At 48.8% G+C, this 71254-nt stretch overlaps 1 protein-coding gene across 1 annotated transcript; it reads left to right on the top strand.

Annotated features, from left to right (window-relative positions):
• The first annotated feature begins 31244 nt into the window (after positions 1-31244).
• Positions 31245-40555, top strand: LOC144676340 (maternal B9.10 protein-like). Its single transcript, XM_078536786.1, has 5 exons — positions 31245-31262; positions 35138-35325; positions 38356-38493; positions 39150-39303; positions 40352-40555. The coding sequence occupies exons 1-5, from the start codon at positions 31245-31247 to the stop codon at positions 40553-40555; spliced, it is 702 nt and encodes a 233-aa protein (XP_078392912.1).
• Positions 40556-71254: the final 30699 nt, after the last annotated feature.

The following is a 71254-nucleotide window of genomic DNA, read 5'->3' as shown; positions in this document are numbered from 1 at the left end:
AAGGGACATCCTTAGATGCTTCATTTCGATTGTTCGAGTGTCGATTCCTAGGAGAGAAAAACCAGCAGAGTTCAGGTGACATTAAAAGAATCCAACACTTTGGACAAGTGTGGAAAGGAGCCGTTCAGGAGCACAGACCGATTAAATTACACTCAACATCCTGGGTACCAATAGCAGCTGGAAAATGGGTCACAGGAGCTGCACGGTGATGGAGCACAGAGTGTAGAGGAGAGGAGGCTCATAGGGGAGGCAATGGGCAAGAGCTGGACACTCCACAGGAGCTGTGCTGACCGAGGCACCAGACAAATAGAAAAATGCCAGCTCACCTCAATATTGGAGAAGAAGAAGAATTGATGAGGATCTCGGTTAACACTGAGCTGAAGATGATGGGGATCAGATCAGACACGAGGAGGTTGGGAGTGTCCGGACTCTCCAGACTGATCCTGAAGGATTGAGAGGAGCCACAGATGGACAGGATATTCCTTGATGTGCTCAAGCCCAATCCAGCAGTGACCAAACAGGTTAACAGACACAGAAATATCGCGATGGAGAGTCAGAGGACAGAGTTAGAGAGTCTGTAATAATCTCCCCTCCCCACCGCTGGGTGGGTGAGAGGTGGGCAGGGAGATGGGGATGTTGAAGGAGACAAGGAAATCCAAGATGGCTGCCCCAGTGATGGAAACCACTGATGGCCGGGTCACAGGGTGCTGAGATTGAGCAAGAACTTGCATTTATATAGCAGCCTCATTGTCCAAAGGTGCCTAACAGGGGAAAGCGTGAGCCACATAAGGAGATATTAGGACAGGTGACCAAAGTCTTGATCAAAAGGTGGTAGGTTTTAAAGAGCGCCTGAAAAGGAGAGGTTTAGGGAGGGAATTCCAGAGCTTAGGGCCCAGGCAGCTGACATCACGACCGCCAATGGTGGAGTGATGGAAATCAGGGGATGGTCAAGAGGCCAGAGAGATGAGCACAGGCAGCTCAAAGTGTATCGCTGTACACAACATTTCCACAACACTAAATGTAATAAAACTAAACTGGAATTAACAATGGGAGCTGTGGAACATTCTAGAACTCACCATCTTTGCCGTGTTTGGAATATGAAAACCACGATTACAGCAACAAGAACAACAGGAATTCCGATTCCCAATCCCACTCTTGCTCCAGTAGAGAGTCCAGAATCTATGGACAGAATGAAGACATTAACAGACTGGGACACACTCACAAAACTAACAGCAGAGACCTTCAGCACCTAGTGTTTCAGAACCAACCCCAGTACAAACAGATCCCTGGTTAATTCTAGTCCTGGAGGGACGTAGGAGGTTAGATACCAATAATCACACACACACACCAGGCCACCCCACAGCTCCGTGCACACACACACTGTCCCACAATGTGATGGATACATGCTTTCCAATCGACATAACTGGACACTGACCAGCAGCAACCTCCCTCCAGTTAAACCCAACAGTCCGCTGAAATAGAGCGGGAATTTTAATTAAATCAGGAAAGGAAAGCCACGGGATTGGGTGGAACACTGATTTACACCCAGGTCAATATTACTCCCCACTGACTTCAACCAGCGTTACACACAATCCCGTCAGTTTCCCAATAGGAGGGTTCGGTTAAAATTGTACCCAGACTTTCCACACAGGATTCCAGAGACACTAATGCTAGTGGGAAGCAGGAATCCTCAGTTCTGTATCTGAGGGACAGGAAGGTGAGATTCAGAAAACAGAAATAACAATTCCAAGTAGTTTAAGGGCCAGTTACAGGTAACAGTGACCCACACCACTCACTCTCACAGAATCATTCTATGGTGAAATATCACACAGCATTTCAAACATTCTAATGTTACTACCTGTCTCTGCAGCATGTTCAAATGTAAGAGCTGAAAACACATGCAGTAGTTTAGAAACAGATTTACCTGGTACCTGTGTGTGTTCTAAAGAAAACATCATGTGTTTAGTATTGTGTGTGAAACAAACTGCAGAAATGTTCAAAGACTCTATCGGGCTTTAGGGAAACACATCCTGGGAGGAACGGGATTTGGGTCAAACTGATCGGGAAGGATCAGGAACAGGGTCGGCAAAGTGAAAAATCCAACAGGATTGCATTAACTGTGGGGGGGGGGTAGAATGGAAGTTTTCCAGAGTTACCCTGAGCAGGATCATTCCCAGCAGCCTACATCCCCCTGTGGAGAGAATCCCCCCAGGATCCTGGGTCTACTGGGATACACTTTCAAGGCAAGTGCACTGGGTCTTGTAAAGGCTGCCTGAGAGGTGCGATGGGCCCCACCTCCCCAACATCTGGAGATGGATAGAGCTCTTTGCTGGAGAGTGAGTGCAGCTTGATAGCTCCATTAACTCCTTCCATCACCCAGTTTGACAGCTCTGTCCTTCAGGGCTCAGTCTGCTCAGTCAGTGGTGCTATTACTGACCCAGCCTTAGTGATGGACATTGAAGACCTCACTCAGTACATTCTGTGTCCTCGCTACCCTCAGTGCTTCCTCCAAGTGGCATTCAACATGCAGGAGTACTGATTCATCAGCTGAGGGAGGGCAGCTTGATAACACTGTTAACTCCTTCCATCAGTGAGTATGACTATATCACCCAGCTCTCCCAGCATGGACACTAGTCCCCAGATGTTAGGGAGGGGATATTGCAGAGTCCACTGGGCTGGGTGGGTCTTTGTTGTTTCCTGATTCCATAACTGGGTCACATCCAGTGATCTGTTCAATTTTAGTCTCTTTTTTTCTCATGGTTTGATTCTGATTGAAGTGGCCGAGCAAGTCAGAGGACAGTTAAAAGTCAACCAGGTTATTGTGGGACTGGAGTCACATAGAGACCAGACTGGGTAAGGACGGCAGGTTTCCTTCCCTAAAGGGACATTCGTGAGCCAGTTGGGGTTTTACAACAATCCAACAGCTTCAGCGTCACTTTTATTGGAACCAACTTTATATTTCCAGATTTTTATTTAATAAACTGAATTTAAATTCTGGAAGTGCCATGGAGGGATTTGAACTCTCATCCTCTGGATTATTAGTCCAGGTCTCTGTATTACTAGTCAAGTAACATAACCACTGAACAACCGAACCCATACAGAGATTAAATACAGAATACCTGAAACAGAAACCTCTCACCTCTTAGTGAGATGACCAAGATCAGTTTGCTCCCAATAATAGCCCACACTCGTGTTCCTGTAAATCTGACACTGATACTGGTTCATGTCAGACTTCCTGAGGTCAGAGATCAGAACCAACCAGTTGCCCTGTTCCAGTTGATCTTTGAACAGTTTTGTTCTGTTTCTGAACCATGGGTCTTGTCCTGTCAAATCGTCATTCCCAGTGATGAACTTGTGTAAATGTTCATGCTGAGATGTCCCCCAAATTACCAGTAAATCTGAGACTGGGACATTGCGTTTGTAGGTACAGGGCAGCACAACCTGCTCCCCAAGGAGCCCAGAAACTGGCACAGGCGAGTCACCAGGGAAAGATTGTAAGTATTTATCCACAGATATAACCTCCCTGCTGGTACATTACATCCCAAGCTTCACATGGTTACACTGCGATGCTTGATTTACAAGAAGCACTGACCAGTAAATCACTGCTTTCATTTCTGAGGGAAGGTTAAAGCTCAGGCATTAAGGGCCTTCAACTAAACCCAGCTTGTGCTGGAGATTTGGGATCATGTACATCCACCAGAGAAGGCAAATGGAAACCTGGGTTTCTCATCCCATAAAAAAGATGGCCCCTCAGGGAGAAGCCAGAGGGAGTGGCACCGCCCCATCTGGCACTACCCTAGGAGGTGTTGTGCTCAATTTTCCCCATGTCTATTGGAGGGGGATTTGGCCACATGACCACCTGACTCAGGTGAGTGTTGAAGCCACTGAACCACAGCTGACCCCTCATCTAACATTATAAAATTTCACACGGTATTACCTTCGGTTGTGTTGTGTTGTTTATAATGATCAACTGCAGGAGTTACACTTGGGTCTGGGGTTCGACAAACTGGAATAGAAAACATTACAGTTCAAATGCGAATTAGATCCACTATTTAACTTAAGCATCTCCCCCCATTCAGCTAATCTACTGCTGAAGCCCTCATGTCTGCGTTTATTATTTCCAGACTCAACTATTCCAATGTTCTCCTGGGCAGTGTCCCACATTCCACCCTCTAATCTCCAGCCCATCCAAAACTCTGCTGCCGTCATATCCTAACACCCACACCAAGTCCCTTTCACACATCACCCCCATGTTGCTCACTGATATACATTAGCCTCCGGTCCAGTAATGCCTCAATTTTAATATTCTCATCCTTGCTTACTAATCCTTTCATTGCCTCCCTATCTCTGTAACCTCTTGTCCCTCCGACCATCCTTATCTCTAACTTTCTCCAACCCCTCAAATCCTCCCCATCTCTCCACTGTCTTCCAGCCCCTCCCTGTCATTGTAACCTGCAACCTTCACTACAACCCTCTGAGATCTCTGCGCTCCTCCAATTCAAGCCCCTTGAGCATCCCCCGTTTTCCATCGCTCCACTAATGGCGGCCGTGCCTTCAGCTGCCTGGGCGCTAAGCTCTGGGACTCCCTCTCTAAACCTCTTCGACACTGTCTGTCCTTGTTGAAGATGAGCCTTAAAACCGACCTCTGACTGAGCTTTTGGTCACCTGTTCCTAATGTGGCTCAGGGCCAAATCTGGTTTTATGAAGCTCCAAAGTTGAGATTTAACAAGGCTAAAAATGCTCTTTCAATTAAAGTTTTTGAAAGTTGGATAAACACCTGAATGGGGAAAGAAATCTGCAGAACTGTGGGAAAAGAGAAGGGGACTGGGATTAATTGAGTAGCTCTTCCTCAGAGGCAGCACGATGGGCTGAATGAACTCCTATGTTGCACGATTTTCAGTCACCACTCACACTGTAGATCTAAAGGCAATCATCCATTTATTTACTCAAATAGTGAGCGTGGGTAACATCACACTAAAGGGCAGCTGGAACACCAGCTCTGGTTGGATGTACTCCTCCAGGTCTGATCACATGACCACGTTACAGACATAGCTGCAGGATGACAAATTGGGACCTGAATATTAAAGGGCTCATGAAATTTAAGATGGACAGGAAGCTAGGAAAAGGTGGAGGGGTGGCTCTGTTAATTAATTGCAGTAATAGGTCATCCCTCACTATTGTGCTAAATTCAGGAAACCAGGATGTAGAAACGGTATGGGTCGAGATGAGAAATGATAAAGGCAAGAAGTCATTTGTGGGAGTGGTGTACAGGCTCCCTAACAGTGACCACACAGTAGGATGGAATTTAAAGGAGGAAATAATGGGAGCTTGTCAGAAAGGCACATGGGGACATTTTATTCCGCATATAGACTGGAAAAAAAATCAGATGGGCAAAGGTAGCCTAGATGAGGAGTTTATAGAAAGTTTTTGGGAAAGTTTCTGAGAACAGCATGTTCCGGAGCCAACCACAGAGCAGGCTATACTAGACCTGGTATTGTGCAACAAGATAGGATAAATTGTTATCCTCATAGTGAAGACACCCTTAGGTGGCAGTGATCATAATATGATTGAAGTTTACATTCAGTTTGAGGGAGAGAAGAGTGGGTCCAAGGCTAGTATTTTAAACTTAAATACGGGCAATTATTTGGGAATGAAAACAGAGCTAGTTAAAGTGGACTGGAAAATAAGGCTAAGGGATATGTCAGTAGAGATGCAGTGGCAGATATTTGAAGGGACATTTCAGAATACACAAAATAAATACATTCCAATGAGAAAGAAAAATTCCGAGGGGAGGACACACCACACATGGTTAACTAAAAGAGTTAAAGACAGTATCAAACTTCAAGAAAAATCATAATTGCGCAAAGATGGGTGGCAGCTCAGAAGATTGGGCAGAATATAGAGAACAAAGAATGACAAACAGGTTAATAAGGAAGGAAAATTAAGAGTCTGAGAGAAAGCTAGTTAGAAATATGAATACAGATAGCCAGAGTTCCTATAGATACCTAAATAAGAAAAGAATTAACAGAGTGAGCATTGGTCCTATAGAAAACGAGTCTGGGGAATTAATAATGGGAAGTAAGGAGACGGCAGATGAATTGAACAGATTTTGTATCAGTCTTCACTACAGGGGATACAAGTAACATCCCAGAAATAGCTGTAAATCAGGAAAAGGGAGAGAGGAACTCAGGAAAATTACAATCACCAATGAAACGGTAGTGAAAAAATTGTTAGAGTTGTGGGCTGAAAAATCTTTGGGGCCTGATGGAATTAATCCAGGCTGTGGCCCTTTAGTTCAAGCTGGTTTATTTTTCAAGATAACTCCTCAATGCTACCACACAGTGTTCCAGCTGTATCTTTCTATTCTATTTAGATGGGATAATCAATGGCCATCACCTGTTTAACTAGCAATTGTTTTTATCAAGGTGATTGCCACATTAATAAATGGGTGGGATAAAACGAGTGGTGTGCCACAGGGATTAGTGCTGGGGCCTCAACTTTTCACAATTTATATAAATGACTTGGATGAAGAGACAGGAGGTATGGCTGCTAAATTTGCTGATGAAGTAAGTTGTGAAGGGGACATAGATAGCTTAAGTGATTGAGCAAAGATCTGGCAAATGGAGTATAATGTGGGCAAATGTGAACTGTCCATTTTGGCTGGAAAAATGAAAAAGCATATTATCTAAGTAGTGAGAGATTGCAGAGCTTAGATGGAGGGATCTGGGTGTCCTAGTGCATGAATCACAAAAGGCTAGTATGCAGGTACAGCAAGTAATTAGGAAAGCGAAGACAATGTGAGGTGAACTGAATATAAAAGTAGGGAGGTTATGCTCCAGTTTAAGGAAGGATGTAAATGTGTTGGAAGCAGTTCAGAGAAGGTTTACCAGACTAATACCTGGAATGTATTGGTTGTCTTATGAGGAAAAGCTGGACACATTAGGCATGTATCTGCTGGATTTTAGACTGAGAGATAACTTGACTGAAACATATATGATCCTATGGTTCAACGTCCTGTCCAAAAGACAGCACGTCCCTGTCCCTGAACAGTGAGGTTTCAAAACCCACACCACAGACCTGAGCTCAAAAAAATGCTGACATTCCCACTGCGGCACTGAGGGAGTGCTGCACTATTGGAAGTTCTGTCTTTTAGTCGAGACATTAAACTGAGGGTCCCTTTTGCCCTCTCCCATGGAGGTAAGTGATCCTACAGCCAGTACTGGAAGTGGAATAGGTGACTTCCTCCTGGTTTATTTGGCCATCAACCAACATCCCTAGCAGATTACCAGGAAAGATGCAATATAAACACAGGTCTGTCTTTAATGTTGGAATCATCTTGAAGTGATGGGAGAAAACTGAAATTGGAACTTACCTGTCTGAGATACGTTGAACTGCTGGTTGGGGGTCTCTCCTCGTGTCGCTATGATTCAGAACATGTTTCACTGTCTGTGTGGCCTCATGACACAAGACTTAATGGCATCCACACTTCAATATAAACTGGAACATCCTCATTGTTGTGATTGAGTTTACTTCAATAGCAAGGACACATTCATGACTCCATTTAGTTGCTGTTTGTCTAGGTCCAGTGTCTGAGACGCACTGAACATCCTCATGACTGTGGCTTTTTCACCAGACACTTTTTTCCCTCTTTATTACAATCCCTTGCCGCTTCCCATCCCTTGTTCCCTCTACCCCGGTGAGCGTCGGTGAGAATTCCAGTCTCTGATACTGGGTTAAATCCAGCTGGGAACTGGTGTCTGATTGAAGTGGAAATCAACCCATCACCCATTGTATCTACCCAGACACTCCTGGTAGCAAATTGTTAGTCTGGATAAGGACTTGTCCATATAAAAAATATTCCTTCTGGAGCACAATCTACTGGATGTAAAAGGAATCTTTACAATGATATATTAATTCTTGAGATGGGAGCGTCTTTGGCGAAGGCCGACGTTTATTGTCCATCCCGAGACGCCCCTTGAGAAGGTGGTGATGGGCCGCCTTCTTCACCCGTTTCAGCCCCGTGTGGTGAAGGGGCTCCCACGGAGCCGTTAGGGAGGCAGTTCCAGGATTTTGACCCAGTGACGATGAAGGAACGGCCGGTATATCTCCAAGTCGAGGCGGTGTGTGTGTGACTGGGAGGGGAGCTTGGAGGTGATGCTGTTCCCAGGCTCCTGCTGCCCTTGTCCTTCTCGGGGAGGCTGGAGGTTGTGGCTTTGGGAGGTTTTATTGAAGAAAGTGGGACTGGGAACAGAAGAGAAAGAAAACTTGTTATAATAAAAGCAAAAATACTGCAGATGCTGCAAGTTTAAACTGAAAACAGAACAGCTCTGAAAGCATCAACATTAAACTGGAATCATTAACTGTTTCCCTCCTGATCTGCTGAGTGTTTCCAGAATTTTCCAATTTCACAAACTCAAACAGATGACGTCATCTCCCCACCCACAGGAGCGAAACCAGAGTCAAAGCTGCCGGATCGCCCTGTCAATCAGCGCTCACCCCGCCCAACACAAACCAGATCCAATCAGCTGCCGGGACGCCCTGTCAATCAGCGCTCACCCCGCCCAACACAAACCAGATCCAATCAGCTGCCGGATCGCCCTGTCAATCAGCCCTCACCCCGCCCAACACAAACCAGATCCAATCAGCTGCCGGGACGCCCTGTCAATCAGCGTTCACCCCGCCCAACACAAACCAGATCCAATCAGCTGCCGGGACGCCCTGTCAATCAGAATCTCCACGTTTACTGCGGCCATTTTCTCTCGATGTCGTTTTTTTTGCTGATCCCGTTCCCGCTCCAAACCTGACAGTTTAATCCGGTATCAGCAGGAGGAACCGCCCGGTCCCCGCTCCCGGTCCCCGCTCCCACTCCCGGTCCCCGCTCCGGTTTTCACTGAGGGACCCGCAGCTCCTTTTCCATCCATTTCCCCCCCCCCCCCGGATAAAGAGTTAAATCCGGGTGAAGATAAAGGAAAGTTTCCCCCCGGATCCCCCTCCCTCCCCCCGGGTGTGAGACACTGACAGGACCTGCAGCTCCTTTCCATCCATTCCCCGAGAGAGGGATCCGCTCAGAGCCGGGGACAGGTGGACAACAGGAGAGACACATCCACCGGGCCGAATGGGAAAGAGGCGGGGCCTGTGTCCGGCTCCATTCAGACAGGGGGGGGGAATATTCCCAGACTCTCCTCCCTCTCCCCCCGGGGCTGAAGTGAACAGTTTCCCGGGAGCCGGCACCGGGATTGTAGAATTAATCCAATCACCACAGGATAAAAGCAGCTTTTACCCCGGCTTTTCCTGACAGAGACTGGGTCATTATTCCTCACTCCCCCCCTTACTCACTGTGACAATGGGACAGTCCAGGCTGCTGCTGACGTCAGATGGTGATTTCAGTTCCAGTGGGCGGGAACCTCCCTCGGGTTATTTCTAGACACAAACAACAGCAAATGAATTAACCAATCACAGCAAATGAGGCGGTTCCGTCGTCATTCCATTCTGATTGGGGATTGGACACTGGGTTTATACATCGGCCAATAGCAAGTGTATAAAAGACAAAGACTCAGTGACTGTCTCAATTGAGACAACGTAAAACTACAGAGCGTTCAGTCCCTCCCTTTAACCACTTAACTCGTTTGTTTCATTCTCTCTTTCTGGGCGCAGCCGCTCCACTGAATAAACCAGGAAAAACACCCGCTGCAGTGAGAAAACCGCAGCAAAGACTGAAATATCCGAGCAGCCAGAGATATGTGGCTTTCAGCTAAATTATATACCAAATAAACAATCCCACAGTGACTCGGGACTGTAAACCCCCTCCTGTAGCAACCAAGAGCGGGTGGATAAATCACAAACAGATAAAAACAGAGAGTTCAGTCAGATATACCCAGAGTCTGGTTCCTGTATTAAAGGGTTTCAGTCAGATAAACCCAGAGTCTGGTTCCTGTATTAAAGGGTTTCAGTCAGTTCAACCCAGAGTCTGGTTCCTGTATTAAAGGGGTTCAGTCAGATATAACCAGAGTCTGGTTCCTGTATTAAAGGGGTTCAGTCAGATAAACCCAGAGTCTGGTTCCTGTATTAAAGGGGTTCAGTCAGATAAACCCAGAGTCTGGTTCCTGTATTAAAGCGGTTCAGTCAGATAAACCCAGAGTCTGGTTCCTGTATTAAAGGGGTTCAGTCAGATAAACCCAGTCTGGTTCCTGTATTAAAGGGGTTCAATCAGATAAACCCAGAGTCTGGTTCCTGTATTAAAGGGGTTTAGTCAGATATACCCAGAGTCTGGTTCCTGTATTAAAGTGGTTCAGTCAGATAAACCCAGAGTCTGGGTCCTGTATTAAAGGGGTTCAGTCAGATAAACCCAGAGTCTGGTTCCTGTATTAAAGGGGTTCAGTCAGATAATCCCAGAGTCTAATTCCTTTATTAAAGGGGTTCAGTCAGATAAACCCAGAGTCTGATTCCTGTATTAAAGGGGTTCAGTCAGATAAACCCAGAGTCTGATTCCTGTATTAAAGACGTTCAGTCAGATAAACCCACAGTCTGGTTCCAGTATTAAAGGGGTCCAATTAGATAATCCCAGAGCCTGGTTCCTGTATTAAAGGGGTTCAGTCAGATAAACCCAGAGTCTGGTTCCTGTATTAAAGGGGTTCAGTTAGATAATCCCAGAGTCTGATTCCTGTATTAAAGGGTTTCAGTCAGTTCAACCCAGAGTCTGGTTCCTGTATTAAAGGGGTTCCGTCAGATAAACCCAGAGTCTTGTTCCTGTATTAAAGGGGTTCAGTGAACAAGTTCAGCCAGGTGGAGAAGGATGGAGATTGGAGGAGAAACTGGCAGCCAAAGAGAATATGTGTTTTTGGGGGCTGCAATGTAACTACATTTATATTAAAAGAGAATTTTTCCTTAAAAGGTGTCTGCAATTCAGTTGTCTGGGCCCCAAGCTCTGGAAAACTGATCTCATTTTCCTCCTCTGACCTAACTCCAGATGTGGCTTGGTATCAAATTCTCTTTTAGCATGTTCCTGTGAAACACCTTGGGACATTTATAAAACACCTTTAACATTATAAAATATAACTTGTTCATGACGTGTTTCAGGAACAAGTCTGGATTCCTGTCATTATTCAGTTGCTATCTCGATGTGTGAATACTATTTCTATGTTCCAGCATTTTCTCTCCGTGACTGTGTAAGGGTCTCCACCCTTGAAGAAGTTGAATTGCTCTGCTTGTTCATGCCAAAACCACTTCCACCCCAGGAAAGGTGAAGGGAGATCACACACTCCCTCCCTCCCAATCCCTCTCCCCACACCTCCCCTTCCCCTAATGCCCAATCACCAGAAAGGCTGACTGGATGATCATTCCTGGCCTCCGGAAGTTCCCACAATCACAGATACTAGTCTTCAGCCAATCTCATTCACTTCTCACATCGGGAGACTCACTGCCTGCAGACAGCATGACCTCTGCTCAGGCAGTGACTACCAGAGTCATTAAACATCAGACTGTAGATCCACTCATTTCAGCATCAGCTTATCTTTAATTAGACTTTGCATCAACAACAATATGCAGAAAAGTAAAAAAATACACCTGACAGAAACGTATAGACACATTCAGAAAATATTTACATTAGAAGTTTCATACAACCTTTGACAAATATGACCACTCACTGTCTGGCACAAAAAACATCTAAAAAAAGACAAAATTAAAATATACCGGACTTAGACTCAGTGCTGGGGAAACTCAGTCAGTGCTGGACAGTCCCGTTCCCCAGAAGGTTTAGTTCTCCAGCCGCTCCATCCTGATGCTCAGGTGCTGTTGTCACAAGGCCCCGTGCTCCATCTGAACAGGTCACCTCTGTGACAACTTAAGATGCTCCATTTTGAGTGATCTAGTGTCTATTTTGTTTCCTAGGACAGAAAATCCAGCAGAGTTCAGGTGAAATTAAAAGAATCCAACACTTTGGACAAGTGTGTAAAGGAGCCGTTCAGGAGCACAGACCGATTAAATTACACTCAACATTCTGGGTACCAATGGCAGCTGGAAAATGGGTCACAGGAGCTGAACGGTGATGGAGCACAGAGTGTAGAGGAGAGGAGGCTTATAGGGGAGGCAATTGGCAAGAGCTGGACACTCCACAGGAGCTGTGCTGACCGACAGAGGGAGGGCCAGAGGACAGAGTTAGAGAACCCTGCAATAGTCCCTCCTCCCACTGTGAGGGCTGTAGATGGGGACAGGCGGTGAGCACGGAGATGTGGATATTGAGTGAGTGAAGGGAATCCGAGATGGCCTTCCCAGTGACTGAATCATCTAATGTCTGGGTTAAAGGGTGGTGGTTTGAAAAGTGTAGGAGGAGACTGAACAGCAACAAGTTGCATTTATATAGAACCTTCAACAGAACATACCACAAGGGCTTATGGAACAAAATTTGACACCAAGCTACACAAGGGTTCAGGCAGTGGGGTAGGCTTTAAGGAGCAAATGGTGTCGTTGGGAGGTAAGGAAGAGAGACAGACACAGACAGGCAGAGGCTGAGGGAGGGAATTCCAGAGTTCGGTCCCAGGCAGCTAAAGGCTCAGCCACCAATGATGCAGCGATGGAAAATCTGGGATTCTGAAGACACCAGAATTGGAGGAGTGCAGAGATCTGAGGGTTGTGGGGCTGAAGGAGGTTACACATGGGGAGGAGTGAGGCCACAGAATGTTTGATAAAAGGATGAGAATGTTAAAATCTGGCTATCTCAGACCTAACTAAATTCAAGGATGAACAGCAGCAGATTTACAATCAAACCCTTGTGGCACGGGGACCCCCCAAACAACAGGGGAGTGGGGGGAAGGGGGGGGTGGAGATACCATAATGAGTGAGTCAGTGCGGAACTGTGTGAAGTGCTGTCTTTCAGCTGAGATGTTAAACTGCCTGCTCGGCTGTCTAGCAGCCTCCTGTGCAGTGAAGTGTTCGGGCTCAGCACACAGAAATTATTCACCGAAAACCGGTTTCTGGTTGACTGGGCTGTAGCTGGGCCGGCGGGGCACAGCTGCCGTTCTCTGTAGCCGTCAGAGCCCTGTTGCTGGAGAGTGAGTGCAGCCTGATAGCTCCGTTAACTCCTTCCATCACCCAGTTTGACAGCTCTGTCCTTCAGGGCTCCATCAGCTTGGTCAGTGATGGTATTACTGACCCACTCTTGGTGATGGACAGTGAAGTCCCCACTCAGTACATTCTGTGTCCTTGCCACTCTCACTGCTTCCTCCAAGTGGTGTTCAGCATGGAGGAGCACTGATTCATCAGCTGAGGGAGGGCAGTAGGTGATAATCAGCAGGAGGTTTCCAGGTCCATGTTTGACCTGAAGCTGTGAGACTTCATGGGGTTCAGAGTCAATGTTGAGGATTCCCGGGACTACTCCCTCCGGGCTGTATACCGCACCTCTGGTGGGTCTGTCCTGCCAGTGGGACAGAACATACCCAGGGATGGTGATAGAGGAGACTGGGATTCAGGGTTAATTCTGTGAGTATGACTCTGCCAGACAGCTCTCCCAACTTGGACACCAGTCCCCAGAAGTTAGTGAGGGGACTTTGCTGTGTCGACTGGCCTGGATTTGTCTGTGTTGTTTCCTGTTTCGATGCCTGGGATGAAGCCAGTGATGATTTAGTTTTATTCTATTATTTCTTTCCAATGGTTTGATATCAATTCATTTTGAACTGCCCTCTGACCTCCTCGGCCAGCTAAACCAACCAGGTTAACGTGGGACTGGAGTCACATAGAGACCAGACTGGGTAAGGACAGCAGGTTTCCTTCCCTAAAGGGACATTCGTCAACCAGTTGGGGTTTCAACAATCCAACAGCTTCAGGGTCACTTTTATTGCAACTAACTTTATATTTCCAGATTTTTATTTAATAAACTGAATTTAAATTCTGGAAGTGCCATGCTGGGATTTGAACTCTCATCCTCTGGATTGTTAGTCCAGGCCTCTGTATTACTAGTCTAGTAACATAACCACTGAATTACCAAACCCATACAGAGATTAAATACAGAATGTCTGAAACAGAAACCTCTCACCTGTTACAGAAAGATGGATGATATCAGCTTGCTCCCTTACAAAAGCAGCAGCTATTCTCTTGTAGATGTGACATATATACTGGTTCTGGTCTGTCTCCTTGAGGTCAGAGATCAGAACTGACCAGTTGCCTTGTCCCAGTTGATCTTTGAACAGGTTTGTTCTGTTTCTGAATCGTGGATCTTGTTCTGTCAAATCGTCGTTCCCAGCGATGAACTTGTGTAAAATTTCACTCTTGGTTGTATCCCAGAATGCCAGTAAATCTGAGACTGGGACATTCCCTTTGTAGGTACAGGGCAGCACAACCTGCTCCACAAGGAACCCAGAAACTGGGACAGACGAGTCACCTGGAAAAGATTGAAAGTATTTATCCACAGATATAACCTCCCTGCTGGTACATTACATCCCAAGCTTCACATGGTTACACTGCAATGCTCGATTTACAAGAAACACTGATCAGTAACTCACTGCTTTCATTTCTGTGAGAAGGTTAAAGCTCAGGCATTAAGGACCTTCAACTAAACCCAGCTTGTGCTGGAGATTTGTAAGCACAGAGCAGCTGGACAGCACTTTGAATCACATGTTTTTCATTCGGACACATGCTGGGAGAACACATCAGGATATTGGTCACCTCCCCTTGGGAGAAAAATCACAGACTGGGGGTGCACAATGTGAGGTGGAACTCAGGAACAGAAAACTGACCCTGAAATGTAAGATTGGAATCCCCAGTCCTGATGACTCTACTCCCCATGTTCTTGGACATTCCCAGTTCTATTTGATCCCAGGAATGTCACAGACTCCTGATCCCAGTGCTGAGGACCCCATCCCAGTCCCACGGGATCCCAGCCACCCATCCGAGTTTCACCGAGTGTTGCTCAGTGTCCAAATTCCATTGTTCACATCACAGGGGTTAATCTGAAGACATTAACTGCCTTCCTTTCAGCTCTCATGATAATTATTTTATGAATAAACTATAGTTTTGGAGAAAGAAATCTGAATGAACATTCCAAATCATTTCAAAATGGTCATTACGCAAAGAGCAATGAAATTCAAATTTGACATAATGTTGTACTTGAGATACCTCAATCCAACTGTGATACAACACTGTCACACCCTCCAGTCCCTGCAGACCTCCCGATCTCTGTAAACTCCTCCAGTCCCTACAACCCTCCCGATCTCTGTAACCTCCTCGAAACCCCTACAATCCTCCCTATCTCTGTAACCTCCTCCAGGCTTTACAACCCTCCCTATCTCTGCAACCTCCTCCAGCCCCAACAACCCTCCCTATCTCTGTAACCTCCTCCAGTCCCTGCAATCCTCCCTATCTCGGTAACCTCCTCCAGTCCCTACAACCCTCACTATCTCTGTAACTTCCTCCAGCCCCTACAACCGTCCCTATACCTGTAACCTCCTCCAGTCGCTACAACACTCACTATCTTTGTACCAACCTCCAGTCCGTACAAACCTCCCTATCTCTGTAACCTCCTCGTCCCGACAAACCCTCCCTATCTCTGTAATAACATCCGATCCCTACGACCATCCCAACTCTGTAACCTCCTCAAGTCGCTACAACCATCCCTATCTTTGTAACAACCTCCGACCCCTACAACCCTCCCTATCTCTGTAACTTCCTCCAGCCCCTACAACCCTCCCCATCGCTGTAACCTCCTCCAGTCCCTACAACCGTCACTATCTCTGTAACCTCCTCCAGTCCCTACAACGCTCCCAATCTCTGTAACCTCCTCCAGTCCGTACAACCCTCCCTATATCTGTAACCTCCTCCAGCCCCTGCAACCCTCAATATCTCTGGTGACTCCTCCAGGCCCTAGAACCCTCCCTATCTCTGTAACCCCCTCCGCCCCTACAACACTCCCTATCTCTGTAACCTCCTCCAGCCCCTACAACCCTCCCTATCTCTGTAACCTCCTCCAGTCCCTACAACCCTCCCTATCTCTGTAACAAGCTCCGAGCCCTAAAACCCTCCCAACTCTGTAACCTCTTCCAGTCTCTACAACCCTCCCTATCTCTATAACCTCCTCCAGCCCCTGCCACCCTCCCTATTTCTGTAATCTCCTCCAGCCCTACAACCCTCCCTATCTCTATAACCTCCTCCAGTCCCTACAACCCTCCCTATCTCTGTAACCCCCTCCTGCCCCTACAACCCTCGCTATCTCTGTAACAATCTCCGACCATTACATCCCTACCAACTCTGTAACATCCTCCAGTCCCTACAAACCTCTCTATCTCTAACAAGATCCGACCCCTACAACACTCCCTATCCCTGTAAACACCTCCAGCCCCTACAACCCTCCGTATCTCTGTAAAGTCCTCCAGTCCCTGCAACCCTCCCTATCTCTGTAACCTCCTCCAGCCCCTACAACGCTCCCAATCTCTGTTACCTCCTCCAAACCCTACAATCCTCCCGATCTCTGTAACCTCCTCCGCCCCTACAACACTCCCATCTCTGTAACCTTCTCCAGCCCCTACAATCCTCCCTATCTCTGTAACCTCCGCCGCCCCTACAACCCTCCCTATCTCTGTAACCTCCTCCAGCCCCTACAACCTTCCCTATCTCTGTAACCTCCTCCAGCCCCTATAACCCAACCTATCTCTGTAACCTCCTCCAGCCCCTACAACCCTCCCTATCTCTGTAACCTCCTCCAGCCCCTACAACCCTCCCTATCTCTGTAACTTCCTCCAGCCCCTACAACCCTCCCTATCTCTGTAACCTCCTCCAGCCCCTACAACACTCCCTATCTCTGTAACCTTCTCCAGCCCCTACAACCCTCCCTATCTCTGTAACCTCCGCCGCCCCTACAACACTCCCTATCTCTGTAACCTCCGCCACCCCTACAACCCTCCCTATCGCTGTAACCTCCTCCAGCCCCTACAACACTCCTTATCTCTGTAAACTCCTCCAGCCCCTACAACACTCCCTCACTATGTAACCTCCTCCAGCCCCTACAACACTCCCTATCTCTGTAACCTCCTCCAGCCCCTACAACACTCCGAGATCTCTGCCCTTCTCCAATTCCGGCCTCTTGACCATCCCCCGATTCCCATCACTCCACCATTGGCGGCCCTGCCTTCAGCTGCCTGGGGCCCTGAGCTCTGGAATTCCCTCCCTAAACCACTCCGCCCCTTTCTCTCTTTCTCTCATCTTTTATGAAAATGTATGTCTTTGACTCTTGATGTTCAGTCCTAATATCTCCTTTTGCAGCTCGATGTCAAAATCTGTCTCATTTAGGCTCCTGTGAAACGCTTTGTGGATGTTTTACTATGTTAGAAATGCTATACAAATGCAGTCATTGTTTCTTAATATAACTGGACTCTGATTGTAACAGATTCTGGCTAAATATTCATTCACCTGGGACTGTCAACCATGTATGGAAACCAATTCTTTAACCAATTGTTAGAATTCTCTCGGGTCCAAAATTTAATCACATCTCAATGTGATTTCCAGAGTTTGAATTTTGCCAACATCAGTTATTGGCCAGAACAATGGGAGGAGAAACTGTCAGGAGGTATTTTTTCCCCCCTTCCCCCACCCTCCACCCCCACCAAGTGCCAGTCTGCAATTTGTTCCCATGTTTTGCTTTCAGAGAGGCACTGACCCCTTGTTCTGCTATTAACACCTACTGATGTCTGACCTTCATGCCATTATTAACACCTGCTTTCGTCTTTAACACAATCATTAGCACTCCATTTGTCTTGTGTCCAACACATCTTTGTCAAATCTCACCTGAGTTTTCACCTATCTCTGTCCTTCTAATTTGTTCCACCCAGCCCTCACTCTCTTAAACAGTATTAAAAAAACCCAAAACAAAAACACAATTACCTGGAAAAACTAGGCAGGTCTGGCAGCATCGGTGCAGAAGAAATCAGTCAACGTTTCGAGTCTTCATGACCCTTCGGCAGAACCCAACAAAAACACAACACATTTCTAAAACAAAAACAAATACCTGGAAAAACTTTCTCCAGGTATTCCTGTTTTGTTTTGGATTTCCAGCATCCACAGTTCTTTCCTTTGACCATCACATTTCTACATCTCTTCAGCTCTGGAGAAGAGCCATACGGACTTAAAATGTTAACTCTGTTTTTTCTCTGCGCAGCGCACTGCCAAACCTGCTGAGTTTTTCTAGCACGTTCTGTTTCTGCCAGGAGACACGTTGAATGTGCCCCCAAATCTGGTGCGAATACTGGGGGTTGGCCAGAATATCGGGAGCGCCCCCCACCCAGTAACATTTAATGATTTGAGGTTGTCTCGGTCGGTCTGTTCCCTTTCTAGTGTTCACTTCTTAAACAGTTAAATCCTCAAGACAGCGGTGATGTCAACTCTGGAGGGTGGATGAGAAGCAACTCAGTTCAACGTACATCCTGGGTACCGTGTAATATAACTCACACGGAAAAGGTAGACAATATACCAGGGAACAGCTCCCTTAAGCTCAGAAGTCACAGGACAGTCGGGAGTCCAACATCGACAGAAACCTTGTCGGATCAGCTCCAGCCTACAATAAACCAGGCTGTCTGAATCGATAACTGTAATCGTCACTATACGATTGATGCCTGAGTAATAACCTTGCATTTGGACTATACACTCGAGCCTGAATCACGGGGAGTTATTTAACTGCGTGCGCAGGTTTCCCCCAACACCTTCAGAGTGCAAATAAGACCACACAGTGGGAGTTGCCCCCGCAGGTTAGCAAGGCAAGGCAAAAATCAAACCAAAAACTAGGGATTATTTCTGGAGGGATAGAATTGAAAAGTAGGGAAGTGACGGTAAGCCTGCATCAAAACTTGGTTGCACAGCACTGAGATTACCACGAGCAGTTCTGGTCACCATATTACAGAAAGGACATCGAGATACTGGAGAGGGAAGATTTACAATGATGATCCCAGAAATGTGAGGGTAAACTCACATGCGTTTATATGAGGACAGGATGGACGGGCTGGGTCTTTGTTCTCTAGAAAAGAGAAGGCTGAGGGGGGGTGACCTCATCGAGGTATTTAAAATTCAGAAAGGTTTTGATGGAGTGGATACAGAGGGAGTGTTTCCTCTGGTGGGAGGGGAGACCAGAACTAGGGGTCATCCATATAAGATCGTCACTAATAAATCCAATGGGGAATTCCGGAGAATCGCCTTTACCCAGAGAGTGGGGGGGAATGTGGAATTCGCTCCCACATGGAGTGGTCGAGGTGAATAGAGTCGATGTGTTTAAGGGGGAAGCTGGATAAACACATGAGGGAGAAAGGAATAGAAGGATATGGCGATGGGGTGAGATGGGGTGAGATGGGAGGAGGCTCGTGTGGAGCAGAAACACCTGCATGGAGCAGATGTGCTGAATGGCCTGTTTCTGTGCCGCATATATGAAATCCTGTGTCATCAAATCCTGTCTACGTCACTGTACAAAGTGCCTTCTCTTATCCAGGAGTAACGGAGCGAGTTTTAATTCTGTTCCCCTTGGGATCAAACCCCAGGTTTTCCAGAAAATGAAACCAGTGACCAGGCTGACATCAATAAATTCCTTTAAATGTACAATACAGGCTCTGTCCATGGTGTCAAGATAAGGCAATGGGAGAGAGTGTGGGGATGAGGTGGAATTGAAGAGAGAGGGAGCCTCCTCACTAACACTGTGCCTTTGTGTAAGATACCCTTGGTTGTGTACACATGCATATGTAGCATTAAGATTGATCTAAACTCATGGTAAACAAAGGACTTGCATTTCTCCAGCGCCTTTCCCATACCTCAGAACATCCCGAAGCATTTCACAGCCAATGAAGGATTTCTTTTGCAGTGAGCTCACTGTTATAAGAAACACAGAAGCACACAGCAAGATCCCACAAACAGAAATGTGATTATGTCCCCAGACCATCTGCTTTTTTAATGATGTTGTTGGACGGGTAACGGAGCTAGATTTAATTCTGTTCCCCTTGGGATCAAACCCCAGGTTTTCCAGAAAATGAAACAGGTTATCCCTCTCACCTCCTTCGGTCCCAACAACCGTCCCTATCTCTGTAACCTCCTCCAGTCCCTACAAGCCTCCCTATCTCTGTACCAACCTCCGACCCCTACAACTCTCCCAACTCTGTAACCTCCTCCAGTCTCTACAACCCTCCTTATCACTATAACAACCTCCGAACCCTACAACCCTCCCCATCACTGTTAACTCCTCCAGACCCTACAACACTCGCTATCTCTGTAACCTCCTCAAGCCCCTAGAACCCTCCATATTTCTGTAACCTCCTCCAGTAACTACAACGCTACCTATCTCTGCAACCTCATCCAGCCCAAGCAACCCTCCCTATCTCTGTAACCTCCTCCAGCACCTACAACCGTCCCTATCTCTGTAACCTCCTCCAGTCCCTACAACCCTCCATATCTCTGTAACAACCTCCGACCTCTACAACCCTCCCAACTCTGTAACCTCCTCCAGCCTCTACAACACTCCCTATCTCTGTAACCTCCTCCAGTCCCTACAATCCTCACTATCTCTGAGAACTCCTCCAGCCCCTACAACCCTCACTATCTCTGAAACCTCCTCCAGTCCCTACAACTCTCACTATCGCTATACCCTCCTCGAATCCCTACAACTCTCCCTATCTCTGTAACCACCTCCAGTCCATACAACAACAACTATCTATGTATCCTCCTCCAGTACCTACAACCCTCCCTATCTCTGTAACCTCCTCCAGCCCCTACAACCCTCCCTATCTCTGTAACCTCCTCCAACCCCTACAAGCCACCCTATCTCGTTAACCTCCGCCGCCCCTACAAACCTCCCTATCCGTGTAACCTCCTCCAGCCTCTACAACCCTTGCAATATCTATACCAACCTCCGACCCCTACAACCCTCCCTATCACTGTAACTTCCTCCAGAACCTACAACCCTCCCTATCTCTGTAACCTCCTCCAGAACCTACAACCCTCCCTAACTCTGTAACCTCCTCCAGCCCCTACAACGCTCCCTATCTCTGTAACCTCCTCCAGCCCCTACAACCCTCCCTAGCTCAATAACCTCCTCCAGTCCCTACAACAATCCCTATATCTACACCCTCCTCCTGTCCCTACAACACTCGCTATCTCTGTAACGTCCTCCAGTCCCTACAACACTCGCTATCTCTATAACCTCCTCCAGTCCCTGCAACCCTCCCTATCTCTGTAACCTCCTCCAGTCACTACAACCCTCACTATCTCTGTACCCTCCTCCAATCCTTACAACCCTCCACATCTTTGTAACAACGTCCGACTCCTACAACGCTCCCAACTCTGTAACCCCCTCCAGTCTCTACAGCCCTCCGTATCTCTGTAACCTCCTCCAGCACCTACAAGACTCCCTATCTCTATAACCTCCTCCAGTCCCTATAACACTCCCTATCTCTGTAAGCTCCTCCAGCCACTACAACCCTCCCTATCTCTGTAACATACTCTAGACTCTACAACACTCCCTATCTCTGTAACCTCCTTTAGTCCCTACAACCCTCCCTATCTCTGTAACCTCCTCCTGCCCCTACAACCCACCCTATCTCTGTAATCTCCGCCGCCCCTACAAACCTCCCTATCCCTTTAACCTCCTCCAGGCTCTACAACCCTCCCTATATCTGTTACCTCCTACAGCCCCTACAACCCTCCCTATCTCTGTAACCTCCTCCATTCCCTGCAAACCTCGCTATCAACGTAACCTCCTCCAGCCCCTACAACACTCCCTATCTCAGTAACCTCCTCCAGCCCCTACAACACTCCCTATCTCTGTAACCTCCTCCAGCCCCTACAAACCTCCCTATCTCTGTAACCTCCTCCAGCGCCTACAACCCTCCCTATCTCTGTAACCTCATCCAGTCCTTACAACCTCCCTATCTCTGTAACAACCTCCGACCGCTACAACCCTCCCAACTCTGTAACCTCCTCCAGTCACTACAACCCTCCCTATCTCTGTAACCACCTCCAGCCCCTACAACCCTCCCTATCTCTGTAAACTCCCCCAGCCACTACAGCCCTCGCTATCTCTTTAACCTCCACCTGTCCCTACAGCCCTCCCTATCTCTGTAACTTCCTCCAGCCCCTACAAACCTCGCTATCTTTGTAACCTCATCCAGTCCCTACAACCCTCGCTATCTCTATAACCTCCTCCAGCCCCTACAACCCTCCCTATCTCTGTAACCTCCTCCAGCCCCTACAACACTCCCTATCTCTGTCACCTCCTCCAGCCCCTACAACCCTCCCTATCTCTGTACCCTCTTCCTATCCCTACAGCCCTCTCTATCTCTATAACATCCTCTAGTCCCTACAATCCTCCCTATCTCGGGAAACTCCTCCAGTCCCTACAACCCTCGCTATCTCAGTACACTCCTCCAGTCCTTACAACACTCCCTATATCTGTAACCTCCTCCAGCACCTATAACCCTCCGTATCTCTGTAACCTCCTCCAGATCCTACAACCATCCCTATCTCTGTAACATCCTCAGACCCCTACGACCATCCCAACTCTGCAACCTCCTCCAACACTTACAACCCTCCCTATCTCTGTAACTTCCTCCATTCCCTACAACCCTCGCTATCTCTAAAACATCCTCCAGTCACTACAACTCTCCCTATCTCTGTAAACTCCTCCAGCCCCTACTACCCGCCCTATCTCTATAACCTCCTCCAGTCCATACATCCCTCCCTATCTCCCTAACCTCCTCCAGCCACTACAACACTCCCTATCTCTGCAACCTCTTTTAGACCCTACAACCCTCCCTATCTCTGTAACCTCCTCTAGACCCTACAACCCTCCCCATCTCTGTAACAACCTCTGACCCCTACTACCTTCCCCACTCTGTAACCACCTCCAGTCACTACAACACTCCCTATCTCTGAAACGACCTCCGACCCCTTCAACCCTCCCTATCTCTGTAGCCTCCTCCAGCCCCTTCAACCCTCTGTAACTCTGTAAACTCCTCCAGTCGCTACAACCCTCACTATCTCTGTAACCTCCTCAAGCCCCTACAACCCTCTCTATCTGAGTAACCTCCTCCAGTCCCTACAACCCTCCCTCACTCTGTAACAACCTCCGACCATTACATCCCTCCCAACTCTGTAACATCCTCCAACCCTACAACCCACTCTATCTCGAACAACCTCCGACCCCTACAACCCTGCCTATTTCTGAAACCTCCTCCAGACCTTACAACCCTCCCTATCTCTGTAAACACCTCCAGCCCCTACAACCCTCCCTATCTCTGTAACCTCCTCCAGTCCCTACAAGCCTCCCTATCTCTGTAACTTCCTCCAGCCCCTACAACCCTCCCTATTTCTGTTAACACCTCCAACCCCTACAACCCTCCCTATCTCTGTAACCTCCTCCGCCCCTACACCACTCTCTATCTCTGTAACCTTCTCCAGCCTCTACAAACCTCCCTATCTCTGTAACCTCCGCCGCCCCTACAACACTACCTCTCTCTGTAACCTCCTCCAGCCCCTACAACCCTCCCTATCTCTGTAACCTCCTCCAGCCCCTACAACCCTCCCTATCTCTGTAACTCCGCCGCTCCTACAACCCTCCCTATCTCTGCAACATCCGCCGCCCCTACAACCCTCCCTATCTCTGTAACCTCCTCCAGCCCCGACAACCCTACCTATCTCTGTAACCTCCTCCAGCCCCTACAACACTCCGAGATCTCTGCCCTTCTCCAATTCCGGCCTCTTGACCATCCCCCGATTCCCATCGCTCCACCATTGGCGGCCGTGCCTTCAGCTGCCTGGGGCCCTGAGCTCTGGAATTCCCTCCCTAAACCTCTCCGCCACTTTCACTCTTTCTCTCATCTTTTATGAAAATGTATGTCTTTGAATCTTGATGTTCAGTCCAAATATCTCCTTTTGCAGCTCGATGTCAAAATCTGTCTCATTTGGGCTCCTGTGAAACGCTTTGTGGTTGTTTTACTATGTTAGAAATGCTATACAAATGCAGTCATTGTTTCTTTATGTAACTGGACTCTGATTGTAACAGATTCTGGCTAAATATTCATTCACCTGGGACTGTCAACCATGTATGGAAACCAATTCTTTAAACAACTGTTAGAATTCTCTCGGGTCGAATATTTAATCACATCTCAATGTGATTTCCAGAGTTTGAATTTTGCCAACATCAGTTATTGGCCAGAACAATGGGAGGAGAAACTGTCAGGAGGTTTTTTACCCCCCTTCCCCCACCCTCCACCCCCACCAAGTTCAAGTCTGCAATTTGTTCCCTTGTTTTGCTTTCAGAGAGGCACTGACCCCTTGTTCTGCTATTAACACCTACTGATGTCTGACCTCATGCCATTATTAGCACCTGCTTTCGTCTTTAACACAATCATTAGCACTCCATTTGTCTTGTGTCCAACACATCTTTGTCAAATCTCACCTGAGTTTTCACCTATCTCTGTCCTTCTATTTTGTTCCACCCAGCCCCCTCTCTCTTAAACAGTATTAAAAAAACCCAAAACAAAAACACAATTACCTGGAAAAACTAGGCAGGTCTGGCAGCATCGGTGCAGAAGAAATCAGTCAACGTTTCGAGTCTTCATGACCCTTCGGCAGATCCCAACAAAAACCCAACACATTTCTAAAACAAAAACAGAAATACTTGGAAAAACTTTCTCCAGGTATTCCTGTTTTTGTTTTGGATTTCCAGCATCCACAGTTCTTTCCTTTGACCATCACATTTCTACATCTCTTCAGCTCTGGAGAAGAGCCATACGGACTTAAAATGTTAACTCTGTCTTTTCTCTGCGCAGCGCACTGCCAAACCTCCTGAGTTTTTCTAGCACGTTCTGTTTCTGCCAGGAGACACGTTGGATGTGCCCCCAAATCTGGTGCGAATACTGGGGGTTGGCCAGAATATCGGGAGCGCCCCCCACCCAGTAACATTTAATGATTTGAGGTTGTCTCGGTCGGTCTGTTCCCTTTCTAGTGTTCACTTCATAAACAGTTAAATCCTCAAGACAGCGGTGATGTCAACTCTGGAGGGTGGATGAGAAGCAACTCAGTTCAACGTACATCCTGGGTACCGTGTAATATAACTCACACGGAAAAGGTAGACAATATACCAGGGAACAGCTCCCTTAAGCTCAGAAGTCACAGGACAGTCGGGAGTCCAACATCTACAGACACCTTGTCGGATCAGCTCCAGCCTACAATAAATCAGACTGTCTGAATCGATAACTGTAATCGTCACTATACGATTGATGCCTGAGTAATAACCTTGCATTTGGACTATACACTCGAGCCTGAATCACGGGGAGTTATTTAACTGCGTGCGCAGGTTTCCCCCAACACCTTCAGAGTGCAAGTAAGACCACACAGTGGGAGTTGCCCCCGCAGGTTAGCAAGGCAAGGCAAAAATCATACCAAAAACTAGGGTTTATTTCTGGAGGGATAGAATTGAAAAGTAGGGAAGTGACGGTAAGCCTGCATCAAAACTTGGTTGCACTGCACTAAGATTACCACGAGCAGTTCTGGTCACCATATTACAGAAAGGACATCGAGATACTGGAGAGGGAAGATTTACAATGATGATCCCAGAAATGTGAGGGTAAACTCACATGAGTTTATATGAGGACTGGATGGACAGGCTGGGTCTTTGTTCTCTAGAAAAGAGAAGGCTGAGGGGGGTGACCTCATCGAGGTATTTAAAATTCAGAAAGGTTTTGATGGAGTGGATACAGAGGGAGTGTTTCCTCTGGTGGGAGGGGAGACCAGAACTAGGGGTCATCCATATAAGATCGTCACTAATAAATCCAATGGGTAATTCCGGAGAAACGTCTTTACCCAGAGAGTGGGGGGAATGTGGAAATCGGTCCCACATGGAGTGGTCGAGGTGAATAGTGTCGATGTAGTTCAGGGGGAAGCTGGATAAACACATGAGGGAGAAAGGAATAGAAGGATATGGCGATGGGGTGAGATGGGGTGAGATGGGAAGAGGCTCGTGTGGAGCAGAAACACCAGCACGGAGCAGATGGGCTGAATGGCCTGTTTCTGTGCCGCATATATGACATCCTGTGTCATCAAATCCTGTCTATGTCACTGTACAAAGTGCCTTCTCTTATCCAGGAGTAACGGAGCGAGTTTTAATTCTGTTCCCCTTGGGATCAAACCCCAGGTTTTCCAGAAAATGAAACCAGTGACCAGGCTGACATCAATAAATTCCTTTAAATGTACAATACAGGCTCTGTCCATGGTGTCAAGATAAGGCAATGGCAGAGAGTGTGGGGATGAGGTGGAATTGAAGAGAGAGGGAGCCTCCTCACTAACACTGTGCCTTTGTGTAAGATACCCTTGGCTGTGTATACATGCATATGTAGGATTAAGATTGACCTAAACTCATGGTAAACAAAGGACTTGCATTTCTCTAGCGCCTTTCCCCCACCTCAGGACATCCCGAAGCATTTCACAGCCAATGAAGGATTTCTTTTGCAGTGAGCTCACTGTTATAAGAAACACAGAAGCACACAGCAAGATCCCACAAACAGCAATGTGATTATGGCCCCAGACCATCTGCTTTTTTACTGATGTTGTTGGAGGGGTAACGGAGCTAGTTTTAATTCTGTTCCCCTTGGGTTCAAACCCCAGGTTTTCCAGAAAATGAAACAGGTTATCTCTATAACCTCCTCCAGTCCCAACAACCGTCCCTATCTCTGTAACCTCCTCCAGTCCCTACAAGCCTCCCTATCTCTGTACCAACCTCCGACCCCTACAACTCTCCCAACTCTGTAACCTCCTCCAGTCCCTACAACCCTCCTTATCACTATAATAACCTCCGATGCCTACAACCCTCCCCATCTCTGTAAACTCCTCCAGACCCTACAACACTCCCTATCTCTGTAACCTCCTCAAGCCCCAAGAACCCTCCCTATTTCTGCAACCTCCTCCAGAAACTACAACGCCACCTATCTCTGTAACCTCATCCAGCCCAAGCAACCCTCCCTATCTCTGTAACCTCCTCCAGTCCCTACAACCCTCCATATCTCTGTAACAACCTCCGACCCCTACAACCCTCCCAACTCTGTAACCTCCTCCAGTCTCTACAACGCTCCCTATCTCTGTAACCTCCTCCAGCCCCTGCAACCCTCCCTATCTCTGTTGCCTCCTCCAGCACCTACAACCCTCCCAATCTCTGTAACCTCCTCCAGTCCCTACAACCCTCCCTATCTCTGTAAACTCCGCCTCCCCTACAACCCTCCCTATCTCTGTAACCTCCTCCAACCCCTACAACCCTCCACATCTCCATAACCTCCTCCGCCCCTACAACACTCCCTATCTCTGTAAACTCCTCCAGTCCCTACAACCTTCCCTATCTCCGTAAACTCCGCCGCCCCTACAACCCTCCCTATTTCTGTAACCTCCTCCAGCCCCTACAACACTCCGAGATATCTGCCCTTCTCCAATTCCGGCCTCTTGACCATCCCCCGATTCCCATCGCTCCACCATTGGCGGCCGTGCCTTCAGCTGCCTGGTGCCCTGAGCTCTGGAATTCTCTCCCTAAACCCATCCGCCCCTTTCTCTCTTTCTCTCATCTTTTATGAAAATGTATGTATTTGACTGGTGATGCTCAGTCCTAATATCTCCTTTTGCAGCTCGATGTCAAAATCTGTCTCTTTTAGGCTCCTGTGAAACGCTTTGTGGTTGTTTACTATGTTAGAAATGCTATACAAATGCAGTCATTGTTTCTTAATATAACTGGACTCTGATTGTAACAGATTCTGGCTAAATATTCATTCACCTGGACTGTGAACCATGTCTGGAAACCAATTCTTTAACCAACTGTTAGAATTCTCTCGGGTCGAATATTTAATCACATCTCAATGTGATTACCAGAGTTTGAATTTTGCCAACATCAGTTATTGGCCAGAACAATGGGAGGAGAAACTGTCAGGAGATTTTTTTGCCCCCCCTTCCCCCGCCCTCTAACCCCACCAAGTGCCAGTCTGCAATTTGTTCCCATGTTTTGCTTTCAGAGAGGCACTGACCCCTTGTTCTGCTATTAACACCTACTGATGTCTGACCTTCATGCCATTATTAACACCTGCTTTCGTCTTTAACACAATCATTAGCACTCCATTTCTCTTGTGTCCAACACATCTTTGTCAAATCTCACCTGATCTCTCACCTATCTCTGTCCTTCTATTTTGTTCCACCCAGCCCCCACTCTCTTAAACAGTATTAAAAAAACCCAACACATTTCTAAAACAAAAACAGAAATACCTGGAAAAACTTTCTCCAGGTATTCCTGTTTTTGTTTTGGATTTCCAGCATCCACAGTTCTTTCCTTTGACCATCACATTTCTACATCTCTTCAGCTCTGGAGAAGAGCCATACGGACTTAAAATGTTAACTCTGTCTTTTCTCTGCGCAGGGCACTGACAAACCTCCTGAGTTTTTCTAGCACGTTCTGTTTCTGCCAGGAGACACGTTGGATGTGCCCCCAAATCTGGTGCGAATACTGGGGGTTGGCCAGAATATCGGGAGCGCCCCCCACCCAGTAACATTTAATGATTTGAGGTTGTCTCGGTCGGTCTGTTCCCTTTCTAGTGTTCACTTCTTAAACAGTTAAATCCTCAAGACAGCGGTGATGTCAACTCTGGAGGGTGGATGAGAAGCAACTCAGTTCAACGTACATCCTGGGTACCGTGTAATATAACTCACACGGAAAAGGTAGACAATATACCAGGGAACAGCTCCCTTAAGCTCAGAAGTCACAGGACAGTCGGGAGTCCAACATCTACAGACACCTTGTCGGATCAGCTCCAGCCTACAATAAGTCAGGCTGTTTGGAATCGATAACTGTAATCGTCACTATACGATTGATGCCTGATTAATAACCTTGCATTTGGACTATAGACTCGAGCCTGAATCACGGGGAGTTATTTAACTGCGTGCGCAGGTTTCCCCCAACACCTTCAGAGTGCAAATAAGACCACACAGTGGGAGTTGCCCCCGCAGGTTAGCAAGGCAAGGCAAAAATCAAACCAAAAACTAGGGATTATTTCTGGAGGGATAGAATTGAAAAGTAGGGAAGTGACATTAAGCCTGCATCAAAACTTGGTTGGACAGCACTGAGATTACCACGAGCAGTTCTGGTCCCCATATTACAGAAAGGACATCGAGATACTGGAGAGGGAAGATTTACAATGATGATCCCAGAAATGTGAGGGTAAACTCACATGAGTTTATATGAGGACAGGATGGACGGGCTGGGTCTTTGTTCTCTAGAAAAGTGAAGGCTGAGGGGGGTGACCTCATCGAGGTATTTAAAATTCAGAAAGGTTTGGATGGAGTGGATACAGAGGGAGTGTTTCCTCTGGTGGGAGGGGAGACCAGAACTAGGGGTCATCCATATAAGATCGTCACTAATAAATCCAATGGGTAATTCCGGAGAAACGTCTTTACCCAGAGAGTGGGGGGAATGTGGAACTTGCTCCCACATAGAGTGGTCGAAGTGAATAGTGTCGATGTAGTTAAGGGTGAAGCAGGATAAACACATGAGGGAGAAAGGAATAGAAGGATATGGCGATGGGGTGAGATGGCGAGGGGGGGCGGGATGAGGCTCGTGTGGAGCAGAAACACCAGCACGGAGCAGATGGGCTGAATGGCCTGTTTCTGTGCCGCATATATGAAATCCTGTGTCATCAAATCCTGTCTATGTCACTGTACAAAGTGCCTTCTCTTATCCAGGAGTAACAGAGCGAGTTTTAATTCTGTTCCCCTTGGGATCAAACCCCAGGTTTTCCACAAAATGAAACCAGTGACCAGGCTGACATCAATAAATTCCTTTAAATGTACAATACAGGCTCTGCCCATGGTGTCAAGATAAGGCAATGGCAGAGAGTGTGGGGATGAGGTGGAATTGAAGAGAGAGGGAGCCTCCTCACTAACACTGTGCCTTTGTGTAAGATACCCTTGGTTGTGTACACATGCATATGTAGGATTAAGATTGACCTAAACTCATGGTAAACAAAGGACTTGCATTTCTCTAGCGCCTTTCCCCCACCTAAGGACATCCCGAAGCATTTCACAGCCAATGAAGGATTTCTTTTGCAGTGAGCTCACTGTTAAAAGAAACCCAGAAGCACACAGCAAGATCCCACAAACAGCAATGTGATTATGGCCCCAGACCATCTGCTTTTTTACTGATGTTGTTGGAGGTGTAAATATTGGCCCCCAGGAAACCAGGAGAGCTCCCCCCTGCTCTTCTTCCAAATAGAGGCCATGGGATGTTTTACACTCACCTGAGAGGGCAGACGGGGGTTTAATGTCTCATCTGAAAGATGACTAATCTGACAAGACAGCGTTTCCTTGGTACAGACCCTCCGACAGTGCAGCACTCCCTCAGTACCGACCCTCCGACAGTGCAGCACTCGCTCAGTACTGACCCTCCGTCAGTGCGACACTCCCTCAGTACTGACCCTCCGACAGTGCGGCACTCCCTCAGTACTGACCCTCCTACAGTGCGGCACTCCCTCAGTACTGACTCTCCGACAGTGCAGCACTCCCTCAGTACTGACGGGGTGCTGCAGTACGGAGGGTCAGTACTGTGGGGGTGCTGCACTGTCGGAGGGTCAGTACTGAGGGGGTGCTGCACTGTCGGAGGGTCAGTACTGAGTGGGTGCCGCACTGTCGGAGGGTCAGTACTGAGGGGGTGCTGCACTGTCGGAGGGTCAGTACTGAGGGAGCGCTGCACTGTCGGAGGGTCAGTACTGAGGGAGTGCCGCACTGTCGGAGGGTCAGTACTGAGGGGGTGCTGCACTGTCGGAGGGTCAGTACTGAGGGAGTGCCGCACTGTCGGAGGGTCAGTACTGAGGGAGTGCCGCACTGTCGGAGGGTCAGTACTGAGGGTGTGCCGCACTGTCGGAGGGTCAGTACTGAGGGAGTGCTGCACTGTCGGAGGGTCAGTACTGAGGGGGTGCTGCACTGCCTGAGGTGCCGTCTTTCAGATGAGACATTAAAGCTGGGCCCAGTCTGCCGTCTCAGGTGGGTGTAAAAGATCCCATGGGCACTATGTTTAAGAAGAGTGGGTTGGGGGGGGGGGGGGTTCTCCCCATGTCCTGGAACCAAAACCACTAAAAAGAAACTGATGACCTGGGTTATCCTCAGATTGATGAAGGATCTTGCTGTGTGCAAATTGGCTACCGGCTTCCCTGCATTACAACAGTGAGCAGAGTTCAGAAATTAAAGCACTTCATTGTTTGGGGCCATAAAGCGCGATGGGACGCCCTGAGGCGGTGAGCGGCGCTAGATAAATGCATGTCCCCCTTTCACTTATTCTTGCTGCTTAACAGTGGCGAAGGCGCCTTTAAGAAGTGGGCGGGGCGCGGTTGACGTCAACCCCTGCCTTCTATGGTCATTGATGTGTGTCGGAAGGGACGTCCTCTCGTTGGCTGGGGACACAGTTTGAATCATCTTCTTGATGTAAATTTCTGGCAATGACTGAAGGCAGTTTGATAAAATCTCTCACACATTTTGCAGCCACAAGTCTGGACGTGAATCGAGGAGGCGAAAGCATCTCTGGTGAGTAGAGATTTAAATATATATAATATATATATGTAGACATATATTAGTGAACAAAACAACAGGAAACAAGTTTAGAAAAGTTTTTCAGAAGTTGGCCTTAAACTTTTTCCTGCCAGAGAAGTGTTGGTTTGCAATTGGCTATCAAATGTTAAGTAACCTGGTTACTTACATCTGTAAGTCTCTTTTTTTTTAAACCATGTTGCAGGAGAAAATATCTTTTTTCAGAGTTAGTTGGTGAGCTTTTTAAAGTTGTGCCTGTTGATGCAAGGTGCCACAATCACTTTTTCTTCCGAACTGAACTTTGACCGGCACACGAAACAAAAACAGAAAATAGCTGGGAAAACCCATCAAGTCTGAGCACATCTCTGGCGAGAGAGAGAGAGAGAGATCAAGAGTTAACGTTTCGAGCCAGCGGGTCAGTTTAATGTGCTGTGTCCCAATGCTGAATACAAACTCTCTGTCTCTGCCGCCACGGGTTGATTTTAGGGACCATCGAACAATCGGCACTGTCTCCAGGAGAGGAGGTTGGGGGACATAAGCAGAATTGATGGCCGCGTTAGAGGAATGATATACTTTCTCAGTGGGGGAGTGGGTTTCGTTAAGGCACAGTTCATGGTTCAGCACATCCCCACTTTTTTTTTTAGAAAAGGTGATGTTTTTGAGATGGTCCCTTAGGTGAACACGTGGATTTGGTTTCCAGTGTTGAAGTTTATAACTGTGCTGCTTGTAGTTTGTAAGAGTGATTGATTGATTCATTCGGGATCACTCAGGGTGGATGGGTTGCTGCCAGCTCTGGTGGGTGGGGGTCGGGGGATGGGGGCGCGGGTCTGAAGAGTTCGAAATGAAAGTTAGATATTGGTGTGTGTTTGGGGAATTCCAATTTTTGAGTCCAGGAGAGTGTGTGTGTGAGAGAGAGAGAGAGCGTGTGTGTGTGTGAGAGAGTATGTGTGTGAGAGAGAGAGAGAGCGTGTGTGTGTGTGAGAGAGAGAATGTGTGTGAGAGAGAGAGAGAGCGTGTGTGTGTGTGAGAGAGAGAATGTGTGTGAGAGAGAGAGAGAGCGTGTGTGTGAGAGAGATGTGTGTGAGAGAGTGTGTGAGAGAGTGTGTGTGAGAGAGAGAGAGCGTGTGTGTGTGAGAGAGTGTGTGAGAGAGTGTGTGTGAGAGAGAGAGAGCGTGTGTGTGTGGGAGAGAGAGTGTGTGTGAGAGAGAGATGTGTGTGAGAGAGAGAGTGTGTATGTGTGTGAGAGAGTATGTGTGTGTGTGAGAGAGAGATGTGTGTGTGTGAGAGAGAGAGCGTGTGTGTGTGTGAGAGAGATGTGTGTGAGAGAGGGAGCGTGTGGGTGTGAGAGTGTATGTGTGTGAGAGAGAGCGTGTGTGTGTGAGAGAGAGATGTGTGTGAGAGAGGGAGCGTGTGTGTGTGAGAGTGTATGTGTGTGAGAGAGAGCGTGTGTGTGTGAGAGAGAGAGTGTGTGTGAGGGAGAGAGCGTGTGTACGTGTGAGAGAGAGTATGTGTGTGTGTGAGAGAGAGCGTGTGTGTGTGTGAGAGAGAGTGTGTACGTGTGAGAGAGTGTGTATGTGTGTGAGAGAGAGTGTGTGGGAGAGGCTATGTGTGTGTGTGAGAGAGAGTGTATGTGTGTGAGAGAGATGTGTGTGAGAGAGAGAGCGTGTGTGTGAGAGTGAGAGTGTGTGAGAGAGTGTGTATATGTGTGAGAGAGTATGTGTGTGTGAGAGAGAGAGTGTGTTTCTTAAATTTCTTCTATTTGATGCTGTAGTTTTTGGAGTTATTTTCTCCCAGGGAGGAACAGGAGAGATTTGGTTTTCTGTTACTCGGCCCCTCAGGAAGTGTTAGCTCCGCCCTGCAATTGGAAAAACAAAAATGCCCCCGTGTGACCTGAAGACTGAGGGTAGTTGCGGTTTCTGTGGGGCCTGTAATGGACACTGGGGGAGGATGTTTGATATGGACACCTTCCTGGACAGTGGCACCAGAGTTACTCAGGGAAAGTAGCGCTTTTCCCCACCTCAGGACGTCCCAAAGCCTTTCACAGCTAACGAAGGACCTTTTTGTTGTGTGTGAGCTCACTGTTGTAATGTAGGAAACGCAGACAATTTACGCACAGCAAGATCCCACAAACAGCAATGTGATAATGACTCAGATCATCTGGGTTTTTTTTTTAGTGATGTTGTTTAAGGGATAAATATTGGCCCCAGGACCACGGGGAGAACTCCCCCCCCCCCCACCCCCCACCCCACCCCCTGCTCTTCTTCCAAATAGTGGCGGTGGGATCTCCCCGCGACGCCTCCCTTGGCCGAATGTCAGTCTGGATTGTGAGCTCCTGGTCTTTGTACTGGGGGGGCTGGTGCCCACAACCCTGTGAGTCAGAAGTAAGTGTGCGACGGACTGAGACACTGACTCACTTTGCTGGGCCGACAGGGCTTCCATGGAGCTTGTGTCTCTGAATCCACCGCAGTTAGAAACAAAACAACATGTTTACAAAAATCAGCTGTTTCACCTGAGGACAGTTTTAACAATCTGAAGGATGGCAGACTTCAGTGCAATTTGGATGTGAGATTGACTCTCACTTTTACTGTTTTACGCTCGGACATTGAATGCAAAGTGTTCTGTCCGAGAGAGGGATGTCCTTCTCCTGCTGTGTGACTATGAACAACATCTGGAGTAAGGACTGGCTCCTTGTCCCTGTCTCCACGTCCTCCCATTTACCTTTATAACGTTTTCCGTTTTAATGTTGTGGGGCTAATATTCACCCCAATGAATATCGCTGTCAAATAAAAATCGGATCTGGGTCACTATCGCATTGTCCTTTGTGGGATCTTGCTGTGCGCAAATTGACTTTTGCTTTTCCCCCCATTACGATGGTGACCCCCACTTCATAAATGGAAGGGAGTCATTTGGCTGTGAGGCTCTTTGGGATATCTTGCAGCGGTTAAAGGCGTTACAGAAATGTGAGTTCTTCACCGGATATACAGCAGGCCATTCGGCCCATCTGCTCCGTGCCGGTGTTTCTGCTCCACACGAGCCTCCTCCCACCTCCCCACCCCCCCGCCTCTTCATCTCACCCCATCACCCTATCCTTCCATTCCTTTCTTCCTCATGTGTTTATCCAGCTTCCCCCTAAAACACATCGATACTATTCACCTCCACCACTCCCTGTGGGAGCGAGTTCCACATTCTCCCCACTCTCTGGGTAAAGAGGTTTCTCCTGAATTCCCCATTGGGTTTATTGGTGATGATCTTATATCGATGGCCCCTAGTTCTGGTCTCCCCCACACACAAGAGGAAACAGTCTGTCTGTATCCAGGTGCGTGTTCCAGAAGGGTCTTTTCAGCAATGCCTACCACAGTCAAATAGCTCGCCAGCCAGGACTATTGTGGGGGGGGCAGGTAAAAGAGTTGCTGGTGGTGGGGGTGGGATGTTGTTGACACAAAGGGGTCATTCCAGCAGCCAGACCATGATCTCTATATTCCATCACCCTTCTCCCCACCCCCCTCCCTCACCCAACTCCAACATCCCCGACTGTAACACACTCTGAACAGGTTAATCTCTAAACACCCCCACCTTCCCCCCGCAGATACACCAGGAGACGATGAAGGAGGAGATCGGAGCCGGAGTGTCCTTCCTGGTCAGCTTGGTCAGGAATCGCAGCAGGCTACATCAGGAAAAGATCGAGGAGTTTGGGGAGAAGCTCACTGCGATACTGTACGGAAAATACCAGAATCACTGGTATCCAGCCAATCCCAGCAAAGGACAAGCATACAGGTAAGCAAACAGCAGAGCTGCCCAGTACAATGGCTAGAATATTACAGCACAGAAACGGCCATTCAGCCCATCTGCTCCATGCCAGTGTTTCTGCTCCACACGAGCCTCCTCCCACCCCCTGTTCATCTCACCCCATCACCATATCCTTCTATTCCTTGCCCCTCTCCCCCCCATGTTTTTATCCAGCCTCCCCCTGAAAGGGCATAAAATATTGGACAGCACACCAGGGAGGACCCTCCTCACTATTTCTTGCATTACGCTGAGGGACATTGTCCATCCACTTGCGAGAGCAGATGGAACAAGTCCTGGGTTTGAGTCTCCACCCCAGAGACTTCAGCCCCATAATCCAGGCCGACACTCCACAGTGCCAGTGCCGAGGGGGCGCCGCGCTGTCAGAGGGTCGGTGCCAAAGGAGATGCTGGCCTTCAGGTGAAACTTTAAACCAAAGTTCCCGTCTGCCTCCTTGGTGGGTGTAAATGATCCCACGGCCACTATTTGGAAGAGGAGCAGGGGGAAGGTCCTGGGGCCAATATTTACCCCTCAACCAACATCACTAACAAAACAGATGATCTGGGCCATTATCACATTAATGTTTGTGGGAGCTTGCTGTGCACAAATTTGCCGCCACGTCTCCGACATTACACAGTGAACATACTTTTGAATGAGTATTTCATTGGCTGTGAAAGGTTTTGGGACATCCTGGGGTGGTGAAGGCGCCAGAGAAATGCAAGTCTTTGTTTTGAAAAAAGCAAAAAAACTGCAGATGCTGGAAATCCAAAACAAAAACAAAAATACCTGGAAAAACTCAGCAGGTCTGGCAGCATCTGCGGAGAGGAAAACTGTTAACGTTACGAGTTCGTATGATTCTTCAACAGAACTAAGGAAAAATAGAAAAGAGGAGAAATATAAGGAGGTTTAAGAGGGGGTGGGACAGGTACAGCTGGATAGAGGGCCAGTGATAAGGTGGAGATAACCAAAAGATGTCATAACTAAAGGGCAAAGAGGTGGTGACAGTGGTGATATTATCTAAGGGATGTGCTAATGGGGACATTAAGGGTAGAAAGCAGGACGAGCAAGGTACCAGGTAGCCCTAGTGGGGGTGAAGTGGGGGGAAGGGATCGAAATAGGCTAGAAGGTAAGAGATAAAACAATTGATGGAAATACATTTAAAAATAATGGAAATAGGTGGGAAAAGAAAAATCTATATAAATTATTGGAGAAAAGGGGGATCGGAAAGGCGGTGGGGATGGGGGAGAGAGTTCATTGATTGTCTTTGTTTTGAAAGTTGCTCGAAGTTGTCCCTGCAATACCGGCCTTTCCCCACCTGGTGGCGCCGCTGCTCAGTTTTAAATTTGGATGAGCAGCTGAACCGCTTAAAGCCCCTTTAAAGCTGAGACAATGAAATTTTAGGGGCATCTTAAAGGAAGGTAGATGGAGGTGGAGAGGTCTCGGGAGGGAATCCCAGAGTTTAGGGCCCCAGGCAGCTGAAGGCACGGCCACCAATGGTGGAGCGATGGAAATCAGGGGATGCTCAAGGGGCTGCAATTGGAGGAAGGCAGAGATTTTGGAGGGTTGTCGGGCTGGAGGAGGTTACAGAGATAGGGAGGGTTATAGAAACTTGGAGGAAGTTACAGAGATAGGGAGGGTTGTAGAGACTGGAAGAGATTACAGAGATAGGGAGGGTTTTAGGGGATGGAGGAGGTTACAGAGATAGGGAGGGTTGTAGAGGCTGGAGGAGGTTACAGAGATGGGGAGGGTTGTAGGGACTGGAGGAGGTTACAGAGGTAGAGAGGGTTATAAGGGCTGGAGGAGGTTACAGAGATAGGGAGGGTTGTCAGGCTGGAGGAGGTTACAGAGATAGGGAGGGTTATAGAAACTTGGAGGAGATTACAGAGATAGGGAGAGTTGTAGGGGCTGGAGGAGGTTACAGAGATAGGGAGGGTTGTAGGGGCTGGAGGAGGTTACAGAGATAGGGAGGGTTGTAGGGGCTGGAGGAGGTTATAGAGATAGGGAGGGTTGTAATGGCTGGAGGAGGTTACAGAGATATGGAGGGTTGTGGGGGCTGGAGGAGGTTACAGAGATGGGGAGGGTTGTAGGGGCTGGAGGAGGTTACAGAGATAGGGAGGGTTGTAGGGACTGGAGGAGGTTACAGAGATAGGGAGGGTTGTAGGGACTGGAGGAGGTTACAATGATGGGGAGGGTTGTAGGGACTGGAGGAGGTTACAGAGATAGGGAGGGTTGTAGGGGCTGGAGGAGGTTACAGAGATGGGGAGGGATGTAGGGACTGGAGGAGGTTACAGAGATAGGGAAGGTTGTAGGGACTGGAGGAGGTTACAGAGATAGGGTGGGTTGTAGGGACTGGAGGAAGTTACAGAGATAGGGAGGGTTGTAGGGATTGGAGGAGGTTACAGAGATAGGGAGGGTTGTAGGGACTGGAGGAGGTTACAGAGATAGGGAAGGTTGTAGGGGCTGGAGGAGGTTACAGAGATAAGGAGGGTTGTAGGGGCTTGTGGAGGTTACAGGGATAGAGAGGGTTATAGAAGCTGGAGGAGGTTACAGAGATAGGGAGGGTTGTAGAGACTGGAGGAGGTTACAGAGATAGGGAGGGTTGTAGGGACTGGAGGAGGTTACAGAGATAGGGAGGGTTGTAGGGACTGGAGGAGGTTACAGAGATGGGGAGGGTTGTAGGGGCTGGAGGAGGTTACAGAGATAGGGAGGGTTGTAGGGACTGGAGGAGGTTACAGAGATAGGGAGGGTTGTAGGGACTGGAGGAGGTTACAGAGATAGGGAGGGTTGTAGGGACTGGAGGAGGTTACAGAGATAGGGAGGGTTATGGGGACAGTTTTGGAAACAAGGATGAAAGTTTTAAAATGGAGGCGTTGTCGGACTGGGAGCTAATGTATGTCAGTGAGTGACGGGGTGAAGGCTGAACAGGACTTGGTACAACTTGGGAAAAGGGCCAGTAGGGTTCTGGATGGTCTAATGTCTGTCCTCTTGGATCCTTCAGTATATTTTTTCTCTCCCTGGTAGATGCATTCGGATAAACAGGAAACATAAAGCAGACCCAACCTTGTTGCTCGCTTGTCAAGACTGTGATCTGGAATATAACCAGTTGAGACTGCCCAAAGAGATTACGTTGTGGATTGATCCCCAGGAGGTGTGCTGCAGGTAAGTCTTCACCTGGATGGTTTAGCAACACAGTCACCGCAGAGACAAACACAAGGAGCTCATCTGGAGAATTGTGTCCGATTCCGACTGCCTCACACTTTAGGAGGGAAGGCGAGGCCTTGGGGAGGGTGAGGGGGAGATTGACTCGAATGGCGCCAGGGAAGAGGGACTTCAGTTCATGTGGAGAGACTGGGGAAGCTGGGATTGTTCTCCTTAGAGCAGAGAAGGTTAAGGGGGAGATTGAATCGAGGCGTTCAAAATCATGAGGGGGTTTGGATAGAGTCAATAAGGAGAAAGTGTTTCCAGTGGCAGGAGGGTCGGTAACCAGAGGGACACAGATTGAAGGGAATCGGAACCAGAGGGGGAGATGAGAATTTTTTTTACACAGTGAGTTGTTGTGATCTGGAAGGCGCTGCCTGAAAGGGGGGTGGATGCAGATTCAACAGGAACTTCCAAAGAGGGAATTGTGTCTGTCTGTCTCTCTCTCTCACTGCTGTGCTCTCTGTCTCTCCTTCACTGTACGGTAAACCTTCCCTCGGCTGTGTTCTGCCAGTTTGTGTGGGTGTTTGTTGTTTATACCAGGTTGTTAGTGGCTGTGTCTCGCGTGTTGCTGCCTGACCCGATTCCCACTAAATCTTCAATTGAAATTCCTGCAGGTGTAGTGATGGGAGTCTGCCTTTCACTGTCGCTCAGTTTGGACAAGACTCCAGGAGGGCAGCTTCGACTCTGAGCAAGGCAGCGCGTCCTCGGAGTGCAGCACACCTGACTGCCAATCGGACACTTGGTCAGATGAAGGGGAACATGCCAAAGGTCAAACAGTGAAGGAAACTGCAGCAAAAACAGCTGAAGCTACTGGCAAGGTAAAGAGAACATTGAGCACCCAGTGCTGGGAGGGGTCGGAGTGAATGGTACCAATATTCTCTGTGCCGATCTCCCACCTTCTACTCCTGGAAACTCATCAAAAACTCAACTGCCCCCAGACCCTAACTCACATTGAGTCCCGTTCACCCATCACTATCCTGTCGCTCACTGACCTACACTGGCTCCTGGTCCAGCAACACCTCCGTTTTTAAAAAAAATTTCATCCTTATTTCAAATCCTTCCTCACCCCTCCCTATTTCTATAAACCCCTGGAACCCTCCCTATCTCCGTAATCTCCACCAGCCCCTACAACCCTATCTCTGTAACCTCCTCCAGCCCCTACAACCCTATCTCTGTAACCTTTTCCAGCCCCTACAACCGTCCCTATCACCATAACCTCCTCAAGCCCCAACCCTCCCTATCTCCGTAATCTCCTCCAGCCCCTACAACCCTATCTCTGTAACCTCCTCCAGCCCCTACAACCCTATCTCTGTAACCTCCTCCAGCCCCTAAAACCCTCCCTATCACCGTAATCTCCTCCAGCCCCTACAACCCTCCCTATCTCTGTAACCTCTTCCAGCCCCTACAACCCTCCGTGATCTCTGTGCTCCTCCAATTCCTGCCTCTTGACCATCCCCCGCTTCCCATCGCTCTGCCATTGGCGGCCATGTCTTCAGCTGCCTGGGGGCCCTAAGCTCTGGAATTCCCTCCCTAAACTCACTCACTCCCTCCCGAACACAGTCTGTCTCTCTTTCTATCTGTGGGAACTGGCTGTGCAATAGTTGGCTGCCCACATTTCCTCTATTTACAACAGTGACCACACTTCACATAAATTACTTCATTGGCTGTGAAACACTTTGGGACGTCCTGAGGTGGGGAAAGGCGCTAGAGAAATGCAAGTCCTTGCACGTGGCCTGTGGAGACGGGGCTGGGGATTAAATGGAGCTTGTGTGTGTGATTTGTCATGTTTAATTGCTTCAATAATTTTTTCCCTTAGGTTTCTGGAAGTTTCTCCCAGTGCACTTCTGCGTGGCCTCTGTACCCTCACAAGCCGGTGCAGTATGCCACATTCTACCAACCCGTCCACCTCATCAGCTACTACTTGATACCCGGACTGGACCAGGCCCTGCAACCTTCACCAGGCTTCCTCCTGCCTCAGGTGCAGGCCCACTGCTCGAAGATCGGCAAAAGGCACAAGTGATGAAGGTCCTGGCTAGCAGAGGGATCGGATACCTCGCTCACACTGAGCTGTGCCAACCCTGTGCTTAACTGCTCCATTCTAACACCCATGGGCATGTTTGCAAGTGGCTGAGCTGTGTGTGTGTGAGCGCGGTGTGTGTGTGTGTGTGTGAGCGAGTTGTGTGTGTGTGTGAGCACGGTGTGTGTGTGTGTGTGTGTGTGTGTGAGCGAGGTGTGTGTGTGTGTGTGAGTGTGAGCGAGGTGTGTGTGTGTGTGTGTGAGCGAGGTGTATGAGTGTGAATGAATCAGAGAGAAGTGTTGCTGTATATAACATTCACTACTCACGTGTGTGTGTAAGGCCCACACTGCCTATGTGTGTTTGTGGGTTTACACTGCTGCTCCTGTGGGTCTGTGTATACTTTATATATAATTGAAGCCGTCTCTGTATTATAAATCTGTACTAAAAACTCAGGTATCTTTGAAAATATGAGGTGTGTCCACATTGCCTGACAGGTGATTGTTATTTATCATGTTTACAGGGGGAGTGTGTGAAATACCCCAGAGTCTCTGTTAATATGTATTTGTTAAATTATCATCTATCTGGCTTGTGGAATATTTAATGTTTTTGCACTTTTATTTTATTTGCTGCTGCTGATCACTCTCCATTCGCTCCCGTTGAAATCTCAGAGCCTCTCTTGGGTAAGAAACTTAGCTGTGATGCTTATCATAGCCAAATAGCCCATCAACATCCACTGAGTGAGTCTCCAGAAGGTGCTTGGCGAATGGATTGCTGAAGACATTAGGACAAACTCTAGCACTCAAAAGAGTGTGTTTTCTGTGCAATATACATTGAGCAATTTAAATTTTTTAAATCCAAAAATTGTTTAAAAGGGATTTGGGGAATTGTTTCCTGAGGATGAGGTGTTGAGGAACAACTCTGGATCCCTGGGATTTTTTAGCTGTTCTTCCTTAATGTGGGAATAGTTATTCCCATGTTCCTGTATCTTTCTCCCAGGTTAGGGGAAGGGTCCCTATCTCTGAATGGCCTCCTGAATGAGCTTGCTGTGTTGATTCATACCAAAGGCCGCAGTGTGTTAACACAGTGAACCCCTGGTCTGCTCTCCTGCTGCCATTGCCCATTCCCATCCTCAAACAGTGACTTGTGTTTCCACCTCAGTAACCCAGGGACACAAGCTCCCCAGTGGGGCGAGTGGAAGCCCCTTACCCAGACCCTCACCCAGTTCATGTCTCTCCAAGTCTTTACAGATATTGGAGAGAAATCACAGCGGACCAACACAGTGTTACTGCTCCCCAACTGGTGAATGGGAGAAACTTTTATAAAACTCAGTATTTATTGACCGTCAGTTAAGCGCGAGTTAAATGGCTTATTCTGAATGTCTCATTAAATTTCTTTTTTCTTGTGTGTAAAATAAATTAAACTACTTTGTTCAAACAACATTCACAGGGTGGTGTGAGTTTCTGTAAAGATTGGAATACTGATTTCCTCCTTTTGGACAACTCCTTGTGTTGATCGGTTGACGCACTTTGGGACTTTCATGGAACAAACTGGTCACTCGTTAGGGTGAGGGAGGGAGTTGGATTTTTTAATTCATTCATGTGGGCATCATTGCCCGTCCCTAATTGCCCCTTTAGAAGGTGCTGGTGAGCTGCCTCCTTGAACCTCTGTGTCCATGTGGTGTAGGTACACCCACAGTGCTGTCAGGGAGGGAGCTCCAGGATTTTGACCCAGCGACAGTGAAGGAACGGCCGATGGATCTGCAAGTCAGGACGGTGAGTGGCTTAGAGGGGAACTTCCAGGTGGTGGTCTTCCCAACTATCTGCTGCCCTTGTCCTTCTAGATGGTAGTGGTGGTGGGTTTGGAAGGTGCTGTCTAAGGAGCCTTGGTGAGTTTCTCCAGTACATCTTGTAGATGGTACACACACTGCTGCTACAGTGCGTCGGTGGTGGAGGGAGTGAATGTTTGTGGAAGGGGTGCCAATCAAGAGGGGCTGCTTTGTCCTGGATGGTGTTGAGCTTCTTGAGTGTTGTGGGAGCTGTACTCATCCAGGCAAGTGGAGAGTGTCCCATCAGAGAAATGTGTTGGGTTTTTTTAATACTGTTTAAGAGAGTGGGGGCTGGGTGGATAAAAATAGAAGGACAGAGATAGGTGAGAGATCAGGTGAGATTTGACAAAGATGTGTTGGACACAAGACAAATGGAGTGCTAATGATTGTGTTAAAGACGAAAGCAGGTGTTAATAATGGCATGAAGGTCAGACATCAGTAGGTGTTAATAGCAGAACTAGGGGTCAGTGCCTCTCTGAAAGCAAAACATGGGAACAAATTGCAGACTGGCCCTTGGTGGGGGTGGAGGGTGGGGGAAGGGGGGGGAAAAAACCTCCTGACAGTTTCTCCTCCCATTGTTCTGGCCAATCACTGATGTTGGCAAAATTCAAACTCTGGTAATCACATTGAGATGTGATTAAATATTGGACCCGAGAGAATTCTAACAGTTGGTTAAAGAATTGGTTTCCAGACATGGTTCACAGTCCCAGGTGAATGAATATTTAGCCAGAATCTGTTACAATCAGAGTCCAGTGACATTAAGAAACAATGACTGCATTAGTATAGCATTTCTAACATAGTAAAACACCACAAAGCGTTTCACAGGAGCCTAAATGAGACAGATTTTGACATCGAGCTGCAAAAGGAGATATTAGGACTGAGCATCACCAGTCAAAGACATACATTTTCATAAAAGATGAGAGAAAGAGAGAAAGGAGCGCAGAGGTTTAGGGAGAGAATTCCAGAGCTCAGGGCCCCAGGCAGCTGAAGGCACGGCCGCCAATGGTGGAGCGATGGGAATCGGGGGATGGTCAAGAGGCCGGAATTGGAGAAGGGCAGAGATCTCGGAGTGTTGTAGGGGCTGGAGGAGGTTACTGAGATAGGGAGGGTTGTAGGGGTTGGAGGAGGTTACAGAGATAGGGAGTGTTGTAGGGGTTGGAGGAGGTAACGGAGATAGGGAGGGTTTTAGGGGCTGGAGGAGGTTACAGAGATAGGGAGGGTTGTAGGGGCTGGAGGAGGTTACAGAGATAGGGAGGGTTGTAGGGGCGGCGGAGGTTACAGAGATAGGGAGGGTTGTAGGGGCTGGAGAAGGTTACAGAGATAGGTAGTGTTGTAGGGCCGGAGGAGGTTACAGAGATAGGGAGGGTTGTAGGGGATGGAGGAGGTAACAGAGATAGGGAGGTTTGTAGGGGCTGGAGGAGGTAACAAAGTTAGGGAGGGTTGTAGGGACTGGAGGAGGTTACAGAGGTAGGGAGGGTTGTAGGGGCTGGAGGTGTTTACAGAGATAGGGAGGGTTGTAGGGTCTGGAGGAGGTTACAGAGATAGGGAGGGTTGTCGGGAATGAAGGAGGTTATAGAGATAGCGAGGGTTGTAGGGGCTGGAGGAGGTTACAGAGTATTGGAGGGTTGTAAGATCTGGAGGAAGTTAAAGAGATAGGGAGGGTTGCAGAGGCTGGAGGAGGTTACAGAGTTGGGAGGGTTGTAGGGGTCGGAGGTTGTTAAAGAGATAGGTAGAGTTGTATGGACTGGAGGAGGTTACAGAGATAGGGAGGGTTGTAGGGTCTGGTGGAGGTTACAGAGATAGTGAGGATTGCAGTGACTGGAGGATGTTATAGAGATAGGGAGTGTTGTAGAGACTGGAGGAGGCTACAGGGATAGGGAGGGTTGTAGGGGCGGCGGACGTTACAGAGATAGGGTGGGTCGTAGGGGTGGAGGAGTTTACAGAGATAGGCAGGTTTGTAGGGGCTGGTGGAGGTAACAGAGATAGGGAGTGTTGTAGCGACTGGAGGAGGTTACAGAGATACGGAGGGTTGTCGAGGCTGGAGGAGGTTACAGCGATAGGGAGGTCTGTAGGGGCCGTGGAGGTTACAGAGATAGGGTGGATGGTAGGGGCTGGAGGAGGTTACAGAGATAGAGAGGGTTGTAGGGACTGGAGTAGGTTACAGAGATACATAGGGTGGTAGGGGTTGGAGGAGGTTACAGAGATAGGGAGGGTTGTAGAAACTGGAGGAGGTTACAGAGTTGGGACTCTTGTGGGGGTCGGATGTTGTTACAGAAATAGGGAGAGTTGTACAGACTGGAGAAGGTTACAGAGATAGGGAGGGTTGTAGGGGCTGGAGGAGGTTACAGAGATAGGGAGTGTTGTAGGGATTGGAGGAGGTTACAGCGTTGGGTGGGTCGTAGTGGTCGGAGGTCGTTACAGAGATAACGAGGGTTGAAGGGACTGGAGGAGGTTACAGAGATAGGGAAGGTTGTAGGGATTGGAGGAGGGTACAGATATAGTGAGGACGATAGGGACTGGAGGAGTTTATAGAGATAGGTAGGGTTGTAGGGCCGGCGGAGGTTACAGAGATAGGGACGGTTGTAGGGACTGGAGGAGGTTACATAGATAGGGAGAGTTGTAGGGGCTGGAGGAAGTTTCAGAGATAGGGAGGGTTGTAGGGACTGGAGGAGGTTACAGAGATAGGGAGTGTTGTAGGGGCGGTGGAGGTTACAGAGACAGGGAAGGTTGTAGAGGCTGGAGGAGTTTATAGAGATAGGGAGGGTTACAGGTGCTGGAGGAGGTTTCAGAGTTAGGGAGGGTTGTAGAGACTGGAGGAGGTTACAAAGATGGGAGGGTTGTAGGGGACGGAGGTTACAGAGACAGTGAGGGTTGTAGGGGTTGGAGGAGGTTACAGAGATAGGGAGGGTTGTAGGGACTGGAGGAGGTTACAGAGAAAGGGAGGGTTGTAGGGCCCACTCCCTCTCTTCCCCACTCCCTCTCTTCCCCCACTTCCTCTCTTCCCCCACTCCCTCTCTTCCCCCACTCCCCCTCTTCCCCCACTCCCTCTCTTCCCTCACTCCCTCTCTTCCCCCACTCCCTCTCTTCCCCCACTCCCTCTCTTCCCTCACTCCCTCTCTTCCCCCACTTCCTCTCTTCCCCCACTCCCTCTCTTCCCCCACTCCCTCTCTTCCCTCACTCCCTCTCTTCCCCCACTCCCTCTCTACCCCCACTCCCTCTCTTCCCCCACTCCCTCTCTTCCCTCACTCCCTCTCTACCCCCACTCCCTCTCTTCCCCCACTCCCTCTCTTCCCCCACTCCCTCTCTTCCCCCACTCCCACTCTTCCACCACTCCCTCTCTTCCCCCCACTCCCTCTCTTCCCCCCACTCCCTCTCTTCCCCCACTCCCTCTCTTCCCTCACTCCCTCCCTTCCCCACTCCCTCTCTTCCCCCACTCCCTCCTTTCCCCACTCCCTCTCTTTCCCCCACTCCCTCTCTTCCCCCACTCCCACTCTTCCACCACTCCCTCTCTTCCCCCCACTCCCTCTCTACCCCCCACTTCTCTTCTCCCCCACAGCCCCTCTTCCCCCCCACAGCCCCTCTTCCCCACCACTCCCCGTCTTCACCCCTCTCCCTCTCTTCCCCCACTCCCTCTCTTCCCCCCCACTCCCTCGCTTCCCCCCACTCCCTCTCTTACCCCCCCACTCCCTCTCTCCCCCTACTCCCTCTCTTCCCCCAAATCCCTCTCTTCCCCCCCAACTCCCTCTCTTCCCCCAACTCCCTCCCTTCCCCCCCACTCCCTCTCTTCCCCCCCACTCGCTCTCTTCCCCCACTCCCTCTCTTCCCCTTCCCCACTCCCTCTATCATCCCCCATTCCCTCTCTCCCCCCCCTACTCCCTCTCTCCCCACCCCCCACTCCTTCTCTTCCCCCCCGCCATCTGTCCTTGCTTCCTCTCCCCACCCCATGACCCTGGTTCCTCTCCAACCAGCCCCCTACCTCCCGGTCCCTCTCCAAACCCGCTGCTCCCCCATCAACACTGAGGGGGTGCCGCGCTGTCGGAGGGTCGGTGCCAAAGGAGATGCTGGCCTTCAGGTGAAATTTTAAACCGAGATCCCCATCTACCTCCTTGGTGCGTGTAAAAGATCCCACAGCCACTATTTGGAAGAAGAGCAGGGGGAAGGTCTCCCCGGTGTCCTGGGGCCAATATTTACCCCTCAACCAACATCACGAAAAAAACATGATCTGGGTCATTATCACATTGATGTTTGTGGGAGCTTGCTGTCCGAAAATTGGCCACCACGTTTCCTACATTACTACAGCTAACATACTTTTGGAAAAGTATTTAATTGGCTGTGAAAAGCTTTAGCCATCCTGGGAAGTTGAAAGCGCCAGGGAAATGCAAGTCTTTGTTTTGAAAGTTGCTGAAGTTGTCTCTGCAATACCGCCTTTTCCCACCTGGTGGCGCCGCTGCTCAGTTTTAAATTTGGATGAGCAGCGCCATCTAATGGCTGAACACCTTTAATACAGGAACAACAACAAAAAACAACTTGCATTGCTATAGCGCCATTAATACTGCAAAAAAGATCCCCTATGCACATCAGGGTTTTGTAAATGAGTCAAAAGTTGATCCAGAGCCACCTAAGCAGATACTAGGGACTAAAAGCTTAGACAATGAAGTTTTTAAGGGGCATCTTAAAGGAAGGGAGATAGAGGATTAGGAAGGGAATTCCAGAGTTTAGGACCCCAGGCAGCTGAAGGCACGGCCGCCAATGTTGGAGCGATGGAAATTGGGGGATGCTCAAGGGGCTGAAAGGAGCGCAGAGATTTTGGAGGGTTGTTGGGGCTGGAAGAGGTTACAGAGATAGGGAGGGTTACAGAAGCTGAAGGAAGTTACAGAGATAGAGAGGGTTATAAGGGTTGGAAGAGTTTACAGAGATAGGGAGGGTTATAGGGGTTTAGAAGAGGTTACAGAGATAGGGAGGTTTGTATGGGCTGGAGGAGGTTAAAGGGATAGGGACAGTTGTAGGGGCTGGAGGAGGTTACAAGGATAGGGAGGGTTATACGGGGTTGGAAGAGGTTACAGAGTTTCTCCAGTGCATCTTGTAGATGGTACATACTGCTGCAAATGTGTGTCGGTAGTGGAGAGAGTGAATATTTGTAAAAGGGGTGCCATCAAGCAGGCTGCTTTGTCCTGGATGGTGTTGAGCTTCTTGAGTGTTGTGGGAGCTACACTCATCCAGGGCAAGTGGAGAGTTTCCATCAGAGACTCCTGACTTGTGCCTTGTAGATGGTGGACAGACTTTGGGGAGTCAGGAGGTGAGTTACTCACCGCAGGATTCCCAGCCCTTGGCCTGCTCTTGTAGCCACAGTGTTTATATGGCTAGTCCAGTTCAGTTTCTGGGTGGAGAGAAGGCACCAATCTCTCCCCGATTCTAGGCGTGGAGGTCCTGTGGAAGAATTGACCAGAGCCACAAAAGGAGAGCAGCTGGTGACACAGGATGTTCATCCAGGGAGAGTCCCGAACCTCATAATCCCACCCCACGCACCCACCAAGCCAAAGCCACCAACTGCAGCTGCATTGGGAAACTCTCCAAGATCATGTTCTACACTGATGACAGTAAAGATCATGGAAGGCAGGGATCTTTTGTATAAACTTAAAAGTGTCCAAAATATAATTGTAAGTACCAATACATTATTGAACTTATTCAGTGTAATAAATAAATGTCCCTAAAATACCAAATTGGTCAATTCCTTTTCCTGATCTCCTGTTGATTTGGACATTCTGAAATTATCATCTCAGACTCACTGATGACAAGTTGCTGACAAGGACTCACGGTCAGTGGGAAGTGATTCTGATTTCAATCCTGAACTATGATTTCCACAAGGAAGCACTGAATGGTCTCCTTATTTAAGAAAGGATGTAAATGCGTTGGAAGCAGTTCAGAGAAGGTTTACCAGACCAATACCTGGAATGGGTGGGTTGGACAGACTCGAAGAGTAAGATCCTGAGGGGTCTTGACAGGGTGGATGTGGAGAGGATGTTTCCTCTTGTGGGAGAATCTAGAACTTGGGGCTCATGGTTTAAAAATAAGAGGTTGCCCATTTAAGACAGAAATGAGAAATTTCTCTCTGAGGGTTGTCTGGAGGATCAGAATCCCCTCCAACTGGGAAACATACGAAATTAAAAATCCAGACCCACAGACCTGTTTTGACTTCATTTTGAAGATATAAAATACAAAATTTTTATTTGGAACAATATACTTTCATAAAATATTTGAAAAAACATTACAAGGCATTTCGAAATGGCCATCACAAAAAATGCAATCATATTCCACTTTTCCACACAGGACATGAGGTGTTTCAATGGAATCAATATTACAGACATTTCAATATGGTCATTACCGAGAGTCAGACAGTGCAAAGCTATTCACTTTATCGACATACATCATGTTAACACTCTGAGGTGCTTCAATACAATGATGATATATTTAGTGTTCACTGTACACTTTCCGTCTGAGTCGTACAGCCCGAGGGGTCTATACAATTCCCAGCCCCTCGGTGCACTGTAGCTGAAAGGTCTTAGACAGCGACCTTTCCCCATTGCGCCTTTGTGGCGGCTGCCCCCAAGCTCTAATACATCCCTCAGCACGTAGTCCACGGTGCCTCATTGTGGGGGGGGAGAGAGAGTGATGGGGGGAGGGCTGGCCCCCACAGTGCAGTGGCGGTGTTGGGGGGGGAGCCTCCACAGCGCAGAGGGTTATACGTTCATATGTAACAATCATCCATTCTGGGCTGATTTTCCCCTCCCTGACACAGGCTCAGTGCTGGGGAAACTCAGTCGGTGCTGGACAGTCCCGTTCCCCAGAAGGTTTTGTTCTCCAGCCGCTCCATCCTGATGCTCAGATGCTGTTGTCACAAGGCCCCGTGTTTCATCTGGACAGGCCACCCCTGTCAAAGGAACATCCTTAGATGCTTCATTTCGATTGTTCGAGTGTCGATTCCTAGGAGAGAAAAACCAGCAGAGTTCAGGTGACATTAAAAGAATCCAACACTTTGGACAAGTGTGTAAAGGAGCCGTTCAGGAGCACAGACCAATTAAATTACACTCAACATCCTGGGTACCAATAGCAGCTGGAAAATGGGTCACAGGAGCTGAACGGTGATGGAGCACAGAGTGTAGAGGAGAGGAAGCTTATAGGGGAGGCAATGGTCAAGAGCTGGACACTCCACAGGAGCTGTGCTGACCGACAGAGTGAGGGCCAGAGGACAGAGTTAGAGAACCCTTCAATAGTCCCTCCTCCCACTGTGAGGGGTGTAGATGGGGACAGGCGGTGAGCACGGAGATGTGGATATTGAGTGAGTGAAGGGAATCCGAGATGGCCTTCCCAGTGACTGAATCATCTAATGTCTGGGTTAAAGGGTGGTGGTTTGAAAAGTGTAGGAGGAGACTGAACAGCAACAAGTTGCATTTATATAGAACCTTCAACAGAACATACCCCAAGGGCTTATGGAACAAAATTTGACACCAAGCTACACAAGGGTTCAGGCAGTGGGGCTGAGTAACATAGAGACCAGTCTGGGTAAGGACAGCAGGTTTCCTTCCCTAAAGGGACATTCGTCAACCAGTGGGGGTTTTACAACAATCCAACAGCTTCAGGGTCACTTTTATTGCAACTAACTTTATATTTCCAGATTTTTATTTAATAAACTGAATTTAAATTCTGGAAGTGCCATGCTGGGATTTGAACTCTCATCCTCTGGATTGTTAGTCCAGGCCTCTGTATTACCAGTCTAGTAACATAACCACTGAATTACCAAACCCATACAGAGATTAAATACAGAATGTCTGAAACAGAAACCTCTCACCTGTTACAGAAAGATGGATGATATCAGCTTGCTCCCTTACAAAATCTGCAGCTATTCTCTTGTAGATGTGACATATATACTGGTTCTGGTCTGTCTCCTTGAGGTCAGAGATCAGAACTGACCAGTTGCCTTGTCCCAGTTGATCTTTGAACAGGTTTGTTCTGTTTCTGAATCGTGGATCTTGTTCTGTCAAATCGTCGTTCCTAGCGATGAACTTGTGTAAAATTTCACTCTTTGCTGTATCCCAGACTGCCAGTAAATCTGAGACTGGGACATTCCCTTTGTAGGTACAGGGCAGCACAACCTGCTCCACAAGGAACCCAGAAACTGGGACAGACGAGTCACCTGGAAAAGATTGAAAGTATTTATCCACAGATATAACCTCCCTGCTGGTACATTACATCCCAAGCTTCACATGGTTACACTGCAATGCTCGATTTACAAGAAACACTGATCAGTAACTCACTGCTTTCATTTCTGTGAGAAGGTTAAAGCTCAGGCATTAAGGGCCTTCAACTAAACTCAGCTTGTGCTGGAGATTTGTAAGCACAGAGCAGCTGGACAGCACTTTGAATCACATGTTTTTCATTCGTACACATGCTGGGAGAACACATCAGGATATTGGTCACCTCCCCTTGGGAGAAAAATCACAGACTGGGGGTGCACAATGTGAGGTGGAACTCAGGAACAGAAAACTGACCCTGAAATGTAAGATTGGAATCCCCAGTCCTGATGACTCTACTCCCCATGTTCTTGGACATTCCCAGTTCTATTTGATCCAAGGAATGTCGAAGACTCCTGATCCCAGTGCTGAGGACCCCATCCCAGTCGCACCGGATCCCAGTCACCCATCCCAGTGTCACCGAGTGTTGCTCAGTGAACAAATCCCATTGTTCACATCACAGGGGTTAATCTGAAGACATTAACTGCCTTCCTTTCAGCTCTCAAGATCATTATTTTATGAATAAACTATAGTTTTGGAGAAACATTTCTGAATGAACATTCCAAATCATTTCAAAATGGTCATTACGCAAAGAGCGATGAAATTCATATTTGACATAATGTTCCACTTGAGATACCTCAATCCCACCGTGATACAACACTGTCACCCCCTCCAGTCCCTGCAAACCTCCCGATCTCTGTAACCTCCTCCAGTCCCTACAACCCTCCCGAACTCTGTAACCTCCTCGAAACCCATACAACCCTCCCTATCCCTGTAACCTCCTCCGGCTCTACAACCCACCCTACCTCTGTAACCTCCTCCAGCCCCTACAACCCTCCCTATCTCTGTAACCTCCTCGTCCCGACAAACCCTCGCTATCTCTGTAACAACCTCCGACCCCTACGACCCTCCCAACTCTGTAACCTCCACAAGTGCCTACAACACTCCCTATCTCTGTAACAACCTCCGACCCCTACAACCCTCCCTATCTCTGTAAGCTCCTCCAGCCCCTACAACCCTCCCCATCTCTGTAACCTCCTCCAGTCCCTACAACCGTCACTATCTCTGTAAACTCCTCCAGTCCCTACAACGCTCCCAATCTCGGTAACCTCCCCCAGTCTGTACAACCCTCCCTATATCTGTAACCTCCTCCAGCCCGTACAACCCTCCCTATCACTGTAACCTCCTCCAGCCCGTACAAACCTCCCTATCTCTGTAACCTCCTCCAGTCCCTACAACCCTCCCTATCTCTGTAACCTCCTCCAGCCCCTACAACACTCCCTATCTCTGTAACCTCCTCCAGCCCCTACAGCCTTCCCTATCACTGTAACCTCCGCCGCCCCGACAACCTTCCCTATCTCTGTAACCTCCGCCGCCCCTACAACCCTCCCTATCTCTGTTACCTCCTCCAGTCCCTACAACCTTCCCTATCTCTGTAACCTCCTCCAGCCCCTACAACATTCCCTATCTCGGTAACCTCCGCCGCCCCTACAACCCTCCCTATCTCTGTAACCTCCTCCAGTCCCTACAACCTTCCCTATCTCTGTAACCTCCTCCAGCCCCTACAACATTCCCTATCTCGGTAACCTCCGCCGCCCCTACAACCCTCCCTATCTATGTAACCCCCTAGAGCCCCTACAACCCTACCTATCTCTGAAAACTCCTCCAGTCCATACAGCTATCACTATCTCTGTACCCTCCTCCAATCCCTACCACCTTCCCTATCTCTGTAACCTCCTCCAGTCCCTTCAACCCTCGCTATCTCTGTAACAACCTCCGACCCCAACGACCCAAAGAACTCTGTAACCTCCTCCATTCCCTACAACCCACCCTATCTCTGTAACAACCTCCGTCCACTACAACCCTCCCGATCTCTGTAAACACCTCCAGTCCCTACAACCCTCCCTATCTCTGTAAACTCCTCCAGTGCCTACAACCCTCACTATCCCTATAACCTCCTCCAGTCCCTACAACCCTCTCTATCTCTGTAACCACCTCCAGCCCCTTCAAACCACACTATCTCTGTAACCTCCTCCAGCCCCTACAACCCTCCCTATCTCTGTAACCTCCTCCAGCCTCTACAACCCTCCCTGTCTCTGTAACATCTTCCAGCCCCTACAACCCTCCCTATCTCTGTCACCTCCTCCAGGCCATACAACCCTCCCTATCTCTGTAACCTCCTTCATTCCATGCAACCCTCCCTATCTCTATAACCTCCTCCAGTCCCTACAACCCTCCATATCTCTGTAACAACCTCCGACCCCTACAACCCTCCCAACTCTGTAACCTCCTCCATTATCTAAAGCACTCCCTATCTCTGTAACCTCCTCCAGCACCTGCAACCCTCCCTATCTCTGTTGCCTCCTCCAGCCCCTACAACCCTCCCTATCTCTGTAACAATCTCCGACCCCTACAACCCTCCCAACTCTGTAACCTCCTCCATTATCTAAAACACTCCCTATCTCTGTAACCTCCTCCAGCACCTGCAACCCTCCCTATCTCTGTTGCCTCCTCCAGCCCGTACAACCCTCCCTATCTCTGTAACCTCTTCCAGTCCCACAACCCTCCCTATCACTGTAACCTCCTCCAGCCCCTACAACTCTCCATGTCTCTATAATCTCCTCGAGCCCCTACCACCTTCCCTATCTCTGTAACCTCCTCCAGTCCCTACAACCCTCCCTATATCTGTACCAACCTCCAACCCATACAACACTCCTAACTCTGTAACCTCCTCCAGTCCCTACAACCGTCCCTATCTCTGTAACCTCCTCCAGAACCTTCAACCCTCCCTATCTCTGTAACCTCCTCCAGACCCTACAACCATCCTATTCTGTGTAACCTCCTGCAGCCCCTACAACCCTCGCTATCTCTATAACCTCCTTCATTCCCGACAGCCCTCCATATCTCTGTAACCTCCTCCACTACCTACAACTCTCCCTATCTCTGTAATCTCCTCCAGCCATTAAAACCTTCGCTATTTCTGTACCCTCCACCGGTCCCTACAACATTCACTATTTCTGTAAACTCCTCCTGTCCCAACAACCCTCGCTATCTCTGTAACATCCTCAATTCCCTACAAACCTCCCTATCTATGTAACCTCATCCTGTCCCTACAACCCTTACTATCTCTGCAACCTCCTCCAGTCCCTACAACCCGCTCCATCGCTATAACCTTCTCCAATCCCTACAACTCTCCCGATCTCTGTAACCACCTCCAGTCCATACCACAACTATCTATGTACCCTCCTCCATTCGCTACAACCCTCCCTATCTCTGTAACATCCTCCAGCCCCGATAACACTCCCTATCTCTGTAACCTCCACCAGTCCCTACAACCCTCCCTATCTCTGTACCCTCCTCTTGTCCCGACAACCCTCACTATCTCTGTAACCTCCTCCAGTCCCTACAGCCCTCCCTATCTCTATAACCTGATCCAGTCCCTACAACTCTCCCTATCTCAGTAAACTCCTCCAGTCCCGACAACCCTCACGTTCTCTGTAACCTCCACCAGTCCCTACAACCCTCCCTATCTCTGTAACAACCACCGACCCCAATGACCATCCCAACTCTGTAACCTCCTCCAGTCCTTACAACCCTCCCTATATCTGTAAAAACCTCCGACTCCTACAACCATCCCTATCTCTGTAACCTCCACCAGACCCTACAACCCACCCTATCTCTGTAACCTCCTCCAGCCCCTACAACCCTCCCTATCTCTGCAACCTCCTCCAGCCCGTACAACACTCCCTATCTCTGTAACCTCCTCCAGCCCGTACAACCCTCCCTATCTCTGCAACCTCCTCCAGTCCCCAGAACTATTCCTATCTCTGTAACCTGCTCCAGCCACTACAACACTTCGTATCTCTGTAACCTCCTCCAGTCTCTACAACACACCCTATCTCTGTAACCTCCTCCAGACACTACAACCCTCCCAATCTCTGTAACCTCCTCCAGTGCCTACAACCCTCCCTATCTCTGTAACCACCTCCACTCCCTACAACCGCCCCTATCTCTGTTACAACTTCCGACCCCAACAAGCCTTCCAACTCTGTAACATCCTCCAGTCCCTACAACCCTCCCTATCTCTGTAACAATCTCTGACCCCTATAACCCACCCTATCTCTGTAACCTCCTCCAGTCCCAACAAACCTCCATTTCTCTGTAACCTCCTCCATCCCCTACAACCATCCCTATATTTGTAGTCTCCTCCAGCCCCTACAACCCTCCCTATCTCTGTAACCTCCTCCATGCCCTACAAACCTCCCTATCTCTGTAACCTCCTCGAGCCCCTACAACCCTCCCTATCTTTGTAACCTCCGTCGCCCCTACAACCCTCCCTATCTCTGTAACCTCCTCCAGCCCCTAAAACCCACCCTATCTCTATAACCTCCTCCAGCCCCTACAACCCTGCCTATCTCTGTAACCTCCATCGCCCCTACAGCCCTCCCTATCTCTGTAAACTCCTCCAGCCCCTACAACCCTCCCTATCTCTGCAACCTCCTAGTCCCCAGAACTATTCCTATCTCTGTAACATGCTCGAGACACTACAACACTTCATATCTCTGTAACCTCCTCCAATCCCTACAACACTCCCTATCTCTGTAACCTCCTACAGACACTACAACCCTCCCTATGTCTGTAACCTCCTCCAGCCCCTACAAACCTCCCGATCTCTGTAACCTCCTCCAGTGCCTACAACCCTCCCGATCTCTTTAACCTCCTCCAGTCCCTACAACCGTCCCTATCTCTGTAACAACTTCCAAGACCAACAAGCCTCCCAACTCTGTAACCTCCTCCAGTCCCAACAACCCTCCCGATCACTGTAACAACCTCCGAACTCTATAACCCACCCTATCTCTGTAACCTCCTCCAGCCCTTACAACCATCCCTATATCTGTAGCCTCCTCCAGCCCCTACAACCCTCCCTACCTCTGTAACATCCTACAGTCCCTACAACCCTCCCTATCTCTGTAACCTCCTCCAGCCCCTACAACCCTCCCTGTCTCTTTAACCTCCTCCAGACCCTACAACACTCTCTATCTCTGTAACCTCCTCCAGCCCCTACAACCCTCCCTATCTCTATAAGCTCCTCCAGTCGCTACCACCCTCCCTATCTCTGTAACCCCCTCCTGCCCCTACAACCCTTGCTATCTCTGTAACCTCCTCCAGTCCCTACAACCCTCCATATCTCTGTAACAAACTCCAACCATTACATCCCTCCCAACTCTGTAACATCCTCCAGTCCCTACAACCCTCTCTGTCTCAAACAACCTCCGACCCCTACAACCCTCCCTATCTCTGTAACCTCCTCCAGACCCTACAACCCTCCCTATCTCTGTAAACACCTCTAGCCCCTACAACTCTCCCTATCTCTGTAACCTACTCCAGTCCCTACAACCCTCCCTATCTCTGTAACCTCCTCCAGCCCCTACAACCCTTCGTATCTCTGTTTCCTCCTCCAACCCCAACAATCCTCATTATCTCTGTAAGCTCCTCCGCCCCTACAACACTCCCTATCTCTGTTACCTTCTCCAGCCCCTACAACCCTTCCTATCTCTGTAACCTCCGCCGCTCTTACAACCCTCCCTATCTCTGTAACCTCCTCCAGCCCCTAAAACCCTCCCTATCTCTGTAACCTCCACTGCCCCTACAACCCTCCCTATCTCTGTAACCTCCTCAAGCCCCAAGAACCATACCTATTTCTGCAACCTCCTCCAGTAACTACAACGCTACCTATCTCTGTAACCTCATCCAGCCCAAGCAACCCTCCCTATCTCTGTAACCACCTCCAGCACCTACAACCATCCTTATCTCTGTAACCTCCTCCAGTCCCTACAACCCTCCCTATCTCTGTAACAACCTCCGACCCCTACAACCCTCCCAACTCTGTAACCTCCTCCAGTCTCTACAACGCTCCCTATCTCTGTAACCTCCTCCAGCTCCTGCAACCCTCCCTATCTCTGTTGCCTCCTCCAGCACCTACAACCCTCCCAATCTCTGTAAACTCCTCCAGTCCCTACAACCCTCCCTATCTCTGTAACCTCCTCCAGCCCGTATAAACCTCCCTATCTCTGTAAACTCCTCCAGTCCCTACAACCCTCCCTATCTCCGTAAACTCCACCACCCCTACAACCCTCCCTATCTCAGTAACCTCATCCAACCCCTACAACCCTCCATATCTCCGTAACCTCCTCCATCCCTACAACACTCCCTATCTCTGTAAACTCCTCCAGTCCCTACAACCCTCCCTATCTCCGTAAACTCCGCCACCCCTACAACCCTCCCTATCTCTGTAACATTCTCCAGCCCCTACAACCCTCCCTATCTCTGTTACCTCCGCCGCCCCTACAACCCTCCCTATCTTTGTCACCTGCTCCAGTCTCTACAACACTCCCTATCTCTGTAACCTCCACCAGCCCCTACAAACCTGCCTATCTCTGTAACCTCCTTCACCCCTACGACCCACCCTATCTCTGTAATGTCCGCCGCCCCTACAACCCTCCCTATCCCTGTAACCTTCTCCAGCGTCTACAACACTCCCTATCTCTGTAAACTCCTCCAGTCCCTACAATCCTCACTATCTCTGTAACCTCCACCAGCCCCAACAACCCTCCCTATCTCTGTAACCTCCTCCAGTCCATACAACTCTCCCTATCTCTGTAACAACCTACGACCCCTACAACCCTCCCAACTCTGTAACCTCCTCCAGCCCCTGCAACCCTCGCTATCTCTATAATCTCCTTCATTCCCGACAACCCTCCCTATCTCTGTAACATCCTCCATCCCCTACAACACTCCCTATCTCTGTAACCTCCTCCAGTCCCTACAACTCTCCCTATCTCAGTAAACTCCTCCAGTCCCTACAACCCTCACTATCTCGGTAACATCCACCAGTCCCTACAACCCTCCCTATCTCTGTAACAACCTCCGAACCCTACGACCATCCCAACTCTGTAACCTCCTCCAGTCCTTACAACCCTCCCTATATCTGTAACAACATCCGACTCCTACAGCCCTCCCTATCTCTGTAAACACCTCCAGACCCTACAACTCTCCCTATCTCTGTAACCTCCTCCATCCCCTACAACCCTCCCTATCTCTGTAACCTCCTCCAGTCCCTACAACCCTCCCTATCTCTGTAACCTCCTCCAGTCCCTACAAGCCTACCTATCTCTGTAACCTCCTCCAGCCCCATAACCCTCCCGATCTCTGTAACCTCCTCCGCCCCTACAACACTCCGTATCTCTGTAACCTCCTCCAGCCCCTACATCCCTCCCTATCTCTGTAACCTCCTCCAGCCCCTACAACCCTCCCTATCTCTATAACCTCCTCCAGCCCCTATAACCCTCCCTATCTCTGTAACCTCCTCCGCCCCTACAACCCTCCCTATTTCTGTAACCTCCACAAGCCCCTACAACACTCCGAGATCTCTGCCCTTCTCCAATTCCGGCCTCTTGACCATCCCCCGATTCCCATCGCTCCACCATTGGCGGCCGTGCCTTCAGCTGCCTGCGGCCCTGAGCTCTGGAATTCTCTCCCTAAACCTCTCCGCCCCTTTCTCTCTTTCTCTCATCTCTTATGAAAATGTACGTCTTTGACTGGTGATGCTGAGTCCTAATATCTCCTTTTGCAGCTCGATGTCAAAATCTGTCTCTTTTAGGCTCCTGTGAAACGCTTTGTGGTTGTTTTACTATGTTAGAAATGCTATACAAATGCAGTCATTGTTTCTTAATATAACTGGACTCTGATTGTAACATATTCTGGCTAAATATTCATTCACCTGGGACTGTCAACCATGTATGGAAACCAATTCTTTAACCAACTGTTAGAATTCTCTCGGGTCGAATATTTAATCACATATCAATGTGATTACCAGAGTTTGAATTTTGCCAACATCAGTTATTGGCCAGAACAATGGGAGGAGAAACTGTCAGGAGGTTTTTCACCCCCCCTTCCCCCGCCCTCTAACCCCACCAAGTGCCAGTCTGCAATTTGTTCCCATGTTTTGCTTTCAGAGAGGCACTGACCCCTTGTTCTGCTATTAACACCTACTGATGTCTGACCTTCATGCCATTATTAACACCTGCTTTCGTCTTTAACACAATCATTAGCACTCCATTTCTCTTGTGTCCAACACATCTTTGTCAAATCTCACCTGATCTCTCACCTATCTCTGTCCTTCTATTTTGTTCCACCCAGCCCCCACTCTCTTAAACAGTATTAAAAAAACCCAACACATTTCTAAAACAAAAACAGAAATACCTGGAAAAACTTTCTCCAGGTATTCCTGTTTTTGTTTTGGATTTCCAGCATCCACAGTTCTTTCCTTTGACCATCACATTTCTACATCTCTTCAGCTCTGGAGAAGAGCCATACGGACTTAAAATGTTAACTCTGTCTTTTCTCTGCGCAGCGCACTGCCAAACCTCCTGAGTTTTTCTAGCACGTTCTGTTTCTGCCAGGAGACACGTTGGATGTGCCCCCAAATCTGGTGCGAATACTGGGGGTTGGCCAGAATATCGGGAGCGCCCCCCACCCAGTAACATTTAATGATTTGAGGTTGTCTCGGTCGGTCTGTTCCCTTTCTAGTGTTCACTTCTTAAACAGTTAAATCCTCAAGATGTCAACTCTGGAGGGTGGATGAGAAGCAACTCAGTTCAACGTACATCCTGGGTACCGTGTAATATAACTCACACGGAAAAGGTAGACAATATACCAGGGAACAGCTCCCTTAAGCTCAGAAGTCACAGGACAGTCGGGAGTCCAACATCTACAGACACCTTGTCGGATCAGCTCCAGCCTACAATAAACCAGGCTGTCTGAATCGATAACTGTAATCGTCACTATACGATTGATGCCTGAGTAATAACCTTGCATTTGGACTATAGACTCGAGCCTGAATCACGGGGAGTTATTTAACTGCGTGCGCAGGTTTCCCCCAACACCTTCAGAGTGCAAATAAGACCAAACAGAGGGAGTTGCCCCAGCAGGTTAGCAAGGCAAGGCAAAAATCAAACCAAAAACTAGGGATTATTTCAGGAGGGATAGAATTGAAAAGTAGGGAAGTGACATTAAGCCTGCATCAAAACTTGGTTGCACAGCACTGAGATTACCACGAGCAGTTCTGGTCACCATATTACAGAAAGGACATCGAGATACTGGAGAGGGAAGATTTACAATGGTGATCCCAGAAATGTGAGGGTAAACTCACATGAGTTTATATGAGGACAGGATGGACGGGCTGGGTCTTTGTTCTCTCGAAAAGAGAAGGCTGAGGGGGGGGACCTCATCGAGGTATTTAAAATTCAGAAAGGTTTTGATGGAGTGGATACAGAGGGAGTGTTTCCTCTGGTGGGAGGGGAGACCAGAACTAGGGGTCATCAATATAAGATCGTCACTAATAAATCCAATGGGGAATTCCGGAGAAACGTCTTTACCCAGAGAGTGGGGGCAATGTGGAACTCGCTCCCTCAGGGAGTGGTCGAAGTGAATAGTGTCGATGTGTTTAAGGGGGAAGCTGGATAAAAACATGAGGGAGAAAGGAATAGAAGGATATGGCGATCGGGTGAGATGGCGAGGGGGGGCGGGATGAGGCTTGTGTGGAGCAGAAACACCAGCACGGAGCAGATGGGCTGAATGGCCTGTTTCTGTGCCGCATATATGAAATCCTGTGTCATCAAATCCTGTCTATGTCACTGTACAAAGTGCCTTCTCTTATCCAGGAGTAACGGAGCTAGTTTTAATTCTGTTCCCCTTGGGATCAAACCCCAGGTTTTCCAGAAAATGAAACCAGTGACCAGGCTGACATCAATAAATTCCTTTAAATGTACAATACAGGCTCTGTCCATGGTGTCAAGATAAGGCAATGGCAGAGAGTGTGGGGATGAGGTGAAATTGAAGAGAGAGGGAGCCTCCTCACTAACACTGTGCCTTTGTGTAAGATACCCTTGGTTGTGTATACATGCACATGTAGGATTAAGATTAACCTAAACTCATGGTAAACAAAGGACTTGCATTTCTCTAGCGCCTTTCCCCCACCTCAGGACAACCCGAAGCATTTCACAGCCAATGAAGGATTTCTTTTGCAGTGAGCTCACTGTTATAAGAAACACAGAAGCACACAGCAAGATCCCACAAACAGCAATGTGATTATGGCCCCAGACCATCTGCTTTTTAACTGATGTTGTTGGAGGGGTAACGGAGCTAGTTTTAATTCTGTTCCCCTTGGGATCAAACCGCAAGTTTTCCAGAAAATGAAACAGGTTATCTCTATAACCTCCTCCAGTCCCAACAACCGTCCCTATCTCTGTAACCTCCTCCAGTCCCTACAAGCCTCCCTATCTCTGTACCAACCTCCGACCCCTACAACTCTCCCAACTCTGTAACCTCCTCCAGTCCCTACAACACTCCCTATCACTATAACAACCTCCGACGCCTACAACCCTCCCCATCTCTGTAAACTCCTCCAGACCATACAACACTCCCTATCTCTGTAACCTCCTCAAGCCCCAAGAACCCTCCCTATTTCTGCAACCTCCTCCAGTAACTACAACGCCACCTATCTCTGTAACCTCATCCAGCCCAAGCAACCCTTCCTATCTCTGTAACCTCCTCCAGCACCTACAACCATCCCTATCTCTGTAACCTCCTCCAGTCCCTACAACCCTCCATATCTCTGTAACAACCTCCGACCCCTACAACCCTCCCAACTATGTAACCTCCTCCAGTCTCTACAACCCTCCCTATCTCTGTAACCTCCTCCAGCCCCTGCAACCCTCCCTATCTCTGTTGCCTCCTCCAGCACCTACAACCCTCCCAATCTCTGTAACCTCCTCCAGTCCCTACAACCCTCCCTACCTCTGTAAACTCTGCCTCCCCTACAACCCTCTCTATCTCTGTAACCTCCTCCAGCCCGTATAAACCTCCCTATCTCTGTAAGCACCTCCAGTGCCTACAACCCTCCCTATCTCCGTAAACTCCGCCACCCCTACAACCCTCCCTATCTCTGTAACCTCCTCCAACCCCTACAACCCTCCATATCACCGTAACCTCCTCCGCCCCTACAACACTCCCTATCTCTGTAAACTCCTCGAGTCCCTACAACCCTCCCTATCAACGTAAACTCCGCCACCCCTACAACCCTCCCTATCTCTGTAACCTTCTCCAGCCACTACAACCCTCCCTATCTCTGTAACCTCCGCCGCCCCTACAACCCTCCCTATCTTTGTCACCTGCTCCAGTCGCTACAACACTCCCTATCTCTGTAACCTCCACCAGCCCCTACAACCCTCCCTATCTCTGTAACCTCCTCCAGTCCATACAACTCCCCCTATCTCTGTAACAACCTCCGACCCCTACAACCCTCCCAACTCTGTAACCTCCTCCAGCCCCTGCAACCCTCGCTATCTCTATAATCTCCTTCATTCACGACAACCATCCCTATCTCTGTAACATCCTCCATCCCCTACAACACTCCCTATCTCTGTAACCTCCTCCAGTCCCTACAACTCTCCCTATCTCAGTAAACTCCTCCAGTCCCTACAACCCTCACTATCTCTGTAACCTCCACCAGTCCCTACAACCCTCCCTATCTCTGTAACAACCTCCGAACCCTACGACCATCCCAACTCTGTAACCTCCTCCAGTCCTTACAACCCTCACTATATCTGTAAAAACCTCCGACTCCTACAGCCCTCCCTATCTCTGTAAACACCTCCAGACCCTACAACTCTCCCTATCTCTGTAACCTCCTCCATCCCCTACAACCCTCCCTATCACTGTAACCTCCTCCAGTGCCTATATCCCTCCCTATCTCTGTAACAACTACCGACCATTACATCCCTCCCAACTCTGTAACATCCTCCAGGCCCTACAAACCTCTCTATCTCTAACAACCTCCGACCCCTACAACCCTCCCTATCTCTGTAACCTCCTCCAGACCCTACAACCATCCCTATCTCTGTTAGCACCTCCAGCCCCTACAACCCTCCCTATCTCTGTAACCTCCTCCAGTCCCTACAACCCTCCCTATCTCTGTAACCTCCACCAGCCCCTACAACCCTCCCTATCTCTGTTACCTCCTCCAACCCCTACAACCCTCCCTATCTCTGTAACCTCCTCCACCCCTAAAACCCTCCCTATCTCTGTAACCTCCGCCACCCCTACAACCCTCCCTAACTCTGTAACCTACTTCAGCACCTACAACCCTACCTATCTCTGTAACCTCCTCCAGCCCCTACAACACTCCCTATCTCTGTAACCTCCTCCGGCCCTACAACACTCCCTATATCTGTAACCTCCTCCAGCCCCTACAACACTCCGTATCTCTGTAACCTCCTCCAGCCCCTACAACCCTCCCTATCTCTGTAACCTCCTCCAGTCCCTACAACCCTCCCTATCTCTGTAACCTCCTCCAGCCCCTACAATCCTCCCTATCTCTCTTACCTCCTCCAACCCCTACAACCCTCCCTATCTCTGTAACCTCCTCCACCCCTACAACACTCCCTATCTCTGTAAACTTCTCCAGACCCTAAAACCCTCCCTATCTGTGTAAACTCCGCCATCCCTACAACCCTCCCTATCTCCGGAACTCCTCAAGCCCCTACAACCCTACCTATCTCTGTTACCTCCTCCAGCCCCTATAACCCTCCCTATCTCTGTAACCTCCTCCGCCCCAACAACCCTCCCTATCTCTGTAACCTCCTCCAGCCGCTACAACCCTCCCTATCTCTGTAACCTCCGCCGCCCCTACAACCCTCCCTATTTCTGTAACCTCATCCAGCCCCTACAACACTCCGAGATCTCTGCCCTTCTCCAATTCCGGCCTCTTGACCATCCCCCGATTCCCATCGCTCCACCATTGGCGGCCGTGCCTTCAGCTGCCTGCGGCCCTGAGCTCTGGAATTCTCTCCCTAAACCTCTCCGCCCCTTTCTCTCTTTCTCTCATCTTTTATGAAAATGTACGTCTTTGACTGGTGATGCTCAGTCCTAATATCTCCTTTTGCAGCTCGATGTCAAAATCTGTCTCTTTTAGGCTCCTGTGAAACGCTTTGTGGTTGTTTTACTATGTTAGAAATGCTATACAAATGCAGTCATTGTTTCTTAATATAACTGGACTCTGATTGTAACAGATTCTGGCTAAATATTCATTCACCTGGGATTGTCAACCATGTATGGAAACCAATTCTTTAACCAACTGTTAGAATTCTCTCGGGTCGAATATTTAATCACATCTCAATGTGATTACCAGAGTTTGAATTTTGCCAACATCAGTTATTGGCCAGAACAATGGGAGGAGAAACTGTCAGGAGGTTTTTTTCCCCCCTACCCCCACCTTCCCCCGCCCTCTAACCCCACCAAGTGCCAGTCTGCAATTTGTTCCCATGTTTTGCTTTCAGAGAGGCACTGACCCCTTGTTCTGCTATTAACACCTACTGATGTCTGACCTTCATGCCATTATTAACACCTGCTTTCGTCTTTAACACAATCATTAGCACTCCATTTCTCTTGTGTCCAACACATCTTTGTCAAATCTCACCTGATCTCTCACCTATCTCTGTCCTTCTATTTTGTTCCACCCAGCCCCCACTCTCTTAAACAGTATTAAAAAAACCCAACACATTTCTAAAACAAAAACAGAAATACCTGGAAAAACTTTCTCCAGGTATTCCTGTTTTTGTTTTGGATTTCCAGCATCCTCCGTTCTTTCCTTTGACCATCACATTTCTACATCTCTTCAGCTCTGGAGAAAAGCCATACGGACTTAAAATGTTAACTCTGTCTTTTCTCTGCGCAGCGCACTGCCAAACCTCCTGAGTTTTTCTAGCACGTTCTGTTTCTGCCAGGAGACACGTTGGATGTGCCCCCAAATCTGGTGCGAATACTGGGGGTTGGCCAGAATATCGGGAGCGCCCCCCCCACCAGTAACATTTAATGATTTGAGGTTGTCTCGGTCGGTCTGTTCCCTTTCTAGTGTTCACTTCTTAAACAGTTAAATCCTCAAGACAGCGGTGATGTCAACTCTGGAGGGTGGATGAGAAGCAACTCAGTTCAACGTACATGCTGGGTACCGTGTAATATAACTCACACGGAAAAGGTAGACAATATACCAGGGAACAGCTCCCTTAAGCTCAGAAGTCACAGGACAGTCGGCAGTCCAACATCTACAGACACCTTGTCGGATCAGCTCCAGCCTACAATAAACCAGGCTGTCTGAATCGATAACTGTAATCGTCACTATAGAATTGATGCCTGAGTAATAACCTTGCATTTGGACTATACACTCGAGCCTGAATCACGGGGAGTTATTTAACTGCGTGCGCAGGTTTCCCCCAACACCTTCAGAGTGCAAATAAGACCACACAGAGGGAGTTGCCCCCGCAGGTTAGCAAGGCAAGGCAAAAATCAAACCAAAAACGAGGGATTATTTCTGGAGGGATAGAATTGAAAAGTAGGGAAGTGACATTAAGCCTGCATCAAAACTTGGTTGCACTGCACTGAGATTACCACGAGCAGTTCTGGTCACCATATTACAGAAAGGACATCGAGATACTGGAGAGGGAAGATTTACAATGGTGATCCCAGAAATGTGAGGGTAAACTCACATGAGTTTATATGAGGACAGGATGGACGGGCTGGGTCTTTATTCTCTAGAAAGGAGAAGGCTGAGGGGGGTGACCTCATCGAGGTATTTAAAATTCAGAAAGGTTTTGATGGAGTGGATACAGAGGGAGTGTTTCCTCTGGTGGGAGGGGAGACCAGAACTAGGGGTCATCCATATAAGATCGTCACTAATAAATCCAATGGGGAATTCCGGAGAAACGTCTTTACCCAGAGAGTGGGGGGGAATGTGGAACTCGCTCCCTCAGGGAGTGGTGGAAGTGAATAGTGTCGATGTGTTTAAGGGGGAAGCTGGATAAACACATGAGGGAGAAAGGAATAGAAGGATATGGCGATGGGGTGAGATGGCGAGGGGGGTCGGGATGAGGCTCGTGTGGAGCAGAAACACCAGCACGGAGCAGATGGGCTGAATGGCCTGTTTCTGTGCCGCATATATGACATCCTGTGTCATCAAATCCTGTCTATGTCACTGTACAAAGTGCCTTCTCTTATCCAGGAGTAACGGAGCTAGTTTTAATTCTGTTCCCCTTGGGATCAAACCCCAGGTTTTCCAGAAAATGAAACCAGTGACCAGGCTGACATCAATAAATTCCTTTAAATGTACAATACAGGCTCTGTCCATGGTGTCAAGATAAGGCAATGACAGAGAGTGTGGGGATGAGGTGGAATTGAAGAGAGAGGGAGCCTCCTCACTAACACTGTGCCTTGGTGTAAAATACCCTTGGTTGTGTATACATGCACATGTAGGATTAAGATTGACCTAAACTCATGGTAAACAAAGGACTTGCATTTCTCTAGCGCCTTTCCCCAACCTCAGGACATCCCGAAGCATTTCACAGCCAATGAAGGATTTCTTTTGCAGTGAGCTCACTGTTATAAGAAACACAGAAGCACACAGCAAGATCCCACAAAAAGTAAAGTGATTATGGCCCCAGACCATCTGCTTTTTTACTGATGTTGTTGGACGGGTAACGGAGCTAGTTTTAATTCTGTTCCCCTTGGGATCAAACCCCAGGTTTTCCAGAAAATGAAACAGGTTATCTCTATAACCTCCTCCAGTCCCAACAACTGTCCCTATCTCTGTAACCTCCTCCAGTCCCTACAAGCCTCCCTATCTCTGTACCAACCTTCGACCCCTACAACTCTCCCAACTCTGTACCCTCCTCCAGTCCCTACAACACTCCCTATCACTGTAACAACCTCCGAACCCTACAACCCTCCCCATCTCTGTAAACTCCTCCAGACCCTACAACACTCCCAATCTCTGTAACCACCTCAAGCCCCTAGAACCCTCCCTATTTCTGTAACCTCCTCCAGTAACTACAACGCTACCTATCTCTGTAACCTCATCCAGCCGAAGCAACCCTCCCAATCTCTGTAACCTCCTCCAGCCCGTATAAACCTCCCTATCTCTGTAAAGTCCTCCAGTCCCTACAACCCTCCCTATCTCCGTAAACTCCGCCACCCCTACAACCCTCCCTATCTCTGTAACCTCCTCCAGCCCCTACAACACTCCCGATTTCGGTAACATCCTCCAGTCCCTACAACCTTCCCTATCTCTGTAACCTCCTCCAGTCCCTACAACCCTCCCTATCTATTTAACATCCTCCAGCCCCTACAAACCTCCCCATCTATGTAACATCCTCCAACCCCTACAACCCTCCCTATCTCTGTAACCTCCGCCGCCCCTACAACCCTACCTATCTCTGTAAACTCCTCCAGTCCCTACAGCCATCACTATCTCTGTACCCTCCTCCAATCCCTACAACCTTCCCTATCTCTGTAACCTCCTCCAGTCCCTTCAACCCTCGCTATATCTGTAACAACCTCCGACCCCTACGACCCAACCAACTCTGTAACCTCCTCCAGTCCCTACAACCCTCCCTATCTCTGTAATAACCTCCGACACCTACAACCATCCTATCTCTGTAAACACCTCCAGTCCCTACAACCCTCCCTATCTCTGTAACAACCTACGACCCCTACAAACCTCCCAACTCTGTAACCTCCACCAGGCCCTACAACTCTCCCTATCACTGTAACCAACTCCAGTCCCTACAACCCTCCCTATCTCTGTAACCACCTCCAGTCCCTACAACCCTCCCTATCTCTGTAACCTCCTCCAGCCCCTACAACCCTACCTATCTCTGTAACCTCCTCCAATCCCTACAACCCTCCCTATCTCGATAACCTCCTCCAGTCCCTACAACGCTCCCTATCTCTGTAACCCCCTCCTGCCCCTACAACCCTCGCTATCTCTGTAACAACCTCCGACCATTACATCCCTACCAACTCTGTAACATCCTCCAGTCCCTACAACCCTCTCTATCTCTAACAAGCTCCGACCCCTACAACCGTCCCTATCTCTGAAAACACCTCCAGCCCCTACAACCCTCCATCCCTCTGTAACCTCCTCCAGTCCCTACAACCCTCCCTATTTCTGTAACCTCCGCCGCCCCTACAACCCTCCCTATCTCTGTAACCTTCTCCAGCCCCTACAACCCTCCCTATCTCTGTAACCTCCGCCGCCCCTACAACCCTCCCTATCTCTGTAACCTCCTACAGCCCCTACAACCCTACCTATCTCTGTAACCTCCACCAATCCCTACAACCCTCCCTATCTCTGTAACAAGCTCCGAGCCCTAAAACCCTCCCAACTCTGTAACCTCTTCCAGTCTCTACAACCCTCCCTATCTCTATAACCTCCTCCAGCCCCTGCCACCCTCCGTATCTCTGTAACCTCCTCCAGCCCCTACAAACCTCCCTATCTCTATAACCTCCTCCAGTCCCTACAACGCTCCCTATCTCTGTAACCCCCTCCTGCCCCTACAACCCTCGCTATCTCTGTAACAACCTCCGACCGTTACATCCCTACCAACTCTGTAACATCCTCCAGTCCCTACAACCCTCCCTATCTCTGTAACCTTCTCCAGCCCCTACACCCCTCCCTATCTCTGTTACCTCCTCCAACCCCTATAACCCTCCCGATCTCTGTAACCTCCTCCAGCCCCTGCAACCCTCCCTATCTCTGTTACCTCCTCCAACCCCTACAACCCTCCCTATCTCTGTAACCTCCTCCACCCCTACAACACTCCTTATATCTGTAACCTCCTCCAGCCCCTACAACACTCCGTATCTCTGTAACCTCCTCTAGCCCCTACAACCCTCCCTATCTCTGTAACCTCCTCCAGCCCCTACAACCCTACCTATCTCTGTAAACTCCTCCAGCCCCTATAACCCTCCCTATCTCTGTAACCTCCTCCGCCCCTACAACCCTCCCTATCTCTGTAACCTCCTCCAGCCCCTACAACCCTCCCTATTTCTGTAACCTCCTCCAGCCCCTACAACACCTCGAGATCTCTGCCCTTCTCCAATTCCGGCCTCTTGACCATCCCCCGATTCCCATCGCTCCACCATTGGCGGCCGTGCCTAAAGCTGCCTGGGGCCCTGAGCTCTGGAATTCCCTCCCTAAACCTCTCCGCCCCTTTCTCTGTTTCTCTCATCCTATATGAAAATGTACATCTTTGACTGGTGATGCTCAGTCCTAATATCTCCTTTTGCAGCTCGATGTCATAATCTGACTCATTTAGGCTCCTGTGAAACGCTTTGTGGTTGTTTTACTATGTTAGAAATGCTATACAAATGCAGTCATTGTTTCTTAATATAACTGGACTCTGATTGTAACAGATTCTGGCTAAATATTCATTCACCTGGGACACTTTCAACCATGTATGGAAACCAATTCTTTAACCAACTGTTAGAATTCTCTCGGGTCGAATATTTAATCACATCTCAATGTGATTACCAGAGTTTGAATTTTGCCAACATCAGTTATTGGACAGAACAATGGGAGGAGAAACTGTCAGGAGGTTTTTCGCACCCCCTTCCCCCGCCCTTCACCCCCACCAAGTGCCAGTCTGCAATTTGTTCCCATGTTTTGCTTTCAGAGAGGCACTGACCCCTAGTTCTGCTATTAACACCAACTGATGTCTGACCTTCATGCCGTTATTAACACCTGCTTTCGTCTTTAACACAATCATTAGCACTCCATTTGTCTTGTGTCCAACACATCTTTGTCAAATCTCACCTGAGTTTTCACCTATCTCTGTGCTTCTATTTTGTTCCACCCAGCCCTCACTCTCTTAAACAGTATTAAAAAAACCCAAAACAAAAACACAATTACCTGGAAAAACTAGGCAGGTCTGGCAGCATCGGTGCAGAAGAAATCAGTCAACGTTTCGAGTCTTCATGACCCTTCGGCAGAACCCAACAAAAACCCAACACATTTCTAAAACAAAAACAGAAATACCTGGAAAAACTTTCTCCAGGTATTCCTGTTTTTGTTTTGGATTTCCAGCATCCACAGTTCTTTCCTTTGACCATCACATTTCTACATCTCTTCAGCTCTGGAGAAGAGCCATACGGACTTAAAATGTTAACTCTGTTTTTTCTCTGCGCAGCGCACTGCCAAACCTCCTTAGTTTTTCTAGATTTTCCAGAAAATGAAACAGGTTATCTCTATAACCTCCTCCAGTCCCAACAACTGTCCCTATCTCTGTAACCTCCTCCAGTCCCTACAAGCCTCCCTATCTCTGTACCAACCTTCGACGCCTACAACTCTCCCAACTCTGTAACCTCCTCCAGTCCCTACAACACTCCCTATCACTATAACAACCTCCGAACCCTACAACCCTCCCCATCTCTGTAAACTCCTCCAGACCCTACAACACTCCCAATCTCTGTAACCTCCTCAAGCCCCTAGAACCCTCCCTATTTCTGTAACCTCCTCCAGTAACTACAACGCTACCTATCTCTGTAACCTCATCCAGCCCAAGCAACCCTCCCTATCTCTGTAACCTCCTCCAGCACCAACAACCATCCCTATCTCTGTAACCTCCTCCAGTCCCTACAACCCTCCATATCTCTGTATCAACCTCCGACCCCTACAACCATCCCAACTCTGTAACCTCCTCCAGTCTCTACAACACTCCCTATCTCTGTAACCTCCTCCAGCCCCTGCAACCCTCCCATTCTCTGTTGCCTCCTCCAGCACCTGCAACCCTCCCAATCTCTGTAACCTCCCCCAGTGCCTACAACCCTCCCTATCTCTATACCCTCCTCGAATCCCTACAACTTTCCCTATCTCTGTAACCACCTCCAGTCCATACAACAACAACTATCTATGTATCCTCCTCCAGTACCTACAACCCTCCCTATCTCTGTAACCTCCTCCAGCCCCTACAACCCTCCATATCTCTGTAACCTCTTCCAGCCACTACAACCCTCCCTATCTCTGTAACCTCCTCCAACCCCTACAAACCACCCTATCTCGTTAACCTCCGCCGCCCCTACAAACCTCCCTATCCGTGTAACCTCCTCCAGCCTCTACAACCCTCGCAATATCTATACCAACCTCCGACCCCTACAACCCTCCCTATCACTGTAACCTCCTCCAGAACCTACAACCCTCCCTATCTCTGTAACCTCCTCCAGAACCTACAACCCTCCCTAACTCTGTAACCTCCTCCAGCCCCTACAACGCTCCCTATCTCTGTAACCTCCTCCAGCCCCTACAACCCTCCCTAGCTCAATAACCTCCTCCAGTCTCTACAATAATCCCTATATCTACACCCTCCTCATGTCCCTACAACACTCGCTATCTCTGTAAACTCCTCCAGTCCCTACAACACTCGCTATCTCTATAACCTCCTCCAGTCCCTGCAACCCTCCCTATCTCTGTAACCTCCTCCAGTCACTACAACCCTCACTATCTCTGTACCCTCCTCCAATCCTTACAACCCTCCACATCTTTGTAACAACGTCCGACTCCTACAACCCTCCCAACTCTGTAACCCCCTCCAGTCTCTACAGCCCTCCGTATCTCTGTAACCTCCTCCAGCACCTACAAGACTCCCTATCTCTATAACCTCCTCCAGTCCCTATAACACTCCCTATCTCTGTAAGCTCCTC

Source organism: Cetorhinus maximus, unplaced genomic scaffold (assembly GCF_964194155.1).
Source record: "Cetorhinus maximus unplaced genomic scaffold, sCetMax3.hap1.1 HAP1_SCAFFOLD_1527, whole genome shotgun sequence".
Classification (NCBI taxonomy): Eukaryota; Metazoa; Chordata; class Chondrichthyes; order Lamniformes; family Cetorhinidae; genus Cetorhinus; species Cetorhinus maximus.
This window is presented reverse-complemented; position numbering and strand designations above follow the sequence as displayed.

Excerpts from the sequence above, each read along its gene's own strand:
- LOC144676340 (XM_078536786.1), top strand. Across the intron at positions 35,326-38,355 it reads AGCAAAGGACAAGCATACAG|ATGCATTCGGATAAACAGGA; the intron begins GTAAGCAAACAG and ends TCTCCCTGGTAG. Across the intron at positions 39,304-40,351 it reads TGAAGGGGAACATGCCAAAG|GTTTCTGGAAGTTTCTCCCA; the intron begins GTCAAACAGTGA and ends TTTTTCCCTTAG.